Here is a 72,089-nt window from a genome sequence, read left to right on the forward strand (position 1 = left end):
ATTGCATCTGCCTCATGTTAGAGATGATGACACTTCATTTCCCAGAATTCTTAATTTTTGGCTTGGTTAGTGTAACTACATTTTGCATTTGTGTCTCTAGGCAGAATGGTTTTGGCCTTTGCTACTACTATGGACTTGTAATAGTTGTACAATTTCTACTATGAAATGTTCTGTTTACATATATCTAATGTACACTGAGCTTTTGCACTTGGTTGCCTTAAATTTGTCTTAAACAGTTTTTGGGCATCTCAAGTCCTGCTGTATATTTCAGGCAAATGAAGACACAAAAACAGTGCCTAAAAATGCACCAAAATCTTTGAAGTTACAACTTGCTCCATGGATAAAAATATTAAACTTCTACAATAGCACTTTTTCCGCTCATGTACTTCAAATTACTTTAGGATTTTATATTTTTGGTAATCAAGCTTTATACATAAGGAAGAAATCTCAACGTTCCTTCCTGGAGGTACCTGGTCAATTATATAACGGATGTTACAATTAAATGCCTGAAAAGAGCTTAATTTACAGGACTATAATGTCTGCAAATGATCATTTAAAGCCAACTGTTAATCACTTTTTCATTGTATCATTATAAACATTGAGCTGTTACAAGGAATGTTATTTCCTACTTTGAATATAAGTAAAACTTAAATATAAATCTCTTAGTTTCAAAATTGTTTTATTTCTAAAATAAATTGTAATGAGTAAATAGTTCAGAATTTCAGGGAGTGGTTAGGCACCAAAGGAGAAGGATAAGAGTTTACTGATGAAGCCTTTTCTTGGGAAAGTCCTTGTTGAAAATACTCACTGCAAGAAAGTACAACTAAGTGTAACTTCAACTTTTCACCCAAATGACAGCCATGTAGTCTTTATTACAAAATCACATAATCTCTCCAGGTATGTGGCAGGCTTGCCTTTCATCTAGGTGACTTTTCTAAACTCATCTAGGCTCACCTTTCTCATAAATGGTCTTACAGGGTCCTTTCAAATCTGGACTGTTCTCTGATTCTGTGAAATTACAAAAGCACGGAAGAATCTGTCTATAGCAGTATAGGAAGCCAGGCCTAGTGTTTCAGTTCTCAACAGTACATTGAACATCCACATATTTAAAACAGGTTTTCAGCTTTAAGGCTCAGTTTATGCACATGTATTTTTGAAGCATAATGCAGCATTGTGGGGAAAAAAGTTGAAAAGGCTGCCTTTCAGAAGAATGCTGTTACAGGTAATATATGACTCAAAATGCAGTGTTAGGTTTGCCATTAGCCTTTACAGCTAAGCAAGTTTATAAACAATTCTATTAAAAAGCATGAAATTAAAAGTAGTAATTAATTTAGGTTAGTATTAATGGAATTGAATCAGGTTTCATCTTGATGATCATTATCCTTAATGTGCCAAAATGGAGAATTCTGTTGAAACAACACTCTTGTTCTTTATTCCAGCACACCTTTCAGTCATGTGCCTTGCTTGGCACCCTTACTCACTAAAGCCCTCTGTGTCCTCAAGATGTGCCAGATCACAGAATAAATATATTTTCTCCCTTTTTAACTATTTGACCTTCTGTAAAACACAGCCCAGTTTAAATACTGGTACAGCAGAACCTGTCTGTCCCTGGGTCTAGGACTACTATTACATCTTTTAATGCACAGGTTTTGGTTGTTCTCCAGCTTGTTTCTCTTGTTACACTAATTTTTTAAAAATTTTGAGTGCTATATTATGTAATTTTTTAAGTACTATCACACTGTTTCTATTATTCCATTCTTTAAGATACTTCCAATCATTTTATGAAATATTATTTTTTCAAGAGAGTACCTTTCAAACTTGTCCACTACTTTAGTGGACAAGTCAACCCTTTAAGTTGCATAAGATTTAACCTGTTACTCTGCAGTAATGGCAAAGCAAGCATTTTCAAGTTCAGGAGGTCTTAAAAGTAAATTCTAAGTTAGCCTAGCACATCAAAGTTACCATTGTATTCTTTTTCTCATTTTAAAGTATTTCCAAAGGAAAAGGGAAATGAAAAAAGTAACTAGATAGAATCAGGTACATTTGTGACAAAAACTAATACTTCATGTACTTTACAGGTACTGACCAGTTAATTTAAAGTTCTTGTTCTTAAAACTGATACATGTACAAGTCCTCTCAGAATTAAGATTACAATTTGTATTTTTTTTCTGCCTCAGGTGACTATAGTAAAGCTAAAACCGATTCTCAAGGCAGCTCTATCCATCTGTGTAACTCATTTGATTAGGTAAGGTACGCTTCATGTGTCTGTCACTCAGCAAGGATATAATTTATATATCCTATTTGGATCATCTCTAGCTCACCTTCAGCTTCTGCCTTATTCCTCAGTACAGACCCAGTGCTGGTAGGTCTGGTTCAAGGAGTGGAGAGGAGCTCGTTTTAGCTCCTTGGCTCCTAGCATGTATCCCTGCAGCTGTAGTTCCTTATATGCTAGCTTTCACAGGGGAGGAATAATAAATGTGTTAGAGAGCTTTTATCCACAGCATCCTTCCTTTCTTCAGGGTCAGTAGCAGCAGTTTAGGTACCTTTAGTAAAGGTACAGACACCTTGTTCACATCCAGATCTTTGGTTTTTCACTGCACCTGAAACAGCTTCAAATTAAAAAAATTAACAAAAAACAAAACCCGAACAACTACAACCAAACAGAAAAAAGCCCCAACAAACCACTAACTTATCAGAATACCCTCTCCCCTTTTTCCACACCCTGAAACTAATACAGGTTGAAAGGGAACAAGTCCTGTTCCCTTCCATCCCTCCAAAGATTTTCCCAATTCCTCCTTGTACACAGGCTGAAATAAAACTACTTTATAATTAAAGTGTAGGTACAAGCCTAAATTTAAAGGCAGACTGATGGTGGCTGAGTACTTCAGTAGGTATGACTAGCAATTTCTTCTCTAAAATATATTTAATAACAAGAAATTAAGATTTGTGAAGAGCAAAACTAGTCCCTGAAGATCAAAAAAATGAATGCAGTTTAAAAGCTTTTGGAGGTGGGTAAACTGTTGTAAATATAGTATATAGCAGGGTCATTAACTTATTTATAATTGCCTTGTGTACACTTCCAAAAGTAACACTTCATGGTACACACACTACACTGCAGCATTTAACTGGGGATGCACTGACAAACTTTAGCATGTAAACAATAGAAATAAAACTTCACCAACTACACCAAGAAATCCTATAACCAAACCTTCGTGTTAAATAATTTTTTTAAGGCCTGAATTGGTCTTACTAGTGGAACAGTTACAGATTCTGTCTTTTAATATAAGAAAACTTACCATTTTCCTGGAGATAAGCACAGCTAGGCTGAACTAATGGTAAATTTACACACTTCAACTGGTTTAAAATAAACAGCATGGTAAATTTAAAGGGTTTTGATTTTTTCATCTGATGTGGTTTCCCAGCATCATGATTTCCTGACAACAGCAACTTTAGAGAAGGTGAAACAGGAAACAGCTTGATACTTTTGTGTCAGCAGTTCAAACTTTAAAAGAAAAAAACCAAACCAACACAGCATTGTTTGTCTATATATACCTTTAAATTATTTTTATAACCTTTCTGCCATATGGTTCCTCTCTGCACATAAAGACTTGCAATGAAAAAAAACCCCAAAAGTATGTTAATTTTAAGTATTAGAAGTATGAAAACAGTGGAAAAAAAAGAAGAAACAATATAATGTGAACTTTTAGATGCAGTCAAGTAAATTTAATTTCATAATAATCTACAAATATCTGTACATTTTTTAAGTCAATTCATCTTCCCACACATACCAAATTCATAGCATTTAAAGTCAAATATGTTCCATCTCACAGTGATAAATCCTGTATTACCTCACTTTGTTACTGTCTTCAAAAAAGCTGACATGATCTGGAAGATCAGATTTCACTGATCTCTATTTGTCAGTTTCTCTCTTTAGAACACGTATAAAGGCATCTCTTGGAACCTCAACATTGCCAATTTTTCTCATCAACCTCTTGCCTTCTGCTTGCCTCCTTAAAAGCTTCATTCTTCTTGTAATGTCACCACCGTACTGTGAAAAAAAAATAAAATTTACTCAGCCTAAACTACAACTGCAGCTACAGTACATTCCAGCCACACAAAACTAAAGGGTTTAAAAATAGTCAGAAAGGCTGGTTATATTTTGACAAAAAGATTACTTTATACTCCAAATAGTTTGGCCTAAATGCCACTAATTAAAAAGAACAAGGATGAAAATAAGCACATTAATTTGCACAACTGAGTGTTGAACTCTGTCACCTAAATATATACATTCCTGTAAGCCTGGCTGACACTAGACAGCACATCAGATCCAAATCCCCTTGGATAGCAGCAGCTCAGATATACTGTGGCATCTTGACTAGCATTAGGTGCTTGCATCTAGAAAAGTGACCTAAACCCTTGTACAGTATTGAACAGTCACCATCCCACAGCTGGGCTTAGTAGAATTCTATTGCAGTTGTGAGAAAGGGACACTTGTTTAATATTTTCCAATATCTTCACTTCAGAGAGCTAAATCCAAGCTAAGTAAGAGGCCTCACAGTTTTCCAACAGCTTTGTTGAATCTTGTCCATAATCAACTAGTGCACATTTAAAGCTTTATTACAATGTATTACTGCAAATCTAAGTAGAAGTTTAATCACAATCAAGTCTCAAAAGAAGCACATTTATATTTCCTTCTATCACCTGAGAACAAATTTAGGAAACATGAAGTTACCTATATGCTTGTGTACACAAACACACACACATTTACTGTGTGCCTGAACTATTAGAAAATGATGAGGAGATGAATCAGACACACGCAAAGTGTGTGATTGAAAATGCCATTACTTTATCTGATCCACTCCTCAAGCTGCAGCAAGGGGTTACAAGAGTTGGATTTTAAAATAAAAGCTTAAAAATATCTGTTAGAATTCCAGACACTTAGGGGCACAAGCAGAAGAAGAATATGTCTTTGCTGGGTTTCTAGGAAGAGATGAGCATATAACCTTAGCAGGGGTCTAAGGATTACAAATGTCAGAAACTGAAGAAAAGAGAAAAAAAATACCTACACATTTTGCCACAACATTTTTTCTGTAAGGTTTCAGCCTGCAAAATAAAATAACACATATACCTTAACATATTAGAACATCTGCATGTGAAGCTAAGTACTTGAGTTGTTAAAATGTTACTTGTTTTTCTCCTAGTTTTGTAAGATGCTTTGGAATCATAACATTTTCAGGTTTTGTATGCAAAATATGAAGCTTTAAACAGAAGATAAAATTCACAGTTTTCAATTCTAGAAACATGACTTAGGGCATATAATAAGTACATAAAGAAATCACAGTCTTGGCTTTTTATCTGGAATTTCTGCTATGACTCACAGGAAGCATTACATCCCTGTGTATATACACGTATCAACAAATTCTTACTGCACCTCTGCCTGAATTCTGACCTTTAATTATTTTACCACCATTTAAGTCCCATTTAAACAGCAACAGAAAAATGTGATGAGAAACACAACATGAGGAAATGGTTTGCTTTAAAGAAGCGTGTGCTAGGAAAATGTTTTAGTGTTCAGCTGCAACATATTTCCTTTAGAACAGCACAAACCAGCTCTTTTTTTTGCTGACTTTCACAGCAAAGTATTCCACAACTGGCTAATTTTTTTCAGTAGTAAGAAACTTTTTCTACTGCCAAAGAGGAAGCGGACGCGTGTTGGAAGTTACACTTTATCCACTAAGTGCAATTCTGACCCCAAGCAATCTAAAATAGAAATACAATTTCTTTGTATAAATTTAATTCAAAATGTTTAGTCAATAGTCACTGCTCAAATGTGGGTTTTTTTCTTCAAGTAGCATATATCAAGAAAAATACAACTTTATAGTGAAATCAAAGTCCTGTAATGTATAAAACTAGGTAAGACTTCACAAGTCTGTATTTCACATATCTTAAAATATGGACAGAAATAAAAGAAGGGGAACAGAAAGGCTTCACTTACGTTTCTCTTGCAATGATTTTCTTGCCAATGGCAGCCTGGATGGCTATTTCAAACAACTGTCTAGGAATAGTCTCTTTTAAACGTTCACATAGGAGTTTACCAGCAGCATAGGCTTTATCTCTGAAAAAAAAGGTCAGCAACACTAAAAATATACCCATAAATCAAACTGTTTGATTTAAGGATTTTAGTAGAGGTTTTCCTCTTCTTAACTCAGAAGATAAGGTGATCAGATCAAATTTTACATCTAATAAGTGGTCTCTGTATGTCACCTGTTTCATACTAACAGGTGATAAGACTGTATTACCTTCAGTATATAACATCATATAAAGCTTTTATAAAAAACACCCTGATTATCCATCATAAATTAAGATATTTTGAACACTGCCATAGCTTCAAGTGAAATTTTAAACTAGGTCAACGAGAATTTTCATTGATCATAGGTCCAATTGGTCAAAATATAGATATTACAGAATGCTTTCAAAGTCTGGTTTTATATCACAAGAAAAAAAAATTAACATACTCTTGTCATCTGCTAATAAAAATTATCTAAATATATTCAGCATCTGCATATGCTTCAGGTTTTAGAAAGAGAAAACAACAAAAGGTCTAAAGAATCTACTAACAGATACTTTCATAAGCTGTTAGAAAGAAATGGATCTATCTGTAAAAAAAAATCCATATTTAGCAGACATTTTGTACCAACATACATGTTTTCAGGTAGTGGCAATGTGACTCTTGCTACCTGTATAGAGCAAACATTTAAACATGAAGTACTTGAGTCATGTTCATTGAGCGTTACAGTTTTCAGAGGTACATATATTTACTTCTACAGTAAGAACAACTGATGACTATCTTAATACCAAGCTTGCAGTAATCTCTGTAATGCTTTCTCTATACATGTTATTCAGCATAATTCTTACAGATGCAGTTTTTACAGTGGGAAGACTGAGAATACCTGCAGCAAGAGCAAAATGACTGCAACTATGAGTTTAAAAAAACAAACAACTGAAATCTAAAGCCAAAAGAAAGTAAAGTGAGTAAAACAGTTTTAGTGAATAAAACCAGTTAGTTTTAGTGAGTAAAACCGTTCAGGGTACGGGCTAAATTGATCAAAAATACATGTTAAAGCAATAACTAACTTTTGCAAGGTGGCCCACTCCATTTTGCATCTTTTCAGGTAGATTGCTAAACACTGCATGCTTATGAGAAATGCATTATTTCATAACTGGCAACTGAATGCAAGACAGTTACTCCCCTTCAACCCCATGATGCTGAACAAGGCAAGGGGTTTATTTTCCTATGTCAGCTTTCTGGAGTTACAGAATTTTAAGGATTTCAAGATTGCAGTTATGTAAAAAAATATGAAAATATACAAATATTTAGCGACTACAAGTATTTTAAGAAGGAAAACTAAACAACCCACAAAAGTAGGCATTATTGGAAAGGGATGCTGAAGTTACAGAAGGGAGCCTTGTAAAAATTTTGTGAGAAGCTAGGGGACAGGCTGGAAGAGCATTATTCTCACCTCTAATACTGCAATGCCCATAGAAATAGAATCATTTTAGCAAAAAAATTCTGAGGTAACTGCATCCAGTAAATATTTACATTCTCCTGGTACTCTGTCTGGAAACAAGGTAACAATAAACTTCTATGGAACAGGAATTAGTGGGAGAGCAAAATAATTTTTTGTCAGTACTAAGCATCATAAATTATTCATCTGCCATCTCCTAGATTGGTCTGCACTTTTTTCTAGCCCTTCAGAAGATTGGCATTTTGCATTTCTTTCTCTCTGCACTACATTTTCCACAAAAATATGATATCCAGTACTTAAGCTGAGAAAGAGAAGTAAAAAGTTGCTATTATTATTTTCTAATTTTCAGACTACAAAATGCTTCTCTTTTTCAGTGGTAATGAAGGTGATCATATGGAAAAATCTTCAATGCAAATCTTCAAACACATTTTTCATATTAAGAGTAACATATATACCTAGAGTCATTTAGAATCATGTCATCATTTTGGTCAGAAAAGACGTTAAGATCATCCAGTTTAATGTTTTCATTGTTATTCCTTTTGAATAAGTAATCCAGTAAACCTACTTGTGTATGATAGTTGCCAGTTCTTCAACTGGATTTCCATTTAGAAGAATGTCCATTTTGATTAGGTCTGCTGATTGGTAACCTGCATCTTCATAATCAAAACTAAAAAAAATAAAAGCAGTTCAAAAATTAGTCATGATATTGTATAAATTATATTTTGCATTCTTTGTTCTATAGATTTTATAGACATATTTCTTAATAAAACACTTGAACTTTTTAATATAATGGGAGTAGAGTTTTTCGTAATCTCTCAGTACATGTTCACACTAGAAATGCACCACAGATAATGTCCCCTCCAATGCAGAAAGTTGTCATCTTGACTTCAAGGATGTCTTTCCAATCTAATCAGCAATTAGGAATCTACATGCTTCATGCAGTCTCACGCTATTGAACACTCTATGTCCTGAATGTCACAGGAATCAAACACCAATCCAAGACTGTCTTCTTTTCATCCTCTCATTTGACAAACTTTTTATGTGACCCTTTATTATCACCATCTCTGACAATTAAGTTTTCCATTTAGTTTCCAAATCAGATTTCTTCTTTGGTAGGTGTGGGCCTTGCTGTCTGTGTGGTAGTTAGCAAAAATTCTTAAAATGGAAGAGATTTAGAGGTGGGGTATGCAATAGACAGACAGATAGATAGACAGACAGACGGATCTTGTGTGTAAGTATAATTGTGGAGGATCATCAATATCGATGTAATGTGGTCAAATCTGAAATACAAGAAAAGGGGGGGGAAATCCTTTTTAAAGGATTTAGATTATTTCAAAGTACTTCCATCTCGGTTGGCTGAATAACCACAGAAGTGTGAATGGATCCATATAACAGAAATATGATTACTGAGAGCACTACATACACAAGCTGTATTAAGGAGTCAATTAGGAAATAAATACTAATAAATAAATAACGCAACATCATTGGCAATCATCCCCAAATCAAAGGAAACCCAACATAATTCTGCTAATGAGATAGGTTCTTGATAAACAGGTTAGCTTTTATGTAGTGGGGGAGCTAGATCCAGAGAGGAAATTCAAAATTTCATCCCTCTCTTTCTTCTATCTTGCCTCTCCACTTTTGTTTATGCTTTTGCTGCATATATATGTAAACCTGGGCAGAACATGTTTTACTTACATTTTTAAGACATAATTAAACATAAACTCAAAGCAAATTCAGCCCTTCAATAAAATTAATTTTTATGTTTGTAAAATAAATAATGTAATTAGGCATACCAGTTCCTATTGTGTCATTAACATCCCACTAATGACATCTCAACATACCAGGTTTGTGAGAGCCATTGAGCCTCCTGGGCCACAAGCTCATCACCATGCAGCACTTTCACTTTCATTAAACTCACAAAGGCTCTTCACAAACATTCTGAGCACTCTACTAGACTCTGAATTCATAGCAGCCACCCACAACAGAAAATTTTTTCTCAAAATACACATTATTTCCTTTTTTCACAAAATAAAGCATGTATATAAAGCAAGTACTGTTTGTTTTAAATACCACATTGTTTTTACTAGCTTTAAATAATCAGTGTGGTTAGTTTCCTTTTTCCACCGAGAGACAGTTCATACAGTAAGCAGTACAGTTTCAGTGATTCCATTGAAAAAAATTGTACAGTGTCACTTCAGACAAGGACAGACCATTTAGGTCTTATTCATATAGATGAACCAGTGCCACACCTGGGGGTGCCCTTGAAAAATATACTCATTGCCAAAAACAATGATTATTAGGTAGTGACACACTATTCATGTTTTTCAGACTTATTTCCATCCATTTTCACAGTGAATCTAATCCATTCAAGGTGAAGTGATACTAGATTTGCAGCAGCACCATAAAGGAATATTCTTTACTTCTGCCCTTCCACAGCTGTTCCTCAGGCCTTTTTTTTACCATACCACCCCCCTTCAGGGTCCAGGGTGGGAGGAAGAAAAGGGGAACAGGAGAGGTAGTTACCTTGCATAGCCAGAAGACAGAGACTTAAGAGCATCATAAAAATCCACCACAATTTCATTCAGTGGAAAGAGGTATTTTAGCATAACCCTGTTTTCATCAATGTACAACAGATCTTTCTGGACTGCCCTACGATCCTAGACAAATAAAAATTGTTTCAGTTTCCCTTGAAATTTTCTACAAAAAATACAAAACAAATTAAAATGAACAGCAATCAAGCTACACAAGAGAATTCCTGTAGTAAGCCCCAAAGTAACTTTCTCATTGGTAGTTTGCTGAAGTCACAGGACAAACTGCAGCACCGTAACAAATGAAGTGGTTATAACTTAACTAGAAATTCAATTCAAGCCTTTCCTCTCTAAATGCTGAATTTCTGAAATCCTTAACAGCTTCTGCTTATTGCTGCCACTGTAGCACTTGAAGGCTCATCTGCCTTCCTCACAGAAAGGTGTTCTTAAAGTTAATTTAGAAATTCTTTTCAATAGATTTTATTCTTCACTGTACTGCTTTGTATTATGCATTTTGGAATGTTAGAAGCTAAGAAAAATATTGTGAAGAAATAATATAAACACAGTATGCATGGCAGTTAAAACATTTTGAATTAGAAGTATTCCAAATACAGTTAGGCAAGTTTGGCCATCGCTATCCTAAATTTACTTTCAGTGAAGTACTGAGAAAAGGACATGGACACATAGTCAGAAGTGTTGGCAGAAGTTGTATTTCCATGCATATACTTCTAAAAAAACCAATACATCTTATTTCCCTGCTGCAGATTCCATTGTTTCAGGAGAACAGAACTAGCTATGAATTAGTCCAGTACAGACCAAGCACTTTGTTGTCACCGAATTTCATCATTAACTTTTCAGTTCTGTAGTTTGATGGATTCTGTAGTTCAGAATTTTACAAATAAAATGTTTAAAATTATTTTATCTTTCAAAAGTATTCAATAATTACTTCAAAGATACTATTTAAGTAGCAATATCTATTATCATACTATCTTGTGTCTTCACTTTGAGGTGAAGAGCTTAAAAATGCAAAAGATAAAATTAAAATTATACACCAACCTGACACAAGGTAATTATTTTCCCAATATATTCATGAGGTGTTACAATAGTACCAAGAACAGTTGGCTCCAAATATTCTGATACTGAAAGTTTATCAGGAAACTGAGCAGGGTTGATAATAGTAATCTGGTCTTTTCCATACTCCTGAAAACAAATAAACCAGATATTGTAATTTATTAGTAAGTAAAATGAACAGCAAAGGAGACAAATATAGCATTGAAAAAATGCTAAAATATGTTTCAATTGTCTGAAAACATTGGTGCATTATGCAACCCAAGTTTAAACCAAGGATGATTTTAGAAGAGATTTTTATAAAACATATAGAAGTCTGTTATCAGCACATCCTTAAATATCATTATGCAGAAATTAGCTTTTGACTTGATAGATATGATAGAAATACAAAAAACTTTTCTATCCATCTTTCTCTCCACTGTAAATTGAGGATCTTCTTTCTTACTTCATCCTGATCCTCTAAGTTACTATTACACAGCTTCAACAGAAGACCTGCTCTAAATATTTTAGAGTTCAGTGGTGGAAACTTTCTTCCCTAAATAAAACTTTGGGTTCAGGCTCCCTCACATGCTGAAGTGGATTTAAAAAATGAAGTTTTCAATTCCTGTGTGAGTGCTTTCATTACCTACTTCTTCCAGTCCAACATCCCAGTAAGGGCTGGAGTTACCCTTCCAAGGTAAAAGGAAAGTTATGCTGCTTATTGTGAAAATGCAACTTCCCTCTCCTCCCTCTCCACTGACAGGGACCCAACTTGCAGCATTGTTTGAAAAGAATCTCACATCAGCAGTCCAGAATCACACACTAAAGGTATCAACTACTTCATTCCTAGCTGCTATACTGCCTAAGAAACCAAAACAACCAGAGAGATAAAAGGTTTATGCCTCACAGGTTGTAAGTACAGAAACCTTTCTTATACAAGTTTTTAGTAATTTGCAGGACAATCAGCCAGTCAATTTGCAGCCTCCTCTCTCAGCAGGGGCTCTAAGTCTACCTCTTTCTCTCTCCAGAACTCAAACACAGTAATTCTATTTGCACTCAGTTTAATGAAGTTAGCACAGGCCCATTTAATTGTGATCAAAAAATCTCACTTTCTTTCACCAGCCCCTGCCAATCTACAGGATCATCACAAGCTATTCCTAGAAACGTTCATGTTTTCTGATGGATAAAGCCTGGAAGATTATTTCATCTGCTTTTAATGCAGTCCAGTCAGTAAGCGCTTAAAAGAATACAGCAAGGCATGTGTCCTGTACTCCCATTTTCAAGAAAAAGTGTAAGACATAAGAAGAGAGTGCTTGAAATAAAAGGGGAAAGAGCAGTTAGCATCCTTAAAAAATTAAAAACTATTTAAGTTTACAGTACTAGCCTACATTTAAGAAGAGACTCTAGATGTTTATTAAGTTTACGTAATTTTTAATGAATTTAACATACCTTTATCAACTTTGCTGAGGAAAGAACAGCTTTATAGGGAACTGTAGGTGCAGTCAAAATAACAGACATGTTATACTCTTGCTCCAAACGCTGATTAAAGACTTCCATATGTAGAAGACCAAGGAAACCCAACCTGGAAAATAAATACCCTGTTGGTAAAAGTATTTGTGTATCCTCTGGAATTTCACAGTGGTCTTTTTCATCCTCCAGCATGTTTACAGTGCTAGTATGGCAGTATCAGGCAGAGCAAACAACCTTCAAGGGACCAAATAATTGTACAGTTGAAAAATCTTGGAGAACAAAAACAATCACAGTAATTTTCATTCTCTGTGCAGAGAATGTAAGAAAATCAAATGAAATTAATGATCTTTATCATTTATTTGAATTACAGCTTCTAATTTTGAATTAAGTTTAATTCTACCTTCAGTTGACTTAAACATGTGTTCTTATGAACAGTTTAAAAAATGAAAGCAGCAGAAAAACCTCACCTCCATCCAGCTCCTAAGGCAAGGCTGCTGTCACGATGAACAGTTACACTGGAGTCATTCAATGTCAGCCTTTCCAAAGCACTTTTGAGATTATTATATTCTGTTTGGTCTATTGGATACATTCCTGTCAAAATATATTAAATAGAAGTGATGTGACAGAGAGCTTTAGCTACTGTGTACCTGGCTTTCAAATATGCCACTTACAGTTAACAGTAATAAAATCAAGAATAGTTACTTCCTGCTCTATCAGTTTTTAAATGTGAAAAACAACAAAAGGATTCTTTATTCCTTGAAAAAAAATTAGTCAAAAAATAAAAATGTTTTAGATTACCTCTGAATTAACATCTAAACCATAATGGTAGGATCACTGTATTCATCTAATCCTTCACATTTATGGAAGATTCATAGTTGAGTATAACCACTGTTATGCAGTATAAGTGTATAGACTTCACTGAGATGTTCCCTCAAAGCTAAAAGTGAGTGAAAAATAAAAAGCATCATTTCAAAGCTGCAAATATTTCTCTCTTCTTTTGAAATTAATAAAAACAGCTGTTTGTACAACTACTGTCTGAAATAGATTCTACTGTATCACTTTTCACATCCTTGTATGCTCAGAAAATGTCATCTACATGAAGATGCAACACACATGCGCACAAAAACATCATCTAAATGCCTAGTCTCCATGAGACAGTTCAAGTGAGTTCTACACACTGCTTCACAACAGGTCTAGAAAATTATTTACAGAATGTTTTCTAAAATCACCTTCTCTAGCATTTGTAGTAGTTACTGAAGCTAGTGGCAACAGCTCAACAGAATTATTCAAGCTCAAAAAGTCAAATATTTTACAAGATCATTCTGCATAGTAGCTCTGGCAGTTTACCATGTTTAACAAAAATGAAAAAGTTGCTAAATTTTAAAAGAAAAACCAACAGAATAATTACAGAAATCTGATTATCAAGATGAATAATTCTCTCTTCTTTTTTTTAATTTCAATCCTTCTTTTCCAGCTATTAAGAGTTTACTGCCATTAGAAACAATAATCATATTTGTAATGTATTCATGGAAAACCAGTCAGCATTTATTGCTAATCCTGCTAAGACACATGGAAAACATACAAATCTACGTAAGTGACGCATCTCAGCTAAAAATTCTAATCCTCCCAACTCTTAATATACATGTCTTCTTTTAAAAGCTCTAACAGCTCTTGCTCTTGTCAATGGAAAAAAGTAACTCCACTTTACATTGATTTACTCCTCACCTGCAAAAACCATTGGCTTCGCTGACTTAAAGCCAGGCAAAGGCTCCACTGGCTGTTTATACAAAAACAGCGTGTCTCCTATTTGGGCTTCCGTTACTTCTTTCATTCCAGCAATCAGGTACCCCACCTGTCCTGCATAGCTAAATAAAATTGTTATTATATGGACATGATTGTTGGCATTAGCAGTATTTCTACTATTTTCCTACTTAATTTAGCCCAGCCAGAAATTCAAATAAATCACCCCATTAAAAGCCCATATCCGAAGTCCAGAAGTGAGATTTAAGTTGTTTCACCTCTGAGATGTGAACAGTCTCAACTAGCCAACTAGCTCTTTTTCTGTTACAGCTGAACAGTACATTTATGATCCTGGTTTTGAATACTGTGTTGCTCTCAGTTTAAAACCTGGAGCTAGACCCTTGAGAGGCTCCTAAGACAAAGAAACCAGAACAGTTCCCAACTGCCAGCACTGCAAGTTTCATATATCACTAGGATGAAACTAGACAAACACTTTCCATCAGCACATTATGCTAACAGGAGGGGAATACATGGTAAATATTGAGCAAAACACAGTGTTACTGGTTTTGGCTGGGATAGAGTAACTTTCGTCAAAGCAGCCTAGTATGGAGCTGTGTTTTGGATTGTGACTGAAACAAGTGTTGATAACATACCAATGTAGGTATTGCTGAGCAAGCCCTCTGGGTTTCTCGCTGTGCCCCTGCAAGCAAACAGGCTGAGGGTGTGCAAGGGACTGGGAGGTGACACAGCCAGGACAACAGACCCAAACTGGCCAAAAGGGCATTTCATACCACAGAACATCAAGCTTAGCAATACAAAAGAAGTGTAGTCTTTCCAAGGCTTTTACTTGTAGACTAGCAGGACATCAGTCTGCTTGTGGGAGGTGGCGAATAATGGACTGTCTTTGCATAATTTGCTTTTATTTCTTTTTTTTTTCCTCCTTTATTTATTAAACTGTCTTTATCTCAATCCACAGGTACTTCCTCAGTTCTCACCCTGCTAGAGTTGGGGAGTGAGCAGGGGGCTGTCTGGGTTGCTGGCTGGGTTCAACCCACTAGACACAGTAATGTAACCTGAAAATGACCCCAGTAAAGTAATTTATGTATATTTGGATGCACACTGGTAAAACTTCTCCACTGATTCTAAGTACCTGATTTTCTTCCCACTGCTGCCATTGAGAAGCCAGTTTCTGGAAGCTGTTGCATTCATGGATTTTAAGTTTTCCACCCTCAAAATATGCTGCAGCAATAACTAAGATGAAGCCCCATTCCCTTCCACTCTCAAACAGGGCAGTTCCTAGAAATAAATTGGACAGCTGAATAAGAATATCGAACACTAGCCTTTAAACACCTAGCTGTCCAGATGTTCCATGTACTACAGAAGGTAATGGATTCCTCCCACAGTAATGCCCCAAAAGCACTCCGTAAAACCTTCTGCTTCAGCATGCCCAAAATAAAAAATGACACATAGCATTAAATTGCAAATAGTGATTAGTAAAAAAAACTACCACCAAAGAACAAGAACAAAAACCTAGATATCTCCCAGTTTTTATCTCTCAAAGCAGAAATCAAACAGAAATGCAAGACATTGTAGTTTAGCCCAATATATTATTTTTCCACTGTAAGAAGTTTTTACTTACAGCTTATGTGTTGGCTGTTCATTTGGAGTCAGAATTCCAACTTCATTTACTTCATATCTTTTCTTAGTGTGTGCAGACACAATTTTGTGTCCCTTTGCAATCTCCCCACCAAAGAGCGCAATGTTAGCTACAACACCTCGGTAGTGGTCAAAGGTAGAGTCAAATACTAAGGCTTTCAATGGATCAGCAGTATTACATTGGGGTCTGTCACCAAAAAAAATTAGAACAATATATTATGCAGAGTGTTTTTATTCAATATTGAATAAGCAAGCATGCCCACCCCAAACACTTTCAAAGAATCACACTAGGAAAGGGATTTCCAGTATCACCTGATCCAACTTTTCTTGGCAAAAACACAGGCTTACACAGGATGGCCTAGCACCCTGCCCAAATAAACCAGAGAGTGTCCAATGCTGTGGAATCCACCACTTTCCTGGAGAGATTATTCCAATCACTCTTTGTAGCTACTGTTTAAATACCAGAATACAGCAAAAGGTCTCCCTTAAGCCTTCTTTTTTCAAGGCTGAACAAGTCCATTTTTCTCACCCTTTCCTCAAAGGGCAGACTGCCCAGTCTTTCAATCATCTCTGTGGCCCCTCTTCAGCTGGTCCACATTTTCTACACAGAAGGGGCCAAAACTGAACACAGTATTCCAGGTGTGGACCGAACACCACTGAGCAGAGTGGGATAATGACTTCTTCATCTCTGCTATTGATGTCCCTGTCCTTGATTTCCCAAGGCAACCCAGCATGCTGTTGTGTTTCTTTGCTGCAGCAGCACATTGTTCACTCACATTGACTTTATTGTCCCCAAAGACCTCCAGGTCCATTTCCACAGAGCTGCTCTCCAGCTAGGTAAGATTCCAGCCTGTGCTATGCTCCTGAATTATTTATTCCCAGGTGCAAGACCTTTGCCTCTGTTGAATTTCATAGGGTTCTTTTTAGCCCACTCTTCCAGCCTATCTAGGTCTTCCTGCAAAGTTGTTTGTCCTTTCTGAAGTGTCTACTTCCCCCTCTCAGTTTGGTATCACTGGCAAACTTCACCAGGGTACACATCCCAACTTCCAGATCACTTATGATGATAAGAAACAGCATTGAACCCAATGAGGAACCCTGGCAGACCCTACTTGTGGCCAGTCTGAAAAGGAGCTATTTACCACCACCCTCTGGGTGCAGCCTGTCAGATAGCTCCAATGACACAGACCACTCCAGACTGTAACACAGTGGTTTCTCCAGGAGTCTGTGAGAAACCTTATCCAAAACCTTCAAAATCCAGGTAGAGAGAAATCCAGGTAGCCACTGTCCACTGCTCACACTACACAGCAGGTTACCCTGCTGCAGAAGGTGATCAGGTTTGTCAAGCCCCATACACCCTTGGTGAACCCCTCCTCGCTTTTCCCAGTCACTTCATCTGACTTGTCACAGCCCCCAGGAGGATTTGTTCCATACCATTTCCAGGCACTGCAGTAAGACTGATGGGCCTACAAATTCCTGGATCCCCTTTAAGTTCTTCTAGTAAATTCGACATTAGCATTCTCCCAATCTTCTGGGATGTCCCCTGATCTCCAGGACTTCTCAAAGATTACAAAGAGCAGCTTTGCACAGACACAGCCAGCTCTCCTACAACCCTCATGTGGATACTATCAGGGCCAATGGATGCACAGGGGTCAGGCTCCTGTAACAGTTCACATACCAGCTCCTTCTTTGCTGACAGTGCATCTGTGCATTAATCTGCATTTCTGCTCCCCAGCCCTAAAGCCCAACAGTGCTGGTAAAGACAGAGGTGAAAAAAATGTCCCTCTGCTCTTCAGCCTTGCTGGTGACTAATTCATCTCTCCTGTTTAAGAACAAGTCACTATTTTCCTTCTGTTTCTCCTACATCTATCTATAAAATATTTTATTTAATTAGATGCATATTAAGTGTAAAACTACTGCCGATACCATATAAATGCAACTCATGATTTTCTAATTACTTTTAAAGGTTAATTAGACACATAATTAAATACAGACTTACGGTGGGATCTTCTCAATGACCTTTTGAAGAACTTTTTCAACATTTGTTCCTTGTTTAGCAGAAATCTAAAACAAATCCAACAACAACTTTATAAGACACATCTTACATTTATTAATAAATAGTGTCATGTGAACTTAGGCAGTTTGGGCGGCATCCATAAAAGTACTCAAAAGGACACTCTAGAATGCTATTACTAAGAAATACTGTCTTTTGTCTTTTGTGAATGGCAATTATTTTTATGATAGAAATGAAAATCATTTATGGATTGACAGCGAGAAATAATTTAAAATCCCGGATTCTAATCCTGAAAAAATACTAGAATTTTTAGCTGAGAGTTATTTTCTCCACTCTTACAGGAGACAAAATTTAAAGAAATTCTTATGTCAGACAAGAACAGGCAGACAGATAGCAGTCTCCTAATTTATAACATACACATGTCACATGTTAGTTACAAAGTTATATTATCAGGCATGTCATAAAACTCAGAGATCTTACCCTTATGCATTCATCTGTAGGGATATCAAACAGCTTCTCAATTTGTTTTTCAACTCTTTCAGGGTCTGCATTTTTCAAGTCAATCTGTAAAACAACAAACTGCAAAATATACAAGAAACCAGATCTCCCACATCATCCAGTACTGTACAAAAAGTACAGTAGAAAGTACAAAAAGAACAGCAAAGTACAGCAAAGAACCTTTATGTATTTATGAGTAAACATTGTCCATCTTTAGGAAAATATCAATATTCATTTTATAAAGTCTTCCTTCCTTGATTTTGGGAAGGATCCTGTCCATAACCAGTCTCCTTTTGGCTTGTTTCATTAGGGAAAACACCTTTGCCCAAGAGTTGGTAAAAATCTTTAGTTTACAAAGTAATTTGAAATCATTAAGAGCTACCTACATTGTTTGTAGGATCACATATTAAGTACAAAATAAACCTACAAAAAGCAATTAACATAAGCTGAGCAGTAATTAATCTTGTGATTCCAATAGCACAGCTCTCAAAATTGTATAGAAAGTAACACTTGGAATTTCTTTAAAAATTAAGACTTAACTTTTTAAATACTGAGCTCCTAGTCATGTCATTTCCTCAATATTAATGAACTTTTAACATCACCAACTCCAACCATAACCCCAGCACTGCAAAGTCCACTACTAATCATGTCCTTAAGTGCTACATTTTTAAATACCTAAATGTATTTCATGAAATTAAAAATTTCACAGCAGTTAAATTGTAAAATTTACACAGAGAGCAAATACAGAAAATTCCTATCAATGTTAAATCTAAATCCTATAAATATTATAATGAATAACTTTCTTTACTTCTCTTTGAGGTTACATTTCTGATCAGCACTATACACATTTAAACAACCCAAGTATTTAATAGAAAATGCTAATAACTTTATTACCTTATTTATGACAGGAATGATTGAAAGCTGTGCTTCAAAGGCGAGATAGAAGTTTGCCACTGTTTGAGCCTGAATACCCTAGAAAATAACATTGTAAAGTTCAACACAGAAATCACCTCAGTTTTGGTGTGGTTTTGGGGAGTATTTTTAGGCATACTATACAATTTAAGATTACTTTGCTATTCTATCAACTCTTTCATTTAGGAGATGGATAAATAAAAGGTGATTGATTATATGTGACTGCTTTAAAATCCCACTACTATTTTTCTGCAATGTAATACTTTCATGGAGATAGCCCAGGGGCAGAAACACTGTCTGAAAAACAAAACAAAAAAAAATCCCACAACTAGTTTCCCTCTAGCTAAAGGAAATCCTGAAATACTAAATAAAAAACAAGAATTAGGTACTACACCTCATTTGCATCCACTACAAGTATGACACCTTGACAGGCAGATAGTGACCGTGATACTTCATAGCTGAAATCTACGTGGCCCTGAGGAGAAAACAAATGTTTACAATTTCAGGCATTTTTGCAAAGATTTCTGTACTACATTGTTTTCATTTGTATATTTGTATAATGAAGTTCACATTCTTATAAAAGAGGAATTGAATAAACACAGGAAGCCAGAAAGCTCCTACTTTTAACTATAAGGACATTTAGATTTGTGTGATTTCAACACTGTTTATATTTAACTTACTGGTGTGTCAATAAGATTTAAGAGGTAGTTTATTCCTTCATGACTGTAAAAGAGAGATGCAGATTGGGCTTTAACTGTAATTCCTCTTTCACGTTCCACTTGAAGTTTATCCAGCACTTGTTTATTACGGTCAGTTTTAGAAATTGTTCCTAAAAATAAGGAAAAAAAAAAAGCTTTATTACCTAATTTACGACATAAATCTTGAAAATGCCATTAACCAAAAGTTAACCAAGAGCAAATGAAGCTTTCCCATATAATTAAGCTAAACAAACATTTTCAATCAAAAACAAAACAGTGCTTCAACTCTCTATATTTGTCAAATAAAGTTTACACAATAAAGTTACATAAAATACTGACCTGAATAAGCAGGACAAAAAACATCATCTAAGAGATTAAGAAGCAGGACAAATTCCCTTGAATTGTAAATAATTTTGATACTTAAGGAAACTTCCCCTCCTACCACTGAGCAAGAGTGGCCCACAGCTCTAAAATCAATCTCAAGTGCCAGACGAGCATTAGCACAGAGTGACAGACCTGAATTCAAAATCCCATTCTATCACAGGCACCAGGCAAAAATGCTCATGGTGATGACACATGGGAGGTAATCATAAAAAATAACTTTGATCAGAAGTTTCTCTCCCTGGTTTTGTTTCATTCACCCTTAAATGAGAGTCCAGAACTCCCAGGTCATGACAGTCCCACCCCTTCTGTCCACGTCAACCACAGGCAAAAAACATCATAAACTTAACATGTACTGTTCTAATGGATGACTGGTTAGAGTGACAGGAGTGACACATTGAACAAGGAAGATGTTGAAACAAGGAACACCTTCAAACTCCTTTTCAGTCTCTTTCCAAAATATATACTTCTTTAAATGAATTACACACATCATGCCTACATGTAGGCATATCTCAAGTCCATATATCTGTAATGCTACACAATTAAGAGTTCAAAAGCCCAAGCAACACTAGGAGAGCAAAAATATTAGAAATTTTAGTAATAATCAACGGTACAGAAACTTAAGATGCCACCTTCCATGTCAAGAAAAGGTAGCATAAAATGAGAATGCTTACCTGTAATTTCCAGCAATCTGTCTGCTAGTGTACTTTTGCCATGATCTACATGAGCTATAATACTGAAGTTTCTAATGCTTTCAACAGGATACGTTGACATATCTATTTCTTCCTGAAAAACAGGAATTTCTTTTCATAAATCAAGGTTACAGTCTCTATATAGCATATGACCTGGCCTTTAAAAAAGCAAATTAATTATTTTAGTATTTTTTCTCTAGAAGTAGTACAGGTTGAACAGAGATACAAAAGCTTGAATTGTCACCATTGTTTAAAATGTCAGCATTTCACTTTAGTCATACAGACCCATGTATTCTTTTATCACTAAACAATTATGAACTATGCTGGAAAGTATGTAAAAGGTACATAGTATGTACATAGGGAGCTGGAAATTTTTGTTTTACATTTTCACATTGGTGAAACTACTAAACTTAAGGATTAAGAAAACTGGATTCAGGGGGCCATTAAGGACATCATTCTTCACAAGCATGATAGGAATACAGAGCCATTACCTAGAGACTCAGCGAGTAGTAACCTTATCACAAGGAGCAAGCAGACAGTGAAAATGGATGCTACCGTGTGGAAGAAGCCAACCCACACACAAAAGTCAACGTATTTTATTTATTTACAGTGCAGAAAGGGGCACTTGGTGGAAAATCCACAAAGCCAGCAAACAACTATCAAAACTTCATACTATTTATACATTTTTGCAAAGGCATTATTATTGACTGCCTAAAAGTTACATAGTTCTTTTAATTCGTATTCTATTGGTTAAATGATTCCCTCACTTATGCTAGTTAGCCAGCATGGTGTGTTTCTCTTGAGTCGGTAGGTTTCTCGGGTCTAGGGTCGTGATCTTCCCCTGCCACAAGCACCTTTTTACCCAGCCAGAGCCGATTTCAGCGCACTGGCTGAGTTGACTTTGTTAGTTCTTTCCTTATCCTGGGAGCTCTGTCCTTCTGGCCCGTGAATTCTGCCTTCTTTGTGCTCACTACTAACAGTACATCGTTCTCCCCAAGCTGTTAACCCGTCCCTAGAACCGAGATCACTGAAACATGTCAAACCCTACACATTAAAAAGGCAGTTCTACCAAGCAGTAACGCATCCGTCTCACTCCTGGACGCCAGCGTGGGCCGCCTGGCAATGCGGCGAGCCCAGGGGTCCGGCAGCAGCCGGCCTGGGGCAGGAGCCCGGGCTGCCGCGGACTCCCCTTGCCGCGGGAGCTGTAGGGCCGCCCGCGGACTCACCTTGCCGCGGGAGCTGTAGGAACGCCCGCACGCCACGGGCAGCCAGGCCGGAAGGCAGAGCGGGGCGGCGGCGGGGCCGGGGCTCGGCAGCCGTGCCCCCCAGCGCAGCGCTGCCCTGCCGGCGAGGGCCATGGCGCTGGCAGCAGCTCAATTCTGCCCAGCCAAGCTCAGCCCGGCCGGGCTCAGCCCAGCTCACCGCAGCCCGCCATGGCCCGGTACCGTCAGGCCGCGCCGCGCAGGGCGGGCGCAGCGGCCCGGAAGGGACGGGGCGGGGCGGGAGGCGGCGGCCGCGCTGTGAGGCGGCGGCCGCGCTGTGAGGCGGCGGCCGCGCTGTGAGGCGGCGGCCGCGCTGTGAGGCGGCGGCCGCGCTGTGAGGCGGCGGCCGCGCTGTGAGGCGGCGGCCGCGCTGTGAGGCGGCGGCCGCGCTGTGAGGCGGCGGCCGCGCTGTGAGGCGGCGGCCGCGCTGTGAGGCGGCGGCCGCGCTGTGAGGCGGCGGCCGCGCTGTGAGGCGGCGGCCGCGCTGTGAGGCGGCGGCCGCGCTGCCGGGGCAGTCCGTGGTTCCGGGGGATGCTGCCGCAGCGAAGTGCTGCTCTGCTGGCATACAGATGGGTTTATTGCGTGCCATGCCGGCTGCTCTGCTGACATATGGCTGTTGTGGCCGTCAAAGCTACGCTTTGTTAAATTCTGGAAGCAGAAGAGCGTTGTATTCTCAGACGCGTTTTGCGTGTGTTACTCTTCATCACAGTCTTTGCGAGTCTTCCAGATATTTTTCTACGTTGTAGCTTTCCTAGTTTGGCGTTTATTAGTGACCACGTGTCCCGCTGTTTTTTCTTGAAATTTTTGCATTAAGGTTTCACAGACCTGGGAAAACGTGCAGGCAAGGGTCGCTGTTCTGTTTACGTATATTGGCTCCTCCTTTCTCTATTGCTCAGTCTAATTAACATTTCAGCTGTAGCTATGTAAAATATTTCAGATTTTTTTTTTCAAAATATTTTTTCAATGCCAGCAGACTGCTTAGCTAAGAAAGCTTCAAATATTTAATCAGTTTCACATTCTAGGCACGTGCTAAATAAAACGAGACTGTAAATTTTGAGGGCAAAATCATTTAAAGGAGGTTTGATTTCAGGATATGAGTATAAATTTTTACTCCTTTTTTACTTAGAAGGATTTGGTCTGAAAAGGCTGCATAAAAGGGAGAGGTAGTGCAGACAGCAGGAGTTTCATGTAAAATGACTTAGGGTTGTGCAGTAATGAATTTGTTAATGTAGTTCACTGCTGTAGGTCCCATGGAATTTGGGTAGTAATGGACAAAGAGAGTCCTTTGGCAAATTCATGAAAATGTATAGAGAAGGAGAAGTATGTCCTTGCATGGTGAATGGATGCAACAGGAACCAAGAATCCAAAGCCATGATCCAGGGAAGGCATATGAGCATAGGAACTGTATTTGGAGGAAAACATTCTCCCTGCTACACGCAGATTAAGTTTGATGCACTGTAGGTATTGGCTTGCCTGTGTGCAATAGCAGAGAACAGCAATACACAGCAATACTGTCATTCCTAAAGGGGTAAGTGTCTTCACTGTCCTAAGGTACATGAATATCAAAAAAATCTAAGAAAATGCTCTCTTAGCAGGAATTAAACTAATATGCTCTACATACTGTATTAAAGAGAGAGCACTCTTGCATGAGCAATTTATACAGATGGCAGATTTCAGCAAATTCAGAACAGCAGCAGGGTTAGCTAAAGCCCCTGTTCACACTACCAGGATGTGTGTAGGGACATGTAAAATCATGTAGTCTCAAAAATAACTGAAAAACAGCATAATTCAAATCAAATAGGTTGCACTTGCACTCCCTATTTATGCCTTGGAGAACAAAGGTGTTTGCACCACATGCACACTCAGCTGGCTGGATTCAAGGAGCTGTGCTGGAGTAACTCAGTGAGCCCATGTGCTACATCTTCATCCTGGAACTTGTCCTGTTGCCATCGAGTGAACAGCTGCAGAGTGACTGCTGGTCCATGCTGTGAGACAGCAGCCCTTAATGTAAAGCTATTTGCAGGTATTTTAGAGTTCTGAGATAGATGAAGAAAAACTGGGATAGAACTGCCTTTCAAGCATGACTCCTAATCATATGAACAAAATATATTAACTAGAATTTCAGATTGGAGGTCCATCATAAGCTAGGATAGTGTGCAGAAAAATTACAGTCATCTGTCTTTATTTTCACTTTTCAGCTCAGATAAATATATGAATCAAATATCAAGATTTTTGATCAATTTGAGCTCTATATGCAATGGAACACATTCACTGGAAATACTATAGAACAATGTACACTTCATCAGAATAATTAATATTAAACTATTTATGTGACAGCAAGCCAGAAGCAAGAAATATTAATTTTCAAGTGATCATTTACACGTCAAAATATGATGGATGAATGCACACATTTCCTGAACATCAAAAGCCATTTGTTGTAATGAGGATAAATTAAATGTACCTGTCACTAGCTGCCTTCACTAATACTGGAGCCAACCATATAAATGGTAAATTCAGATGCTTACAGATTCCTGACTAAAAAGGTGAAAACAAAATACAAGCACATCTGATTCCCAAGTATCTTGTTTCAACTACACTTGACTGCAGGTGTTGAATGTCCTATCAATAACCATTTAAGTTGAAGACATAATGTAATTGCCATAAATGCAAACCAGTTAGTGTTATGTATTATTTCCTGGCAGTTGTGTTCCATAGAAACAAATATGCTCCCTAACTGACATAGTTTCATAGCCTGAGTTTTAACATGAATTATGTTTTCCCATGAAGTGAAAATATTGCAAAATTAAGCATTTACCCAGTCAGGGATCAGAGTTACCTGCTAGACTTCTGTGACAGTCTCCCAGGGTGAAATAGCACACCCTAACACAATGAGTAATACAAAAGGTAAAGAAGCATTTCCTCAGTATTGAAGTGTGAGCTGATACAATGCAACTAGAATTTCATAGTGTAAGACATGTCTGCATGCAGAAGGCCAAACAGATCTGTAATCAGTGGTATCTGTGAAACACAGCAGAGGCTGCACCACTTGCTACTCAGTCATCAGTGTTCCTCGTTTGGAAGCACTGCGAGATAGTGGAAATGCAGAAATAAGAACAAAGCAACATTCGATAGCTGTAAGTATAACAAAAAAAAAAAAGAATATTTCTTTATTTCATTGGTAAGGATTACTGTAACAGAACAGATTTCTATTTCCCACAAGTACTTACTGTGCAAATGCAATAGCTGTGGCAAAAGCCTTTCTTGTCACTGGAAGCACTGCTGCCAGCAGATGCTAAAAGGGAATTACTACCTAAAAGATAACATTGGCAGAAATTTCACCCTCTGTAAAATACATGCTCCTAAGCCAAATTCAAACACTTTATATTGCACAGTAATGACCTGAATTAAAAGGACAAGGTTTACCTAGGAAAAAACCTGAAGTCTCAAACTAAATACATTACAGGACAGGTCACTAACATTGATCTCCTGTATAAATGTCTCTGTGGCAGAGTGAGGTGCCTGAACAGACACCTTAATTAACTAACCTGGTCTGCCAGTTTTTTAACTGGAGTAGTCACCCAGTTTTCCTCAGGATATTTGAGTTTGACAGGCCTTTGTTCTTGGGAGGACAAAATCTAGCAAATCCTTTATCTTTCTTCCCTTATTTTCTTCTTTTCTTTCATTTTTTTTTGTCATCAAAAACTGTCCTGTACAATATCCATACTTGCTGTTATATCTGCTCCACACTTTTCTTAACCAACGCAATGATGGACTAAGGGGCAGCAGTGACTGAAGTTAATATTTTGCCTCTTAGGACAAATTTCTATTTTGGAGCTGTTCCTTGACACTGACTTGTCAGATTGCTGCAATATATCAAGCTCGTCTCCAATTATGCTTGAAAATGCAGTTTAATCTTTTATTTCTTGGCACTTCATGATGCTGATGGCCAAATATTTCTGTTGTAGCCAAGCTGACAAAAGTAGCAGACACATATATACTTCTTGCCTTAAAATAAAGCAGAATAAGTAGTTAGTATCTTCCTGTCCAATCTTCAGAAGTCGCAGCAGAAACTGAAGAAAATGGCAGTATTTTAGTCTGTGAAAAAAAGTATCTGAGATTATTGATGTCTGTCTAATAAAAAGAAAATAATGCATTTTTCTTTGTTTCTATAAATAATAACAAAATGCATGTTTCTAGGCCATAGCCTACAGTGGAAGAGGAGCATTTAGTGAAATACATAACAGAAAAATTGCTTTTTCTTTATATTGGAAACTTCTTTCATTTAAGACGTACTTTCTATATTCCATTTACCAGAAAGACAATATTTTAGAATTATGTTCTAGTAACTTCCTTATGCTTGTAATTTGAACATATTTTTAATAAGCAGTGATTAAGAAAGTTTGTTCCCCTTATTGTCCCCTATATTATATTCTTGGTATATGGAGTTTTGCATGTGTTTACCAGTCTAATGGAAAATTGCCTATTTTAAGATTTTCTAGTAATAAATACCAGATGGGTTCATATCAGCTGGATTTGTGTTTACAAAGCAGTTTGAACATATTTAATAGGTTCATCCCTGTTGATACAAGGTTGAGAATGTCCCCATCCTGAGTTATCACTTTATCATCCTTAGTGAACTGTGTAGGGCCTCTCAGAGCCCCATTCAGGGTGTGGGGGTCATCTCTGCAGCATTTCTAACACAGTTCTGCTATAATGGGAAAAAGTCTTTCATGAAAATGTTTAGGTCATAAACTATAGTATTTCAGTCTCTGACAGAGACTGAAAGATGGGAAACAAACTTCTTTTTAGCAGGGTAATGATGTTAAATTCAAAGGGGGCTAATGCAGTTTAGAAGTTTTTAACAGCGAGGGTGGTGAAACACTGGAACAGGTCAGCCAGAGAGATGTTAGATGCCCCATCTTTGGAAACATTCAACGTCAGGGTCAACAAGACTCTGAGGAACCAGATCTAGTTGAAGATGTCACTGCTCATTGTAGGAGGCTTGGAGTAGATAACCATTAAAGGTCCCTTCCAACCCAAACTATTCTATGATTTCATTACTTTAACAAACTATATGTTGAGAAAAAATGGTTTTCTTTATTTCTAATGAAATAGCTTTTTCATAGAAATGTAGCATTTTAAAATGTATTTTCACCCTTCTATTATCCAGTTTGTTTTACTGAGAATGTTCTAAATCTTAGACGATACTTCATAAGGAATGTATTAGCGCATTCTGAACAGAAAAAGCATAAAGTTAATGAAGTAAATTGAACTCATCCAAAGTTCATTCTAGGCATTTCAAAATATTCAAAAAAGCATCATATGTATCTAGGCAGAAGGGAAAAAAGGTCTTTCATGTTCCACATGCACTTAATAAGAGTTTCTAGTACTTTCTGGATTTAATTCTTCTTTGCAGTATAATAGAATTGCTAAAAAAACTAAAGAGTCTTTATTTAGAAGGCTGTAAGTGATGCAGAACACTTTATATTGGATGATTACTCTAACAGCTGCCTAGTTTTAGATCTTTAAAAAGTGGAATTATATCTGTTCTGAATTACTCAGTGTCCTGTTGCCAGGACTGAAAAGGCCATCTGGAAAGATTCTCTTTTCTATAAGTTCTTACCTGATTAGTAGCCCCCCCTTAAGGTCTTTGTATACCAGACTAAAGTTCCCTAAGGATTTGATTGAAAGAATTACATTTCTTTTATTATTTTCCTTTATTTCCCGGTTAATCGATTTCCCTATCACATTTGCATTGTTCTCTGTTAATGATTTTTTAATGAGAAAAGGCTAGTAGCATAGCTTTCCCTCCCTCATTATTAAACTATTTATGTGGTAAAGGGTAATTGTGTTGACACAATTTCTGAAGCTGATCCTGCTGCCATAGAAGCAGAAACCAGTTTGTACCTAGAGGGGTAACTGCATTTGGGCCCATCACAAATACCAGGTCTGATAATGCCCACCCTACAGTACAATTCAGATTGCATTGTATCAGTGATTTATGCTTCTCATTATCTAAATAATCCTCAATCTTTGTGTTATTTTAAATTGCATTAGAATTTACTTTCCTAGAAATAATAAGTGTTTATAAGCGAGGAAAAGCTCTCCTAGACTTCCATTAGACACACAAGTACATGATGACCATTTCCTCAAACCAAACCTTTGAGACCTAGCAAATACACCAATCCATTTGATGTTCAGTTTAAAAGTTTTGTTGCAATTTTATAATAAAAATTATCATGTTATTAAAGTTACATGTCAAATAGAAACCTACATATTTTGTATTGAGAGTGTTATTTACCACTACTGTCAACTTAACTTGTAACCTTACTTTAAACAAGAAAAAACATTATTTTGATGCCATATATTTTTCACAAATCCAAGTTGACTGGCATTAATTATGACATCCTTCTTTAATTCTTGATTATAGTCCTGTAGCTTCCATTCCTTTATTTTGCATATGATTGGCATCTAGCTGACAGGTCTGTAATTGCCCTCTTTAAAAACTTAAACACATTTCCTCTCTGTCACTGTTCTTGAACTGACAGCATGTCAAGAGTTGCTGGAAAGCCATGTTAATGGTTCACAGAGCTTGTCAGGCAGTATTAAAAGTTTTGTATGCAAATGATCTGGATACAGCTATTTTAAAATTGAACCACACAGTGGTTTCTAGTATTGCTATTAGAATAACAAATTAAACCCTCTCTACTGTGTGACATACATATATAAAGGTTGCTGGATAGGATTTTGACATAAAAGAATTGTTCTCTATTAATAATATAAATATTATTTTTCTTCTAAAAGGTGAATCACCCCCAATGCATAAATATGATTGGAGGTTTTTTCTCCTGAGGAATGGATTTTGTTACCTAAAAATATTAGAGTTGGCAATGAATCATCTTTAAATTTTCTAAAGAACTCTTACCAAAAATCGGTAGTTCTCATCTCCTTATTTACAGTAATTATTACCACCTTACACCTTCTTTCATTTCTTGTTTATTTTTTCCTTATACCTCTTCCTCCCATCTAAGATTAATGGTTTGTTGAACCAGTGTGGCCTCTGTCTTTGTTGTGTGCCCTGAGGCTCTTTGGGCACTGCTACTGCTGCTGTTCTGGACTGCAGCTGCAGCTCTGTCTCCTAGGCCCATACTTTTGTCCTTTGGTTTTTTAAGAGGAGTTAGTCACAGCACCCTACAAGTTGCTTTGTTTTAAAATGTTAACAGTTGTCTTATTCTCTCAAAAAATATCAACGTTTTGGAGTTGCCATGTCAAGGCAGCCAAGCCTTAGCCATTCTCCAAGGAATACCAGTTGTAGAATGCGACTCTACATTTGTTCATTTCCCAATCCTTTCCAAAAAGGTATGAAAATACTTTTTTTTTTCCCCCAAAAGCTTTTTCCCCCTCTAAAACATAAGTGGTTTTGACAGAATTAATAAACCCAGATTTGCCATGTGGGTCACTAATAATTGATTCATGGTGAAGAAGATAGTTTGATTAACTTTGTAGTTCTGTCTTCTGTTAGTGTAAGTTGATGAAGGTCAGCTGTGGGATCTCAGCACCTCAGGATGGAGGTGCAGAGAGGCCGAGACCACCCTTGGGGGGCTCAGGAATCCTGGAATGTTGCCAGAAGTGTCTGGTGGCAGGATTTTGATCCTACACAGGAGATGAGACCTGTATGAGGACTGGGAGGAATTCACTGGGTGAATGGTGAAGGGATAAGTTAGTTAAAGTGTAAAACACTGGGTTTAGGATTTTGGTACAGGGGGGTCTAAAGAAGTAAGATGGAGGAATTGGGGCGTGTCCTGTTCTTCTTCTTCTTCTTCTTGGCCTCCATCTTCTGTGGTGGTGGTGGCACTTTGGGATTGGTTATTACTAGAAGTGCACCGGTTAATAAGAGTAGAAGGTATTGGGGAGAAATGATAAATATTGTACACGTAACTTTGGGTATAAAGATAAGTGACCGCCCGGGGGCTTGGGGAGTGTGCCCATGGCTGACTTGCTGTGCAGACCTCTGTCGGGCTGAAAGAAAATCTTTTAGATAAACAATTAATAAACACCAAGACCGAGACAAGATCAGAAGTCTCTCCTCGTCCTTTGAAGCGTCGGCTCTTCAAGGCCATCCCTGAGAATTCCAGAACACCTAAACAGCTCACAGAAAACCTTACAAGCCTAAACAGCCGAGAAACCGAGCAAGTGGCATCTCTGAGCTATCTCTCTCCGGACATAAATCACCGGCCGAGCAATCTCCGAACATAAATCAGCCGGGAGAAAAATGAACTCTACAGTCAGCAAAGTACTTTTCTAGAACATCTTAAAATGCCTCATGAAAACATTGTCTCTACACCTTGTTTTGTTTTTAAAAAGCCATTAATAGTTGTAAGGCCATGAGTTACATAACCTGCAGGTATAGTGAAAGAAAACTAGTTAAAAATCCTAGCATGTGCATGAGTAATTGTGAGATTGTTATGCTTTAGGAGATCTTGACTAGGTAAATGACAAAAGAATTAACTGAATATTATATTTACCTTGTGTTTTCTTCCTTCTATATGATACTGACCAAAGTTTTGTAGCTTATTTAGTATTGAACCTTTTCTGCTCTTTCCCTTTGTTAAATATGTTCTGTTTCAGTTAATGTTGTGCTATTTCTATAGTACAGCCATTATTTATGTGTTAATATTTAATAGGAATACTGCAAGAGACTTTCTGTAATTAGGCATGAGTAAACAGAGATAGGAAAGGCAAAAGATTGGCTTGTAACTATAAAAGATTGATTTTCTGTGCATGGATAACTGGTTTGTACAACGTAAAAATGTGCCTTGGTCTATTACAAGTGGTTTTTTAACAATTTAATAAATATGCTGCTTAAACTTTTAAAAAATAATAGCAACATTTTTTAGGAATGGGGCTCATAAACATTAAAAAATGCTCTTTATCTTTTTCATAGTTCACATATTTTATTTATCATCTACCAAGGTGGAGGAAGTGCATTACTTTTCTAGGCTACTTACAATGGACCTGAATTTTCCCAGATTTGTGGCTCTGATTCTGCTTTCACATGGGGATTTTCAACAAACTTAAGTCACTTAACTGTGAGCTAACCTGAAAAAAATTCAGTTCTTTGTACGAAACCTATTTTGCATCTATATCGTCACAATAGATGCCTGAAATCAAGTGATTCAATGATAATTAAAAATCAGCAAAAAAAAATTATTTAAGCAAACAATCAAGACAATGCTGTATGTAAGAAAATAAAGACTTTTATTAAAAAACACAGCTTCATTCAGACAGAGAGGGTAAATCAGTGAAGCAGCAATCTCTTTCAGCTACCAGCAGTACATGAAAATGAGTACCTACCAGTTATAGATGTTTTGAGCAGTACAGCACCTGCAGCATCAAAGTGATAATTATTTCCACATTTTTGTCTTATTTCATACTAAATCTGGAGTGAGGAGGGGTGTGGGGTATGTGTGTCCCAAGTTTGCCTTTGATATTAAATTGCAAGCGCCTCTGTACTTGTGATGATTTTAATTACCTCTGCTTCAGTGAGAATAAAGATTGCTACTAAACTGTAATATGCTGTATGCCTTGTCTATTATATACAAGGCCTGGAGACACATTTTCAGGATGCCAGAGGTCTGCTCAGTGATGTGTTGATCAATCCATTTTACCTATTCCTGAAGCTCCTTTCCCATGGCACTAAAAGAATAAGGTTATGGAGGGTGAGTCTAAGGAGAAAATAGCTCATTTGCATTATTACTTGTCCTTGATTTGTCATGCAAAACAGGCAGTTCTTACAGAAGGACAAACCTAACATCAAGAAGAGGAAAATCTAGTAACCACTCACTTTGATAGTCAGAAAAACATTAGTTCTAACTAATTTGGATGTCCCTTAAAAAATGAAAAAAGGGGGAACTTACTCCCCCTGTTTCCATGAACTTGTGTATTTAGAGTTTATATTGACAGCAATCCTGTGAAGTGGCCCTGGTCCAGCTCCACCTTCAAAGGACAGTTTCTGAACGACTCCAGCCTGTTGAGCAGTTGGCATATTTTTGTTTTCTTTGAGACCTAGGCCTTTTGGCCTGATTTGTTTGAAGTCTGAGCAAATCCTGCTTCCAAGCTCTTCAAGGAAATAGGTATTTGCTTTGTTGTTGCTGTAAATAAGTCAGTCTCTGTCTGCTGCAGTATCTTGTCTGTTTGGCTTCCTTCCAAGGCAGATGTCTGCTATCTGTCCTCATTTTATGAGTTCCCCAACTTTGTGCTGTAACAGAATGTCTTGTGTGCCACATGAAGTGTGGCATGCTATGGCATGATGTATGTCTCTGTCTCCCTTTTTCTCCCACCCTCAGGTCTTTCCTCTTCTATGGTTGGATCCATTCCATTCTCCTGCCCATCTTCTGCCTGAGGTTAACCCTCTCTTTGCATTTAGTAGTTATAAAACAATTGCATTAACTGGGAATATTTGTAGGAATACAATACTGCAGTTGTTCTGCTTCCCTAGTATGGGTGTCTCAGGAACTCAGTACTTCCCCATGACAGCCTAGCAAAGAAATAACATTTTCTTAAAACTGGTGTTTGGTTTGGTGCAGCCAGCCTCAAGAATTTTCTGACTAAATGTAGGAACTCTAGAGTATACGAAAGAGAAAATGAAGATATTTAGAAAATAAATTTTCCAAAATGATAAAAGACATTTACAAAACAGAACAAAACATATTAAAAAATTTTACAATTTTCTGATTTCCTAGAAAAAGGAAAGCTAGCCAGCCTGTGACTGCATGGCCTGTCCACTTAGCAATGTAGTTGCCCATGCAGAATCCATATCTGATGGGCTTGCCTAGGGCAAAAGCCAGGTTTCCTCATCAACCTCCCACCATCCCAGCTGCCCTCACAGCCATGTCACACTGCTCAGCACTTTAGTGGACTGGGAGCTGCCAGGTTTTTCTCTCAAGGACGCATTGGTCACCCCTGGCAGCCCAATGCATACTTTGCAATACACTGTGCAGGGGTAGCAGGAGGATGGAGATTGATTGGAACACCAGCCTTCCTTAAAGCTGAAAAAAATCAAAGACAGTATATAGAGCTTAATATGGCTAATTACACAATCCGTAAAAAAATGGCCTTGCTTTAATTTCTTCATATGTATAATAGAAAAAGACCTTACAAAACTCATCAGATTTGACACACCTGCATCTTTCCATTGTTTAAATGTATACTTTAGGATAACTTACGACCACAGCTGAAATCAGTAGGATCATAAGAAATGCCCTTCTGGGTGAGATGAATGCTTTGCCCAGAACAGTATTTTTCCTTCAGCAGCTGAAGCAGGAGGTGCTGGGAACACACAGGCCTGGCCAGGACCTCCAGTGCATTCCTCTTGCTCTCAATCATGTCTCTCCTTTCCTTTTTTCCAGCATGAAGAATTCCAGCCTCCATACTTTTAATCTTTTTTTTTTCCACATTTGTTATATCCTCTTTAATTCCATTGGTTTGCCATCTCTTCTTAAGAGCTTAGTTTTGGAAACAGAAAAGATAATTTAGCACTTTATTGTTTAAAAATGAGGTCCCAATGACCAGGACAGTCCTGAGGATGACAACAGAATTTATTTAGCCATGTGAACCGTGTCTAGAGGAACACAATCCACATACCTTGCTGTGATTCAGTTCCCTCCAGACATAGATCAGGCCAAGGTCATTAATCCCAATTTTAATTGCTTTTCTCTCTCATTAAGTTGGCTGTGTTAGAAAGCTAGATCCATCCAGCTGTAGAAAAGAGACAATTAAAATCTTTTGATGGTTATTGCCTGAAAAGAGTTGCAAGTAAAGAAAATATTTTGAGCGGAAGAGAAGGGATTGTTCATATTGGACATATGTATTAAAGGTATTCCAAAAGGACAGCTTTGAGGATTTGATTTTCAAAACACACTATCTTGTGAATCATAATTGTGTTCTTGCTTTTTATTTTCAATGACAATAGAAGAATACACACCTTCTGAATAATGTACTTAACTTTTTGGTCTATATAAGTTTCCTGTGAGCTAGCAGTATCTATATTCTATGACTTGTCCAGCCCAATAAATTAATATCCCTATTTGAAAATTACATTATATATTTCTGGCTACTTCTTCATTCTGTATCAAATTAGAGTTATAAATAAGAGTTTCTTAATAGTACAATATAGGAGTTTCTTTTCCTTTTTATCTTTCAGACAGGAGTTTTGAAAGGAGTAAAGTGAAATGCAGCAAGCACTTTAGTAAATCTTATCAGCATTTACATTTTTTCCTTTCTTAGTTATCTCAGAACTGTTTTTTAATTTTTTTCTCGTTATTTATCTTCATGTTAAAACAAAGATAACAGTAGAGAGCAATTTAAAAAAAATTAATAAGCATTTTTGAAAACAATTTTCCTTTCTGAATTTTGACTCTCAAGTTTCTACAACCATAATTGTAGTATTTATTTTCTTTTATTTATTCCACTGACAATCTTTCTATGTTGAGAAGAAGACAATTACTTTGGCTCCCTGTTGGTGGAGTGTCTGATGTTGGCTTTTAGCCAGTAAATTTCTTCTTCTCTATCAGGGTCTTACAATCGCTACTGTGATATAGAGTAACAACACATAAAACCTAGGCTAAAGAAATCAAGTCCGAAAACATTAGGAGTGAAATCCTACGTACAAATGTAATTTGAATTATACTGCTCATTCATTTTCATTCCTGATCAAATGCTTTTAATTTTATAGCCATATTTTTTTAGTTACTTCTAAAATGATTTTCAGAAAACAATGAGCATTTTTTTCAGTGAATTTAGTTCACCTTGAAAATAAAACATATGGGGAGTCTCATCCCAGATACTTAAGACGTTGTAAATTTATAAGCAGCAAGGTCTTTATATAAGGTCCTTAATCACAGTGTGGACTGTGGCACTAATCCCTTGCTTGGATTACAACTGAGTGTACGCTGTGTGTCATAACAAGCCTGCACCCTGGATGACCTTGGCTGGGATGAATCCTGGGCTCAGGGATCCCTGCCATCCATTTTGGCATTGAGCATTCCAAGAGTGTGTGGAATTTGCTTCTAAACAAATGTGGCTGGTGTATCTTTTTCCTGTTCAAACTGGGCTGGGCCCAGGAAGGTTCTGCCTGCCACGACAGATTTGGCCACTCAAGGGAATAGACCCTGTGCCTCTAGCCCCTTCCTTCCTTCCTGTTAGTAGCCTGTGGGATCTGTCTGATGTCTGGGCAAGGTCAAAATATATTCAGCCAAATAGAAATTCATCAGGATGCCCAGTTTAATTAATATTAAATGCTTCTCTGGTGATTTAGTTTTATTTCCAAGATTTGGATTTATTTCCTCTTCCCTTTGCTCCCCTCCAGTCAGAGCAAAATAGAAACAAGTAACAAAGGCTTTTAATCTATGGGCTTCTCTTAGTTTCGCATTTCTGTCCTATGAGACCACTACATATGTAAAATCATACAAAACAGCAAATATATTGACAGGTCTACTGCAAACTTTACAAATCACCAGCATCTTTTTTCTGCTCTTCATCTGGTTCCAAGCATGGCTGTATTGCTATGTCCATAATTACTCCGGGCACAGACAAGAAGCTGAAATTTTGCCTGAGAAGCCCTTTAAGGACGCCAAATTCATTTATATGCCTTTCCAAAAAAGTAAAACTCACTTTATGGAGTTAACATTCCCCTCAGGCAATTTGTGATCCATAGATTATTGACACAAAGTGCTGTAACTGCACTTTTGAAACCTTTATAGCTTACAGAGTCTGTATCTGCTTATTCTAAAGAAATAATTACAGTTGCCCTTAGGAGCTTCGTGACCTCCACAGAGAAGAAACTTTTTTTCTTAAATATTGCCATATCTGCTGTTCCTAGTTCAATTTAGGAATAATAACCATGCCTATGCAGGATGCAGTATTGCAGTTTTGTTACTTCAAGAGGCCCATGAAAAGCAGATATGCAACACATTTCTGAAATGCTGAATATCTTTATTGTGATTGTTTAAATAAATAGTAAGGCTGCCTAAACTCCATTTTCAGTATATCAGTGATGATACCTCCTTCCTGCATAAGACCCTTCACATTGTATTGAGCAAAAGTCCTACCACAACAACAAAAAATTTTAAATTTTTATTTTTTGTACATTGACTATTGGTTCAGTATTCCTGAAAATTTATTTAATGCAAGCCAATATAATTAGATACTTGAACTTCAAACAAGTTGACTCAGGAAACAAGTTTTCTATTCTATATCCTTAATTGTAATTTTTTTTCAAATTGAGTTCTCATACATACATATTGTACTGGTAAATATATATTGTAATTAATATGCCTCTAATATATGGATTGTCCCCAAGAAAAGGAAGATTTGAAAGAAACTGTGCTAGAGTGAAACAACAGAAAGGATACAAGAAAACAAAAAAGGAAAAATTAATGAAGTGAGATTTATTTATTGCTATCTTTTCAAATTCATACAAGCCTTTATTTCTTAAGGACAAAGTATTGCTGCACCATGCTCCTTATCTACTTGTTTTGGCATTCTCCACAACAATTTTGAATTTGTTGGGTAATTTTGAATATGTTGAATATGTTGAACACAGAGAGAGAGCTCTTAATGCTAATAAGGTTTCTACAAATGTCATGAAAATAGGCAACTACTAGGAGGTAAGAAATTGTGTTGGTACCTACACTAAGCAAAACATAAAAAAATCACTCATGCTTATTAGACACCAAAGAATCAAGCTAGGAATCAGCTCTTGTGTGTGATTCATACATCAAAAAAAGCTTCATCTGAAGGGGATTTTTTTTTTTTTTTTTGTGGTTTTGTTCATTGGTTTGTTGGGTTGGTTTGGTTTTGGGTTTTTTGTGCTTCTGATAGAAAAAAAGGCTGGATGGAGAATATATACATTATGAATCCAAAACCAGAAGTCAGCTAACTCACAACAGAGGTGGGAGAGCAAGGACTCCAAGCAGAAGTAGAAGCTGAGTGGAAGGAAAGGTATCACAGAAGTCATACAAAACAGTGTTTGGTAATTGTTGGAAGTCAGCAAATTAAGCCCATGGAGAATTAAGGATGTTATGGTCTTATGCAGTGAGTTTCTTCCCTGTTTAGATTTGAATCTGTAATCTTATGCGTTGCTTTCCTCCTTCACAAACATAAAGGATTTGAATGGTTATATAAGTCAAAACAGGAATTCCCTGTTTTACAATGACAATGATTGAATATACAAGGATGATTATGAATTCTTCCCATAAATATTTTTCTAGTCTTCTACTTATTCTTGTTTATTGGATCCTTGAGCTGCATACTGTTTCTTTGCATTCAATAATTCTTGGTTGGTTTAACTCTCATGGACTTCCAGATCCATAGAGATATTTAACATGCATATCTTCCTTTGACGTGGATTTCCAGCAGTCTGTCACTCACGAACCTTTTTTTTCCTAGTTTTGAACTCCTTTTGAATTTTGTTTGTCTTGCAGAAGAAAGAGGCCCCAGCTTTTCCCTGCCCAGCAGTCCCTGTCCCCGTTTCATAAACCCCAATTAATCATTGCTTCTCCAGCCCGAGGACCTGACCTGGTTGTTGTTAGATGGAGCCTGTTCCACACACACCTCCCCTGCTCTTCTCTCAGCAGGTCACCATCCTCCCAAATACTTTCTGAGAGAGCACAGCTAGAACTGCATATAATATTCAACTTGTCAGTGAATCACAGATACATGCAGTGATATAATGATGCCCTCTGTTTTACTGTCTTTTCCTAATAATGACTAGCAGGAGAATTGTGTGTTTGATTTGTAATGGGTATTGATAGGTAAAATTACTCATGCAGGAACCTGTAACTTCTCACTTGTTTTTAAACTCTAGCGCACTTGTTATGCATAGAAAAGAAAACACAAATAGCTTCATATTTCTTTTTTTTTTTAAATTTACATCTTATCCACCTTCTGAAGACTGGTTACAGGAAAGAATTTATCTCTTGCAGTAATGATATGTCTGAGACATAAAATTCACTAAGCTGCCACTTTATATAATGTAAGTAATTAATGTGGTAAAAAAATGCTATTTCATAGTGAATGGTATATTTCTTTGCAATTAAATTTTCCTCTCTTCTTTAGGAGAACATTTTAATAATGTCCACTTACAAAATTATTAATGGTGCCTGTAAATGTAAGTAATTAAGCTTAAGGATTGCTGAATTAATCCTTAATAAGATCAATTTTTACATTTGATGTAAAAACTATGAAATTATTGACTAATTTTTATAATGGATTTGCCATACTCATCAGCTTACTTTGAGTAGTAAATGTATGGTTACATAGCTGAGTCTAAAGCCAGAGTTCTATAGTCTTTTCTATCTTTTCCCATTTAATCTCATTTAATTCTATTATTTTTTTTTCTATTTATTTATTTTATTCTATTTATTTCTATTATTTTATTTGCTGCATCTATTTTCCTTTTCAGGAAAGATGGAAAAAAGTAGGTAAATTAAAACCTAGGAGTTCACCTTTAAGAAAAGTTTTGAATTACTTCTAGAAATTCTCACATTTTTCATTAATTTTCTTCATCTTTTTTGTATTCCCCAGCTTAAATTCTCATTCTCATCTTTGAGGATGAGATTTCATCCAAACTATCTTCCCCATAGATTATTAACATCCTCTGTACCTGCCATTCAAAGAAAGTAAAGATATCTTCAAACTCTGTTCTAAAGGCTTTAAGTGCGATAATTTATTTTTCCTTTACGTTAATGCATCTGTGACAGCCTTGTCCAGTGTGGTCTCTCAGTGATGGACTGAACATCAGGTACCTGTGACACACCTGAGTGTCTGCAAGGTGATCTTTGGAAAGCTTCTGTTCTGTAAGGCATCAATGCAAATCCTCCCCTCTTTCCCAATTACATTTGAGACACATCAGATAGCACCTATTTAATCAGTATAATGGGTGTCACACTAAGCAGGGATGGTTACATATCTATTGAACCAAAATAAAGTAAAAGGCTTTGTATAAATATGGGTCATTGGTGGTTACATTTCCCAAGTACAAATCTTGTTAGGAAATAAATTACTTTGAAATGAGCTCATTTCTAAAAGCCCATGTTGATTGGATTCATCAATGCAGTTAGTTATTATTTGAGCCCATAATTTGCTAGGATCAATCTCATGGGAGCAGGCCTATAATTACTCAAGGCATCTTATTTAGCCTTTTACAGGATAGCATGTTTACTTACTTTTGATCTTCCCATACTTTCCTGTTGTTTTGTTACTCAACAATATAGAAAGTTTTTAACCATTTCTTCTAAAACTTTTAGATGCAGAATTTTAAAATGGTGCTTTTAGCATTTCTAATAAACGCATCTGTCTTTTTGTTTATTGATACTTTTATTTTTACACCTGCTAGGAGCATGGCAGTAGCAATAAAATTTTGTCTTCTTTTAGTGCACTTGAGCAGTCCTTATTTTGACCAGTCACTTTCCTATCATCTACTTAAACTTAGCTTTTTTTAAAATCATCTACTTCTAATTTCCAACTAATATTATCTTCTATTTTTATATTTTGTGTCCATTTACACGTGCATATCCACAGGGCTATTAATATATGTGTATAATTTATATATAATATGTATCATAAGTTATATAATAATTTTATATAAGGAGAGAAATATATATGGCTCAATTTTAAGTTCCTTTTTTTTTTCTCTTTTTGATTTACAGGTGGCTTTTTTGTCTAACTGTGGTATATTAAATGGCTATTAAAGTATTATTTGACCACATTCCAATGCAATTAATTGTAATTTTTTCTATTTAAAATCCTCCTGGGAAGTTTTTTGTCTGATAATTATTCCCACTTTTTTGTAGAGGTATATATATTTGTATTTCTAATAGAAAGTAGCAAAAGTAATCAAATCACTTTTATAGTTTAAATAAACAGGCAAAACCCTAGCAAATCAGGATTTTTTTTTCTATTTGTAAAAAGAAATTTTTGAATTACCTTCCTGAGGGACAGAAGTAAATCCTGTATCATTGCCCCCATGGATTCAGTATAAACAAGATGAAGCCATTTTATCTAAACTGAGATGATCAAACATTATAGAGGTTAGCAGTTTGCTATGAGTTGAATATGAAACTTCACATAGGTGGATGTAGCAGCATAAACTGTTACTCTAGAAATAGCAGAACATAAGGGACACTTAACAATAGCTGTGATAACTACCGTAGTTATATTACCCTTAATCTTCAAAATCAAATGTCACATTTTTTCTTCTTTTCACCATTCTTTACTTCTGAACTCTTTCTTGAACATACTTACTGAGCAAAAACTTGGTAAACTTCATTTTAAGTTATTTTAAAATGCACTTATGTTATAACTCTTCTATAACATTGTCAGTCATGTGCTAACAGTTCATCTTTGTTTTGCTAATGAAATGGAATTATTTGTCTTTCAATATCACAGGATTGAATATGCACCTGAGGCATAGATTTGTTACCTGATAATACATATAATTTAATGTTGCATTCCTTAAATTTAACAGCCCAAGTGCTTTTTGAGGAAACTACCCAATAAATAAAGAAGCGAAAAAAGCAGCCTTTGTTGTGGTTAGTCAAGTTTGTCAAACAAAAACAGGTGTAAATTGAAAAGTCATCTTTGAAGCTTGAAATCTATTTAAAAATCCAGCCTGTGCTGCTGTTTCCTAGTAGCCAGGACTATGGAACAGAGGTTCCTTGCACTGATCCTGGCATGGTGGGCACTGCACTTCAGGAGACAGCTTTGCAAGCAGAGAGAGCCCCTGGAGGAGCAGTGGGGCAGGGGGATGTGCCTGGAGAACAGGGCTCGGGCACTGGACCAGCACAGGGACTTGGCCCAGCAGGGTGCTCAGCCTCCCTCCCTCCTTCCCTCTGCCACAGTGTTCCCAGGGAGCATCCCACAGCCATTCCAGGGCTCTGGCTGCTGGAAACACACCCTCAAATAAGTGTATTCAGCCCTCTGCTTTAACAGGTAGTATTACCCTTTTTAATGTCCAACAGCTCAGCTAATGAGGGCTCCACCAAGGTCTTCATAAATACTTACTTAAGAGGGAATCTAGATTATTGAGTTGAAATATATGGAACAATATTTGTTCATTTTGTTCATTTTTCCTCGAAGGTTCCTACCCTTCTCTGCCCATTGTTGTTAGCTCTTGTTAAATGCTGGCCCTGATATTGATAGGTTGTGAGGTTTTTTTTCCTTCATGTGCATCTGTTCAAATATCAAATTTAGAATCTTATAAATAGCACTAAGCTCATCCCTGTTGAAGCAAGAGGATATTTTAGGTCTTCTTCAACATGTAAATTCAACAGACTGGAGTTTTCACCAAATATCTTAAAACGTAAGTAACCTTAACTCCAAATTCTTTTGGAAAATAAATTTATCTTTTCTGAACTCTGTTAACCCTACCTGGTTAAGCAATTATTTCATTTTGTATAGTGACAGCAAAGGACATTAAATACTTTCTGGAATTGAACTATTGAGGTAGAGCTACCAACTAAAGTTTCTTAAAACATGCCCTGTGTGAAATTTTCATTGAAAGAATGACTAAGTTGTGTGCAATTCCAAATAAAGCCACAGTAAACAGCTTGGTAAAGTAATTTCTATTAATTCATATTTAAAATGTAAAAATTATTTTGAAAACCTTCACAATTGATTAGGAGTTAAGAAAATAACATAAGAGCAATTTCTACTTCGATCTCTAGGTAAAATAAGGAAATAAGTCCCCAAAGATTAGACAATGGAAAAAAATATCAGAAATTCTAATATGCAGCATTTTAAGGTCCCTGATTAAATAGTAATCTTTATCACTTTTATCTTACAAAGAGATTTGCAAAGATCTTTCCCATAAGCAGAGTGTGCTTGATAAATATTGAGATAACTCTAAGAATAACTGCGAGGTCCAAAGCATATATTGCCAATGGCATTTGGAAAGTTGGAAATGAGGACAAAAGTGAATAAAAAGGGAAATGTTAGGAGAGATGAATATCTCACATGAAAATCTAAATAAGTTGGATATGGCTATGGTTTTCAGTCAGGTTATGTAACTTCTCTGTGGGTTTTAAAGGTTTAACTACCTAAGTGCTAGCCAAGTGGTGAAACACATGTAGGAGGAAGGAAATATATGCTTTAGCATATCTTTTCACTGAGGAATCATCCAATCATTGATCCAATTCAATCATCCAGTATGCTGTCTTTTACCAGTCATGTTGCTGGCCAGTGAGAATGTGCCTCTGCTACCACTGATGTGCCAGCTGTGTCCTTGAAGAGAAATCAAAGATTTTGTAAACAAATCTGGGATTTTTTCCTATTGTTTTATTACAGTCATATATAATATTGCAAAACATTGTAAATAGTCATTGTTTTTGAAATCCTAAGTACTTCCTAAAACCTTAATTTTTAAACATTGACATAGGGTCACAATTTTTTTATTGAAAGTAGGAAAATGAACTGTTTAAAAAAATATTTTGTAGATATATATCTTCCTTCAAAATTGCATTATTTTTGGTAACAATATTGAGATAGGAAGTCTGATATACCACTTTTAAATTAATATACTGTAATTTCCAGTAAAAGCAGATTAATTCCTCTTGTTACAGCTAAAGGAATTAAATGGTCTTTTTTTTGTCACTTCCAAATTATCATGAGCTTCTACAGAAAGATTCTCTTGAGTTTGGGGCTTTAGAGTTTGCTATTTTAATTTAAGTTTAGGGCAGTTCAAAACATAGATTTTTGGCTTGTTGTAAAGGCTATTTATGATATTTGCAATCATTTTTTCTAACCAGAATGTCAAGTTTTGAGCAGTTTCACATCGACTTTTACCAGTCTAATTATACCATAGAGGACCAGGAAGAAGGTTGCAACAGCTATGGCTCAGATAAAAACCCCTGTGAAAGCAGAAAGTAAGTGTGGGTGTTGCTTCAGCTTCCCTCTCCAACAGATGGTGGTTCTGGGGCCAGCTTTGGGGCTTGCAGGAGCAGGAAAGAAGTTCAAGACATTATCTAAACTTCCAGAAAGGCAGAATGTTTATTAGTGAATTTTTCTTTTTAAAGGATTTGATTTTGTGCTACTTTTATTAGTAGAGGTGTTACGGCTTGTTTACCTGACAGGAGTAACTGAGCTTCATGTTATTCATGTGAAATTTAGGCTGCATATTGCAGGAAATTCTTTAGGATCCTTCTGAGATTCAAGGAAAAAATTTAAATGTATGGCTCTTTCATTTGCAGTATGGATGGATCTGAGGAGTGTCACCAGGCTGCTGGGCAAAAAAGCCCCAAGTGCCTGGATGTGGGAGTGGCAGTGGCTATGGGGGCTGCAGAGTCCCTGCAGGCTGGCAGGGAGCAACAGCTCAGCTCTTATTCCCCACAGCGAGGACTGGACCCAGAAAAATTCCAGGTTCCCCACACTGAAAATAGCTGAAAAGTACATGGAACATGGTGAATAGCTCTAAGACATGTAAGAAACAACTGCTCGCTTTGAAAATTTAAAAGGGTTTATTAGACTTTGACAAAAATACAACAAAAGGACTACATAAGAAAAAGCTGCAGCACTGAGAACTGCCCCTCATGCATATCATGTGCCCAGTTCATCTGCAAGGTGATTGCTCAGTCTTTTATACCCCTGGGGTTGCATCAGCTAACCCTGGCCACTCCCAAAGTTTGTCAGTCAGCTCTTCTTTGCCATTAATCTGTGGAGACTGCTTTCTTGTAACTTGATTGTTACAAGATCAGGTGTTGCCATGCCGCACCCCCTCGGCACCAAGCTTTTCCATTCCCAGCTGCCCCATGCAAGGGGCACATGTGCCCCCCTTCTTTTTAACTGTCATAGACAACCCCAGCTGTCTGATGGTCACAATACAGGGGGGAAAGGGAACTGTGAGGAGAACAGAGGACATCTAAACTACAATAACATAACTATACATCACTAAACTTTTCTTAACATTCACACAATAATTATCCCTTAATTGCGAGAGCCAACAATCTCATTATCCATCTGTAACAGACGTTTCTCACTGCAGCTATGAGTTTGTGCTTTGCTCCTTGTCCCAGGCGCCAGGCAGAGGAGCAGCCTGCAGGCGGGGCGTTTGTGCCATCAGACATGCTGCTGTCCCCACAGCAGAGCTACTCGGGCAGCATCCTGCAGCCAGCCTGCAGCCCCGACGCTCCTTCCCAGCTTGGTTACGTTGACGGATTTGACGAGGAACCTCCTTTGCTAGAAGGTAAAACGGTGAAAAACACATTCACCCCCTTGTGAAAATTTAAGTTTAATAAAGGACAATAGGAGACAAGGACTACAGAGCAAAGGTTGTTGGAGCTGGGTGCACCTTGGCACTCAGCCAAGAGCACACTGTTATCTTTGGGGACACCCTTTAAATACCTTGTCCCTCACATCAGCCTCTTGCATTTTTATAGACTCTTATGCATGGTAAACTTTTCCTTCAAACTAGTTTGCATGTTCTAAGAATTGTTTAGCATATCTCCTCTTCGGATTTGCCTTTTTAGAGCATGTGTATTCTTTGGTTGTGCTTTTAGTCTTTTTTTATCATTATTTTCAGTTTTAGCTCTGGCTCACACTGTCTTCAGACAGTGAGTGCTGATAGTTGGCATATCTGTAGCAGGTGTTTTCTTCATATGTTCATTGGATGTTATCTCATCTAAGCAGGTATTTTAACAGAAGTATATTATATCACCTATTTCACTACTATGTCTTAGCTTAATTAACAACAGAAATAAAATTATATCATTATAACAAAGTTACTTTAACATTACGCATATAAAATCTATTTCAATATTTGTGAAAAGCCAATATTATAATATGTATCTATAACAAAACTAATCCCACAGACGACATGCAGGATTCCTGGGGGTGCCTCTAACTTTTCTCTGCCAGCTAGAGGATGGAACTCACTACAGAAACTGCAGCAGAGCTGGCAAGCCTCGCTCTGTGAGCTTCAGCCAAAGCTCCTGGCGGCCAAACCTGCGTTTTCTCCTTCAGATCCGCCCTGGATTCCTGCAGCCTTGTGGCCTAGAGCAGATATACTGTGCCACCGCTAGATGACAGCAGAACAATAGCTTTGCATTCATTCCCGTTTCCAAAATCGTTTCCATTCTTGCGTTTATCCTCTGTACATATTGGAAAATCTATAACTAATGAAGATGGATAATCATCTTTTTTTTGCGTAACTAGGAATAGATTTAGGAGTTTGCAGATGCTAAGTCGCTTGTTTCAGTGGGGAAGGAATTGAGAAAGCTGCTTTCAGTTCCAATTAGTTGATCATTTAACTGTATGAGCAATGTCGTTCTTTATGATGATTGACCATTCTAATGCTAGTGGATGATTTTGTCGCTAGTAAAATACTTGTGCTGTATTAGGGAAAAAAAAAAAGGAGAATTTGTCTGTAATTATTTCAGCATAATATAAAATGAGCATCTTCAGCCTGCTAGTTTGCATACTGGAAGGCAGCTGGAGTTTTTACTACTCAAAAGGGACTACTACTGCCTTAAAGCCAGCAAGATCATTCTGTTTGATATAGATAACTGCTAGATCTCTGCCCCTAAAACCCCAAACCATTTAACTCCCCATGTGCTTCACCTTGGGAAAAGGATGTTGTAATACAACTGCTTGTGATCTGCAAGGCTTTAGAGATATTCCTATCTGTGTACCACATAAATCTGACCAAAACCACACATTTTAATGCAGAATACCTTTATATATAAAATGTTTTGACTGAGCTCAAGATGATGGAGAGGTGGAACAAGGTAAAGACTTGGCTTTCCTAACAGATCTAACTCATTGTCAGTCTCAGCCATTCTGGCAGCAGATCTGAACCTAATTTTCCCCTTACTGGAGAATCTCAGGGAAGGTGATTACTTGTGCAAGCTGAAATGTTTCTACAGAAGTTATAAGATATGCCCCAGCAAAGTTAATGGCAGCATTCCCATCATCTTTAATGGGACAGAATTTTCTTCTGTTTCTTGGGGTCTCACTAATTACTTTTTAAATGAAAATTTCTGCCACCCCCCCAAAAAACCCCAAAAACCAAAAAACAACCACGTTACAAACCCCTAAGCCTATAAAGCACTGTATAAAGTAGTATAAACTTGCCTTGAAGGAACAAATGTCATTTTTAAGTGCTTTTGGCAGTTCAGGCTTAAGACACATTTCTTGTCACATTTTCCAGAATTAAATTATATATCTCTGTCCTCAGTGTTGCAGAGTATCTTAAATTCTGCAGTCATTGTTAATTAATGTGTTTCTCAACATCTATGTTAGTATATGTGGCATTAGGCATTAGATATGTGTGTTTTAAATATAGGAAAAACAAATATTTAAAATGCTGAGGCCATTTTTTGCTTCACTGACTAAAATCAGACTTAATACATTAATATTCCAATTTAGAATGAAAGCTGAATCTCAAATATACTGAGTACATAGCAGGGACATTATGTTCCTAATACAGAGTACGTCATCCTACAATATTATCTTCACTGAAGCATTTGTTTGTAGTTTTGTGGTGTCTAACGGAGTTTTGTAAAAGTGTTGTTTTCTTGTGAGCAATTAATGAAATCCTGAAATTTCTTGTTGCAGAACTTGGGATCAATTTTGAGCATATATGGCAGAAAACATTAACAGTTCTAAACCCCATGAAGCCTGCAGATGGCAGCATTATGAATGAGACAGACCTCACTGGACCTATGGTTTTCTGTTTGGCCCTTGGAGCAACATTGCTGATGGTAGGATGTCATAGAAATCTTCAGGGATTTCTTTTCTAACAAGCTCATGCCTAGGTGATAATGAGTGTGAAGCTGCAGAAGATGTAGTACCAGCATAAAAAGAGTCATTTGCTGCCAGTTATTCTGGGATTATGTGTTAAAAATTCCTCCTACTTTCAAAGCACCTGCTTAAAATTTAAATGTAATGTGAAGGTGACATAGGTAAAGTGATGTATTACTTCCAGTGGAAAGAGGAGACCACACCATTTTAGGGTGGGATTTTATATGAACAAAAGGACAGATCTGTGCCATATATAATCTGGAAAGGCTCTGAACAGGTTTTAAAGGAGGGAATAAAAAGGAATAGCATGCCAGCCCAGTTTTTCTAACACTCTTGCTACTTCTTTGGAATTATCTTCTTTCAATGTTATTTTAGAGAGTGCAGAGACAGATAGACTAAAAAAAAATTATACAACTAGAATAATTAGAGAAAAAAGAAATTGAAACAGTCTTTTCCCGCCCACCCCCTTAAATTTGCAATGCCTTCCTATAAATTTGCCAGTACCTATTTTATATTCTTATTTTATATTCTTTGTTCTGCTTAACAAAATATAGTAGCCTGTATTTGACCTCCTTCTTCTGTATGAATGTAGCTTTCCTACAGGAGCAAAGTTAACAGGGTTGTGCAGAACTCCAAATTCATCTATATACCCCTGGCAACGGGGGCTCTCCCGTGTTGCTGAAGTACAGCTCTGACTGCCAACAGCAATTCATCAGACAGCAGTAAGGGGGGACCTTTCTGGGAAGGGCTTTACTGCCCTGCAACTGAGGTCAGAGGAAAGGGGCTCTAATTCTCCATTTCCTCTGTGATAAATAGTGCTGAATCAGAAGATTCTTGAAAGTTCTTACTCAATTTGTAATGTCAATGCAGTACCTTGAATGTGCAAACTGCTATATAAATGGCAAGTAGCATTATTATTTATGTTCCCATAAAAATAAAAATCTTTTAAAAGGGTGGAAGGGCAGGAGGAAAGGGAATAAAATGAAAAGAAGGTGGGAAGCTAGAGAAGACAGGCTATTTTCCACCTGGAGAAATAAATGTATGAGGGTAGTAAAAAGAGAAAGTTGAATTAATTATAATCAAGAAAATGAAAGGAAAGCTAAAAGAAAGAACGGAAAAAATGTTTCCTGTTGACTTTTCTTCCTGAATAGCCAACAGTTATAATGAATATTAAACTATTATTATTGAAATAAATTACTTTAATTATCATATTTTTGCTGAGATACTATGCATTTTAGGTGTCATTAGAAAGCCAAGTACTTTCAATGCTCCAGTTTTAGGGCAGCAGAATACCTCTGACACAATCCAGTGTTTTTGTTCCATAACTTCCCAGCAGTAAGCCTTTGGGTTTATCTTAGAAATTCAGGCTACCATTTTATCTCAGATGTATTTGAATACTAACGTGTCTCTTCAGCTGTGTAAACTATGATATCCTTCTGTACTTAAATAAGTATCTTCTGATAGCACCAGGAACATAATATGGTTGAGAGCTTGTTTCTAAAAATAATGTATACATTTTCTTTAGTTTCAGCTTTTTAACTATGGAAAATTATGCAAAGATATTCTTCAAAGGGTAGCAGTCCTTTCAGAGAAAAAGAGGAAAGTGCTGCTAGCCTGGCAGCAGCACTTGTTCTTCCTCACCTTAGTGTAAAACAGGGCAGCTCCATTGTAGATAGAGAAACAATGGCAGCCCCAAATTTAGCAGAAGCCCAAGTCTCAGCTGCTTTGCATTTTACACTGTCGTTTGAATGAAATCAGATTTCCCCATCCTCTCCAGCCAACGGTGGTAGCACCCACTCCAGGCAGATGCAAGCAAGAACACAAAGTCTGACTTTCTGCTAACCTTGCTCCTTCCACAGGACAAATTTAGCTCTTTCCATTCATCAAAGCCTGTCAGACTAATCAAGCCTGATTCTGGTTTTGCTTACATCACTGTGAACTGGGAGTATTCCCATGTGTGTGAGTCAATATATTTACATATGTTAAGTAAGAATAAAATTGGAACCAACATGTTCAGCTGCTTTTTTTTTTTTCACTTCTCTCACATCCTTGCACCACAAATCCAACATTTCACCAACCAGAGATCTCAGCTAGGTGCTGGTGCTAGTGCTTCCTTCATCTCTGGCTCAGGAATTTTTTAATCTTAAACTAAGCTAATAAATAAATAGTGCTGTGTAGAACAGTTATATACACTGAAACAGTCTAAAATATATCTTGTAGTTCATGCATCTGTTTTGAGACAGAACTTGGTTTATAGCAAAGGCTGCCCCAAACCATTGTGAGTGTTAAGCTTACTGTATATCCTTAATGACTGGAGTTCTAGTTGATAATTATCTGAGCTAGTATTGCTCTCCCACACTATCTCTAGCTATCATTACTTTTATTTGTTCAAGCAATTTTCCCTGATTATTTTATACCACTAGAACGCAAATGCCGGCAAAAAAAGTCTGTACCTAAGTAGGAAGATTTCTTTTGCTGTGATTTCAGGAATAGATCAGTCTTTATGGTGGAAGACAGAAATGGGGAAAAGGCCAGGATGCTGGAAGGATATATTGGCAACCTGGCTGGTCCTGACTTAACCTTGAGGACTGGGAGCAGAGGAGAGCTCAGCAGTGAGCCAGGTCAGAGTGCAGACAGGATAATGGTGCTGATGTAAAGTCAGGTCTTATTAACTCAGGTTGCATTTCACATTCATGAACTGCTCTCCAACAAGAGCTGGTGAGCTGCCACCAGCCTGCAGCATCGGGACTTCCAAGCTGTGTCATCACCAGGCCTTCTCCATACTGCTGCTTTATGTCTGTCCAGCTCAAATACTGCTGGCATCCAGTGATTGATTTCCACATGCATGGATACAGAAAGAGAGGTCAGAAAAGGGTCCTCAAAGTTGATTTCCCCCAGATTTCATTAAAATGTAGGGATAAGTAAAGCCAGAGATCTTCTCAATCCTCCTTAGCCATCATGGAAGATAAACTAGCATCACAAAACATGATAAAAGCTTCAGCATGTTTCCACTTAATCTATCTCAACAGAATCCAACCTTAAGCCACAGCATTATTAGGAAACAGAGACCTTCTATTAGTTTTGAGTCTTCTGTGGTTTGTCATATGCAATATATCTATATATATGATATATATAATGTGTGTGTGTGTGTGTGTGTGTGTTTGTGTGTGAACAAGCACACTTATGTTTTATGTATCTGCATACACCTTATTATATATCAGGAAGGTGATGCATAGTGGCCCTTCATTCGAGAAGTTCACTCATGGTTCTGAGTTAATGGTTAAGTTCCAGGTCTGAACTTTCTCCTTCACAGGTGCGTTCTATCATTAGGATTCAAAGTTCCAAGAAAAAAAATAGATTTCTGATCTATGAATGTTTATCTCATATACAGATGTGAAAACGACAGTATTGCATAGCCAACTTTCAGCATTTAATTTGTTAGAAGCTTGAAGAGAGACAAAAACATATTTAACAGTCTTTTGTGATGGTTTATTTTGGGGAGTGAACAATGCCCTTATGCCTGGAGGGATCCTTCAAAATGATGACAGGAGATGAAGGAATTGGTGGTGCTGTGGCCACAGTTGCCTGCTTTACTAGCTTTGTGTATAAATTAGAAAACATCAAGCTCCAGGCTGCCAGGCTGGTACCTTTCATAGGCAATAAATTCAAACAAAGGAATAAAACCTAGAAGGGAAAAAATTCTGGGATTTTTTTCATTTGTTAGAACAAAAAAGAACATAAGCTGACAGTTACCGCTGAGTTTTATGTTGAAATGAACATGTTGTGTTGGTCTAAGCACAGAAATGTATCCTTCTCATGGTAGTCAAGGGAAAAACCAGTCACATTTGCCCTGAAAACCACCATAATTTAAGCAAAATTTTCCCAATTTTTTGCAGACCTGTTTATAGCTGAAGGTTTGTAATAAAATGTGAAGCACATCAGGTAACCTGGGTCATCATGTTACTTAGGACACTTTTTCACAGCCCCATATACACTTATTGAAAAGATATTCCCTGAGCCTAAACTGATTTTTAATGACTAAAATGTGCTTTCCATAATTTCTTCTTAGTTTGTTGCCAGTTAAACTTTCTCAAATCTCTCAACCAATTCCAGTTGTGCTCAGAGCCCCATAAGTAAGTGAGAATCAGCCTTGTAACTTTAAGTTAGCAACAAGCACATTTTGTCAATTGCACTTTGGAATTATTTTTATGCAAAAATCACTCAAAAGTATCATCTGTGGTTCTCAACTGAACTGATGCAGGTGAAGCAGAGAGAAAGTGTCAACAAGAAATAACAAACGTAAACCTAAATGTGTCTTCTGCTAGCACTTAGTGATCACTGCTCACTTCTGCCAGCTCATACTTCCTCTTATTTATTCCAGGCAGGGAAAGTTCATTTTGGCTACGTGTACGGGATAAGTGCCATCGGGTGCCTTGCCATGCATGCCCTGCTGAACCTGATGAGCGTCTCGGGAGTCTCTCACGGCTGTGTTGCAAGTGTGCTGGGCTACTGCCTGCTGCCCATGGTCCTCTTGTCCTCTGCTGCAGTTCTCTTCTCTCTGCAGTAAGTACCAGCCTATGGCAGTGGGAGTCCTGTGAAGGACAGTAAGTCAGGTGGCTGGCGTTGTGCAAAACATTTTATAAGTGGTCGTGTAGTAAATTTTGGTTTCTAAAACTGTAACACCAGTTTGATTTTATGTTTAGGTGGAAACAGACAAAACTGGACTGTATTTGAGAGGGCTGTATGCATAATTTAGATGAGTCTTCAATTCCACCTCATTCCATTTGGACTGGGAGCGCTTTTGATTTTTGCAGCAGCTTCAGATGTGATTTTTGTTTTGCAGACCCAAACTCAGGTATCAATTTTAAAAGCAATTTCTGAACTTTGGGCTTATATAGCTAGTTCTCTTGCCTCTTTTTTGTTCATAGCATCTGGCCTCCCATCTTTATGTTTACTTTCCTACTGACTTCTGTAGGACAGAATGAAATAGCCAAGTTACCCTTAATGATGTGGAGAATTCGGACAAGATATAAGTAGACTTGTGTGACAGTGTTCACAGGGATTCTTGGATGAGGGAGAGACGAAAGTTGTTGACTCCGTGTTCAGAAGGCTTGATTTATTATTTTATGATATATATATATTACATTATAACTATACTAAAAAGAAATAGAAGGAAAGGGTTCATCTCAGAAGGCTAGCTAAGAATAGAATGGAATGAGTAACAAAGGTCTGTGGCTCGAACAGAGAGTCCAAGCTAACTGGGCTGTGGTTGGCCATTAATTGTAAACATCCAAGATGGGCCAATCACAGATGGACCTGTTGCATTCCAGAGCAGCAGATAACCATTGTTTACATTTTGTTGCTGAAACCTCTCAGCTTCTCAGCAGGAAAAAATCCTAAGAAAAGGATTTTCATAAAAGATGTCTGCGACAGACTTGTATATTCTGAAGTATAGTTATGCAAGTGCAAGCCTGAAAAAAGCAGAATACTTTGAAAAACCAAATGTGTAGTGATGTAAGTATCTATGCACATGTGGGGGGTTGTTCAGTCATATTCTCTGAATAGGAAACTTTTTGGCAAGCCTCTCATTTCTCCTCGTTCAGGAAGCCCTTTGAGACAGAGTGTTTATCTCCCTGTTCACTCACAGCAAAGTACAAGCAAGTTCCAGATCTTGCCTGAAGGCCTTGAGCAGTGCTTTTGTCTATTGTTAACATGTTATTAATGATGGTTTCCCTCCTTAGTCTTTTTTGTTCGCTCATATTTTTTAACTCTCCAGTCTGTAACATATGGAACCTAGCAGCTGATGAACGAGAAAATGCCCATGTTTGTTTTCTTTGGAAAAGCATTTTTCTTATATATGTGCATATTTATTTATTTATATTTTAAGGAAATTATATGGTGGAATGAATTTTTGGAAAAAATTCTTGTTGCATGTTTCTGAGAAGCTATGATGGCTTAACCTGACCATATCCCATGTATTACAGTGTTTCTGAGCTGTCTTTGATAAGATGGATGATGACACTAAAGAAGCTGTTTATTCTCTGTTCTCCTACACTTCCCATATTTTCTTGATTAACCTGTTTAATAATCCAGCCTAATAAAATGTGCAGATACATAATCATAAGACAGATGGGGTGAATTCCAAACCAGCTGTTACAACTGTGCAGGGTACTGTTTTCTGTACATGGAGTCCCCAGGCAGACACTACACGTTTGTAAAATGCTGTGAATTTACAGAAAGCCCATCTTTTGAAAATCTATAAATACTAAAATGTGATAGCCTTGACAAAAAATGAACTGGTATTTCTGAAATGAATTGCTAACATTAAGTACCTATTGACAGGGTTCTGCAGTCCTTTCTCATTTGGTATATGAAACTGCTTGAACATATCAAGTACCAAGGTTAATTATTGCAAACATGCTATTAAAATTAAGTGGCAACTTTAAAATCCAACATACATTTCATTTTTTTTATTTTAAAAAATATTTTAAATGGTAAAAGAAAGAAAAATACATTTATGATTTTTAAAAATATTTATAAAAACATTACTTCTATTTCAAAGTTCAAAGAAATAATCTGGATTTTTTTTCACCAAAAGTATACATAAGATAATGCACTCATCTATGGCAAAGATACATACTAATCTAATAATTTTCAATTTTCATGATTAGCTATTTCCCTAATAATAAATAAATAAAGTAAATAAATAAAGCAAAATATGGAATGTTTGGAGTACTGAATAGTACCAAGGAGAATACCAGTTCTCTTACTCAAATTTGCATGGAACTAGATTTGTTTGTGTCCATCTATACTGTTTTCATGTGTGAGCCCAAGTTTATTAGGTTGTTTTTCTGGAAGAAATATCAATAGACTTTTTTCCTGCAGAAAACAGCAACAATTCTTTAATATCAAATCCCCAAACAGGGTGGTAAAGTTACTTCCTTAACTAAACAGTGAAGGAAGTTAATGTAAACATGAAGAAAGCAATTCTTACACCCAGCTGATACAGAGAACCCATTTGGTGACAGCATCTGCAGGATGTGAGAGAAAGAGAAGTGGAAATGGTCCACTCACATGTGTCCCTCCATCTCAATCTCACACCAGTACAGCCCCAGTCCTCTTGGCCATTGTAAGCATGACCTGTGCTTTTTGCCCTTCTGCCGTCTAGAGGATTTGACTCTCCTGGACATGCCAGACAGAAAACTCTCTGCCAAACCATTCATTTTAGCAGTAACACATTGTTAGATTGAGGACTGAATTTGTAAGTGCACAGAGGTACCTCTTGATTCCAATATGATTTTTATGCCACCTTTCCATCCTGCTCTCTGCCAGTCCTGGAGCAAACCATGAGAGGCCATTGGACTTCAGTGCAAGGTGGAGCAGTCACAGCTCTAAATTGTGCCAGGTTGTTACAGCCCCCAAAGAGTCATTATGTTAGCTGAAAATTGTCATTGCACAGTATGTTCCTATTGCATACCATCCCTCTGCCAGCAAGGGTACCTGCTCAAAGAGCCATCCCTGCCAGCTCTGAATTTCTGGCTCACTGTTTAGGTGAGCAACTTAGCATCTCCTTGGAGGAGAGACCAGCAACTTGCTTTGAAAAACCCAGTGGAATTTCCCTAAATGCCACTATATTGGTTTAAAAAACACTTAAACCGAGGATATTAAATCACATGGTCTTTAATGTTTTATTTTTAACTTGTTGAAGTTGCAATGAGGTGCTGAGTCACCATGAAATCAATTCTTTCCTTCCTGCCTCAAAGGCCCAAGAGCTGGCCTGGTGACTGGATTGCTAAGAAATCAACTAATTTATGTGATGTGAATGCATTAAGTAAACTAAGTCAATTACATAAGGACAGCTTTATTCATCATGGTTTAGTTGCAATAATTATATTAGTGGAGATAATTTCTGATAAAAGGACCTACCTGAGTATGTATACACAGTCAGTTTTTCCCTTGTGCTTCTCTTATGCTGATGATTTGGGAGAGTGGGGAGCCAGGAGGGCCTTTAGGAAGTGGCAGAGGTTTATTCTTTCTCCAAGTCCTTGAGACTGACGCAGCTAAAGTGTGCAAAGTAGCTATCTCATTATGTGCTTCAGCAGTGTATTATGCACATGATCTCATGCATTTTACAGAAGCAGGCTGCAAATAGAGTGCAAATAAAGCATATGTGGAACATTATTTATTGGCAAGATTTTGTTCCCACAGGGTTTAATAGTGAGCCCTCTGTAATCTGCAGGAGTATTTCAGTGGACTTTTAACCGTAGTCCCATAATCATCAGTTCTCCAGGCCTCCCTGCTCCTGGAAAGGGGCACAGTGTAACTTCAAATGGGCTCAGCTGTCACCAAGAGGTAGGGTGGAAACTTACAGTCCTTTCAATGTGCAGAGAAGGATGCCAAGATAAGCAAAATGTTTTTCCTTGGTGGTTCTTTTCCCACTCCTTACTTTGTGCTCAGTGTGCTCACTTTTTTAAAAGGCCAGTCAGGCTTTTTCCTGGGAGACCTTTCTGCCCGTCCAGCTGGTGTGAGTCTTTCAGAGCCTCTCCTGAGTGTCTAAGGCACCCTTAAAATCTGTTCTCTGTGTTATAAACTTGGCTAAATTTAATATTAAACTTAAGCAGCTGCATCTGCTGGAGGCCCAGATTTATTTGTAAATGTGCAGTGTTCTTAGCAGTACTTCTGATGAAGCTTTTATCCAGGCTGAACACATTTTTTTCTGTTTGTAGTTACAATTTTCATTTGCTCTCATGCTTGACTTTGATTGTGTCAGTTAGTTCTTGGTTCTTCCATTGGGTGTTACCCATCAATGACATAAACTTAAGTTTGGTAAGATTTGATGCTACACTTAGTAATATGTGGACTCTGTCATGTTTCTTTTGTGTTACTTTGTTTTGTTTTTCTCCTAGGGGGACCCCAGGAACTGTGTTAGCCCTGTTTATTATTGGATGGTGCAGTTTGTCAGCCTCCAAAATTTTTACGTCTGCATTGGCTATGGAAGGACAGCAGCTCCTGATTGCATACCCATGTGCTTTACTTTATGGACTTTTTGCACTTCTAACAGTTTTCTGAGATGTATTTTCTGGTCTTCTCACAGGCTGTTTATGGTTGTTGGAGGGACAAGGGTTTATTTACTTATTTTCAGATTGCCTACAGTTAAGTTCCATTAACAAAATTAGATTCTCTGATTTACTGTTTATTTCTTAATGGCTGATAATGCAATAAAAAATCAAGCTAACAGGTAGATAGTCTTAAAATAATGGTGTTTTGACAGTCATACAGCTTAAAGAAAAGAAATTATATTGAGAAGGTAGTAAAAGTGCAAAAAAATATATCAATTATAATTAAAATTAAAAATCATGTTCTGAGTATTTATAGTATAATACATATGCTAGAGAGTAACTAGAATGCAATTATGTAAATATTTAATGGACATAGTAAATCAAGCAAAAATGCATATTTATTTGCTTTAAAAAAACCAGCTTGCCATGTTATATAATTACTAATTATTGTCCAGAATTTATATGTTTGGGTTTGAGGTTTTTTCTGTGACAAAAGACTGAGTGACCTGGTTTTGTGACATTGAAGAATTGGCCAGGAATAGGCTGATACAATAGAGGGAACCTAGGAATGTTGTCTTGTTTTTTCTTTTTTCTTTTAAAGAGTGCTGGTGTCCAAAACCCCATTGTACTGTTTTTAATGCACAGTAATGTTTTATTTTGAAATTTTCACAAAACCACTGCCTGCTGTAACTGCAGGAAAGCACCAAACAAAGTAAAGGCAGCCCTAAAAATGTCTCCTGAAAGAACTGTATTTGAACAGGCAAAATAAAAATCTCCATCATTTTATCTGCCCCTCAAAAATTTATTTGCTATTTTTAGTTTTAGGGGAACCAAACATTTACATAATGGCAATAAAGTACAGAATGCACAAGATGATATTTTAAAATATAGTATTAGAAATATCAAGCCATTAGGAGGAATTGGAGATAGGTGCAATCACAACATAAAAAAATCTAAGTATGAAGTAGAAGAGAAAATGAAGATAGTTGTAGAAAGAGCTAGGAAAAACAAATGGATGAAATAAATGGAAATGTGAGGGAAATAAATGGTAGCAGATTATTTCTTCAGTGTCTTATGGTGCCTTTCTTCTTGATGCATGTTCTTATGATCTTGATTATCCTCAATTGATTGTTTTCAATTCTTTGTTGAATTGTTTAAAAAATATTTTCTTCCTACACAGCGGGACATTGGTTCTGGGACAAAGGGTCCTGATGCTGCAAGCACTTAGGCAGAAGCTTAGTATGGCAAAGCTGTTCAAGAATACACAAAATTGTATTCCTAATCCTTTTCAGTTCAGAGGTAAATTAGATGATCAGTTTGTCCTCAAGCTAGTGACTCTCTTTCTGAATTGCAAGAGCCTTTGGTAAAAATATTTCTCATTGCTGTCGTGTTTGGGTTTGTTTTTTTTTAAGAACTCTTATGCAAGCCATTCTAGAATTCATTTTACTGAATTCCAGCAGAACTCGTTCAGACTACAGGTCATGAGAAGTAAACAAAAGGTAATGTATACTTATCTGATTCCTTAAAAAATCACAACTCATTTATGGAAAAAAATGCTGCATTTATCCATTTCTTTACTGCAAGCTATGAAAATGGGAACAGAGAGGCCAAATTGGAGGCATGACCCTGGAGCAAATTGTGGCTATAACTAGGCAGGACCTAGTTGCATATGAGTGGGAATTGTGTGAATTTGGAACATCAGCAATTGTAAACATAATAAATTTGGCCCTGCTGTATCAGGGAGTAAATCTGACAGTAATAAGGCACAGATAAACGTGTCAAGTGACTGCAGGGTATGGATATAAAAATCCAGCACTTTGATTTACCACACATTAATGGCATTGTCATATCTGAATAGGGACAGATTCATATGGCTGCGCAAGTTGTAGAGTTCAGAAAAGATGGTTTAGAAACATTTAGATCCCTTTTTGTCCTATACTTCATATTATCATTCTTACTGTCTAAAACAAGTATAAAATGGCTCTATTCTACAGCACTTTATGTTCATTCTCATACTGATCTGCATGATATGAATGGCAGGGGAAGCAGTGAATGGAGCCATCAATCTGTCTTTAGATGCCATAGACAAGTCAAATTACTTATGGGGAAAATGAACACCTTGAAATTTTGCCGCAACATTTACAAAGCAAATGGTAGTCTAATTATAGTTTTATGTTTATTTTCTTATAATTTGTAACTTCTTCCTTTTCTTCACTGAGACACATCTTCATAATTTTGAATGCTAAGATCTTAATTCCAGTCTTCATAATTTTGAATGCTAAAATCTTAATTCCAGTAACTTCCCATGCTTTTCTGTTTTTCTGTGCCAATTTCCTTTTACCTTTTTCCCAAGGGATTTCCAGTAAGTGGCACATGCTGGTGCTGTGCTCCCAGTTTGGTGTCCTTCAGGAGTCTCTGTGCTGACTGAGAGGGTTTAACTGTCTTACATGTCCTTCTACTTCTTTGAAACAAGATTCCTCATTATTATCCAGCTCTCCTTTCTGAAGGTCAGCATAGCCATGGTGATGCTTTTGACAATGTTATTCTTGTGTGTACTTCCTAAATCTAAAAATATTATGGTCACTAGCACAAACTGTTAGTTCATGAAAAATAAATGTTATTTTGATCTAAGATCAAGTATAAACAAGTATAACACATATATTAAAACAAGTATATTTGGTAATAAGCTCTTGTTCTGACTCTCTGGACAGGCTTTCCCAACACCATCTAGCTTTCTTGTATTTTCTCTTGCTTGGGCTCTCATATTTAACTCACTCATATCTTTCCATGAAAGTTTAAATTCAGGGTTGGCAAACTGTTGCTTTCCACTTGCAAAAGAGAGGCTTATGAAATAGTAATGGGTCACATACTGATTTTTAATTCAGGCTTCCTACTCCAAAGAGTTAAAAAAATTCATGAGACTTACAAATAAGCTTCAGAACATAAAGAGAAAAATAATTTTGGTTTTGGAGACTGAAGTTTTCTAATCTGTCTTAGGTTTCTTGTTCTTCATAGCATGCACATGAAATGTTCTTAATGTGCATTCACTCACAAAAATGGACATTTACGAAGGTCCTTTCTTTAAATTCAAAGGGTGATATAAGTGGGGGACAGACAGTATGGCAGAGGTGCAGGAGAAAAAGTGTTTGCCTGCCTTCCACTGCACTTGTTGTGTGCCAGGCATACTCAAGGTCACCCTTAGATAAAAGCATGCAGCATTCTGCTGTAATGTAAATATTCTGCTGTTCTATTGCAGCTAAATGCAGGGGGGTATGAAAGTGAACATATTCTGAGTGAGAGGAAACCATAGCATGTGGCTGACTATGCAAGGGCAATAAAATGTTTTTATGTCTGACTAGCAGCTGCTGACAAAATGTGAGGTTGCATACAGAGACCTCCTCTCCCTGGCCACTTCTGTAGTAGCAAAGTTCTACTCTTTATCAAAAATCATCTTGTCACATGTCATCTCTAATAGGTTATAGTATGACCTTGAATGGTTTAACTGTTGGTAAGCTGAATTGAGGGCAGAAAGCTGCTGACACATTGAGTTGGGCACATGCTGTGCTTCTTGGTGAAAATGCTCCATTAGCAAAGGATAATATTTTTCTAGGTTTTTTAGCTTGGCAGCCACACAGGGCTTATATATAAAACTGTGACCTCATTTCATGACTGTGTTGTTTATGTCATTTGAGAAAAGACAGATCTGTGTCTTGACTTAGACCTCTCTTGCCATCACTTTATTTCAGTGCCTTGTTAAACAGCCATCTTCACACATTGGCATTCTCTGTTCACTGAATGGTCTTAAGTGAATTTTACAGTAAGGCTGAATTACTCATCTTTATTCCTATCAATAATTTTTATAAATGAAGCAAGAATTCAAGAGATTGTGCTTGTTTTTAAATTTCTTTTTTCTCCCTTATTGTCAAGAGCATATTTAGTGGTCAGACCATTGTGAGCTTCTTCATGCCTGTCAGATAAGAATTCATGATGTACATAAGAATATATATCCATAGACATTTGCAAAAATAGAGATATACATATATATGATAGGGTGCAAGACTCTGGAGCTGCAACAAGTTCTGAACAGTAGATTGCCACTTTTCAGGGCATAATATCAACCATCTGTTGAACCTAGCCTGGGAGATGATGTATATCCTTCCAAAGAAACAGCAATTGCAGCATTTGATAAGCCCTGTGGGGAATCACTGCATATAATAACAAAGCTCATGGTGACACAATGCAGTTACTGGTTAGTATATTTCCTGAAAGATAAGAAAAGGCTACTGGATCAGCATGTAATGGGTTACTGTATAATGATGGCTACAAAAATCAACTGCATAATTAAAGTTGACTTGCCTAAATCATTGTAATAAGAAATTGATCCCTACCTGTGTTGATATCACTCATGGATATCTTTTTTTCCAAAGTGTACTCTCTGTCAAAATTTCACTGATTCATGTTCAGTTATCCTCTTGCCTGTTTATTCTAAGCAAACTGCAAGAGTGCTATGAGCAATACCAATACTGTAGCTGTAGGCCATGACTTGTCTTCTTAAAGAATCTTATCTTCTCAGTAATCCTGATGGTGCATTCTTAGAGGAGGTCAAAGCAAACACAAGGGCTGTGTTTTAGTTGTTTGCCAAGTGCTTTTGAAAGAATAACATCTGCGACAATGACAATACATTTGCTGTGGTTACTGAGCACATTTATTAGACTTATGGTTGCATCATTAGCTTAAAACTGCCCAGTGACCTTGGTGCTGCATCACTGAACTAGATGGACGATGCAATTCACAGTGATCTGCATACAGTTGCATAATAAAGACCTTGGCCAACACTCTGCTCTGGCAGCATTTTTGTTACAATTGCAAAAAAAAGAATTATTTTGCCATGGCATTAAGTGGAGTGATGATGAGTGAGAGGAGGTCACAAATCACCAAACACTCACAGTTGTAAGCATAACAGACCATATGGGAAGCCATCACTTTGCAGAGAACTAGGGGTGGATTTTTAAAAGCACACAGTTTGGTCAGTCACATCAAAAGTCACTGAGATCTGACACCTGAGCTCAGGTGTCCACTTTGATGGTTTTCCTGATGACTCTTGACAAGCATTGCTGAGCAAGGTGCAAAAAGCCACCAGGCTACCACAGGCAGGGTCTCACAAGGCTGGTGACCCACATAAAACTCTGGGTAGACCCAGCTGTAGCAACCAAGCTTAAGAAGCTCTCTCAATGTGTGGTTGCATAACGTAATCCCTGGCTACAACTTTATTCCTTTGGTTATTTTCTAGTTTTTTTAATCCTTATCTCTGGACATTGAGTGACCATAGTTTGTCTAGCTCAAGCACTGTCAGCTTCTCATCTCAGCTCTAAATTTATAATATGGAGTTTTACTGGGCTCTGGTTTTGCTCTTCAGCTTAGTAAATTGCTGGTTGTTCTCAATATTGACCCTTAACACCTCTTCTCATTCCATTTCTTAGCCAAAATGCTTCTTTCTGATATTTTATTTCATGGTTTCTGGTTACAAGTTCATAGTTTTAGTCATAATCTTAGCATTCAACAGTCTGCACCCCTGTATTTCTTTGATATTCCATCTACTTTCTAGAAAATACATGCAGAGAAAGAAAGAGTGCTAGTGAATAATAATGAAAATATTTTGGAAGTAAAATCCTATCAGCACATGGCCACTGTTAGTCCTTATTGTCTACACCTGACTGTGGAATTAACTGTGTAGTTGGGATCTGTCATCTAATCAGTAGTGTTGAGAGAGGAACCTCTAATATGCTTTTTGAGTAAACACAGTAAGTTTAACGCAAGTACCTTGTAGACACCTGAAATATGATCAGGGGCTTAGAGGTGATATACAACTAGATATCTTGATGAAAAAACTCCAGAAACAAATACCCTAACTTTTAAAGAGGCATAAAGTGAGCACTAGATTTTATCTCTCCATGTAGAACAATGAGATAGACATGCATTACTGTTCCATCACTCTTCTGAACTGCAGACTGAGTGGAGGAAGAGCACTGTTGATGCACTGCAGAATGTGAAACTGTTTAGGCAGTTATTCCTTGTGAAAAGTAGTAATGACACTTGGCTCTCCAGAAGAAGTAGGCGTGATAATGTGATCCGCTTTAAAGTGCACTTGTGCATTTTGCTTGGTGAGTCAATTTGCTGGAGGAAGATGATACTAAGTGACACTAATAACCACAAAAAGGATGAGTGCAGCATAAATTTGCTTATATTTCAGACATTGTGCACATGGTGCATAGAGATCTGCAGAGTGTTGCAGAGTAGCAGCACTGTGATGTAGCTCACCTGCATAATGAGTACTTCTGAATAACTGTTGGCACTGCGTAGGAAACTCTTTGACTGAGATATGAGCATACCTAATGCTTCCTGCCTTATAAAAAGGACCACTTCTCAAAAGAGAAGATCACCCTGGAGACATGAATTTCTGAGGGCAGACACTGAGGTGATATGTTTAATGGAGCACTTTGCAGTTAGCTTCACTACCCTGCCTATATACTTAAATTCTCTCTTTCCAGCACACCAGTCTGATTTATTGCATGGGTCCTGCTGCAAAGGAGAAAGCTCAGATCAGTTTCTAAGGTCAGTTGCTAAGAATACCCTAAAGTGCAGAAAGAAGCTCCACAGAAATATTCACCAGACCCACAACCTTTGTTTGGTGAATAATGTAGACATGCTTTTGCTAAGATAAATCACACCTCTCTCTGTGCTGCTCATGGCCAGAAGATGTATGTATGGTTGTTCAGTTCCTAGGCTATGGCTAGGGCTTCTTGAAGAGCTATGGTCCTTACATGACCACAGTTTTTACAGGTCTTCATCTGGTTCCACCAGAAGAAACATTATGTGTGTCCCTTTTTCAAGCAGAATGAAAGACATTTTCCTATTTCAGACTAATTAAAACTGAACTTTCTAGCTGTTATAGCAGCTGAATAATCATAGATTCATGAAAAAAAATCCGTGCAGGAAAGTGCACCAAGAGGACATTTAGTCCATCCTCTCTCTCAAAGAAGGGTTGACATGGTTTCTGACACCATGACTGTCACATGGTGACTTTCCTTTAAAACTTTAACCTTTCCCGCAGTAGACCCTTCAAATCACCTATACTGAAGACCTGCACCATCTTTCAGTGGTAGGTGGCATATACAGGACAGTGTGTGGTGTTTTTTCCTCTGTGTGTGTGTATATATTCATATATGTGAATATACTGGCAGGGGTGTTGAAGGCAGGTGAGCTGTGGTTATCTGGTTTTGAGTCATTAAGTTACCACAGAGACCATGAAGCAAATCAAACCACTAGAGGATCCCCACAGAGTCTAGTTCTAGTTTTCACATCCTTGTTCCAGATTGCTGGAATCTCAAAGTCATACCACTCTATGCACGTCTGTTTTCTCATGGTTTTTTGCTTAAAAATATACTCCTGACTTTTATCAGAAAAGGGATACAGAGGTAGATGGGGCTTTGGTCTGGCCAATCATAATTCTTATCCTTAGAATAATTATCCTCATCCTCATGACTATTATGCAGTGCCTAATGGCTATCAAGAATGATACCTAGGCAAGGTACAAGCAGACAATAGTGCCTCTTTCCCTAAGCAGCTTATGCTGGTGAAATATGACTACTGTGGCAGCACACAATTGCATTAAAAATATCATTGCATTAAAACACTGCAAAGCCTTCCCTCAGTATAGCCTGACAACTGCACCTCAGAAGGCACTTTGCTCTGTAATCACTGCAGTATGGTACTAATTGGCTTGTTGGGCTTTGTGTGCTTTACTGCACAGTTTGCATTCTTTGTGTACTTGGGCACTTGAATGCATTCTAGCTGTGCCAGTGGTATTTGCATTCTGATTGCTTAACAAAACAATGCTGCACATTTAAGGAAAATCACAGTGCAAATACAATGCATGGCAACAGTAATAATATCCTTTGTGCCTACAAATCCCTATGTACACAATGTCATGTGTTCAGATTTGAATGAACTGGGCAATGTGAAGCTGCAGCATCAGTTGTTACATAAATTGTTTACATATGTTTACCAAAATTTTTCAAGCAGTTCAAGGAATTAAGGGGAAAAGTTATTTTTTTTCCTGTAAAAAAAAGGAATTGTGTCTAATACACTGAGTTGAGACTTAGTCCACATGGGTTCAACTTGGGCACTTTGCTAGATTTCCCATCCTGGGCAGACATTTGGGCTTTGAATCCTAAAGGTGCTTAGTGACATATCCTGCTGATTTCCTTTAGGTACAGGCATCTCTCAGCATCTGGCCCGGAGACTTCTCAGCAAGAATAATGATACTTTCACATTTCACAAACATGCTGTGAGAAGAGTTTAGTTTCTTAAAAATTTTCTTACAAAAATCAGGCACTCAGATAGTGGAACCTATAGTGAATTAGTCACAAAAACAGTCAGGTGAAATCTCCTTTCCCAAAACAACAAGTTTTCTTTTCACTCATTCACACGGTCCCTGATATGCACATTCCCTGGTCTTTAAACACAGTGGGCTTGTATCAGATGGGGTGGCCCTAATGACAGAAGATGGTGGAGGTACATGGGCAGCCTCCAGCCAGCAAGATGGTCTCCTGCTTGCCATATTCTCTTCTGCCTTTTCCCTGTTACTGTAAAACACCTCACACCCTCCCAGTGAGCACATCTCCCTTGTGTGGGGAGGGCAAAAGAAAGACCTCAGGCAGAGTGTGTGTTTTCCTTTGATGATCCTCATTAAAACCTGCAAGGAGCAACCAGAGGAGTAGAAAACACAGCTGTTTTAAGACCAAGATGGGTAGGAAAAATGTGACAGCTCACATCCCTTGCTTAGGAGTCTCAGGAGTCCCTTTAAAATATGAGAGACATAAACTACAGCAGGACTGGGAGATATTTACAGTGTTTATTGGCATGAGAGATGCATCCTGTGTGAGGCAGCTCAGAGCAGTAGAGGTCTGTGAGCCAGATCTACACCCAGCACTCACACCTGTGTACCTTGGCCACTGTACTGTCAGGTAGGATTAATTTCAGGAAGATTTAGCTCCTCTATCCCACAACAACTGCTAGAAAAAGGACTCTACCAAAAATCAATACTGCTGAAATCCAGACTCTGAGTCTGGGCTACTGAGTGACTCTTACCCAGACATTCAGTGTCCTCAATATCTGATGGGTCCTAGTTTCTAGTAAAAAATTCAGTATGTTCTGCATGTTTCCTGAGTTTTCAACTCACAATCACTGTCCACAGCAATGGCTGACAGCTATGCAGAATCAGCCTGGCTGGCAGAACTAGATTAAACACACAGTTCCCCATTAGATGGAGCTCAGTAAATTGCTTCTTTGACCTCAAGAAGATATTAGTTCATTAGCTGTGAGCTAACTCATTAAAAGGCTTTATTTTATAAATAGCCTGTGATGTTTTAAACAGTCAAATATCTTTAACTCTGTTGGTCAGTCTGTTACTGTGTAATCAGTCCAATGCATTCCAGAAATATTTTTGCAGTAAACTCCACCAAATACTATATGTTCTGCAGTCCAGTGTGACAAGCCAATGTGCATGCCAGCAGTAACTCTTTGCAATCCATCATATGCTCTTCATATTCTGTTTATTACTGACTATTTATGTTAACTTCTTTGTCCTTGATAAGGCATACTCCATTTTAGCAAATAGATGCACAAGTGCTTTTTTTTTCTTTAATAGTTCTGTTGTAAAGTTTTTGTCCCAGACAGCTTATTTTTTTTTAAAGTCTTCATATTTGTTCAAAATAGAAATAAAAATTTCCATTCCATCTGAATGAACAGCAACACAACCTTAGTCCTGGAAGTTTGAGGGAGAATTATATCTCAATAAAACTTTTGAGGAAATAGAAATTGTTTTGCTGTTTTACCTTAGTATGTCCAGGATGTGCTTAACTGCATGACATTTAAAAACAAATAACTGGTGGAATGCAAATTAGGTGCAGGCATAGGCACAAGTAGGTAAGATGTCCAGAAATAATTAAATTACAAGGGTGGGCTGTTTTCAATTTTAGGAATACAAAGCTGACTTAAGCTGCTATGTCTCAAATTTCAGTTAACTTGGATCACTGAAAGAACATTGCATAGCTTAGTGTTAATTAGAAGTATGGAGAAGAGGAAATTGCACCATTCTTTATACTTCTGAATACAAACACAGGGAACTCAGTCAATGCCTTAATCTCAGAGGTATTTGTATCATTTTGCTTATCCCTTTTCTTGTGCAGGGGGCATTTTCTAAAGTTACACTCCATTATTAAGGAATATGAACTGAAATTTAATAGTGAGGAAAAGAAAAGAAGATTTTCAGCCTGTCCAAAATATTTTTTTCACAATAATTAGTCAGATCCTGGGCTGGAATATTTCTATATCATCAGAGCAATTATGCTGAATAAACTATTTTCATTATTTTAGACTATTTAATCTTTAAAAGTCAGCTGTTCTTCAGATTAATTTCTGATAAACAGCAAACAGAGAAAATAATTTTCTACCTCATTTTGATACTACTCCATCCCCCATCCAAGTCAATAGAAACCCTTTCCCTAGATTCACTGGCATTATGGTAGAGCTTTTATTGTTCTCGATGAAAACTGAGAATACATAAGGTCCTGGTAGTGAGGGTGGATAGCATTTCAGCTGTTCATAAATTGTACACCAAATAGAATAAAATAGATATCAGCACATATCCTGATATTATTAAAACTTTTGGAAAAATGCACAAGGAACAAAGAGAAATCTGTCTCTCTTTTTGTCTCTCACTTGCTCATCAGTCTGGTTGGCAGATAGGCTGGGACAAGTCCTTAGGATTTTTATCCTGGTGATGCTTCAGGATGCTCTTGAAACTCTGTCATACTGTTCAGGCACAATTAGACATGCACAAAGAGATGCTGTGATCAAAATACATCATTAGTATTAGTTTCAAACTATAGGCAATCCTTCATTGTCTGATAGATGTAAGAGATTTCCAAGGGCTTCAGTGGGCTCCTGGGCTATGTAAGGAGACACACAACGAGATTCTGCTGGGCATTCTTTCCCAGTCTCCAGCTGCTGGCCTCCAACTCCTTGTGTTTCCTTTAGGATTTTATATGTTTCTATGCTTTTCCTTATGACCCTGCTGTAGGCTTCCTCACAGCTTTCTCACAACGTTGACCTTCTACAATCACCAAACTGAATTTGGCTTCACCTCAGCATTGTTTCTGGTAAAATAATGGGGAGGTGGGCATGCTAAAGTTGAAAACATCAGATGCTGATGAATGCAAAGGAATGCTTTTTTTTTTTACATTTTAGAGTAATGGAGAGCATTGATTGAGTATGCTGTCCTCCAAGCTGATGCAGAATGTACAATTTTGTCCACAAATTCTTTCAGAAAGGGGAATCACTCATCCCTAAAAGTCCAAGGGTGAAAATAAAGGTCATTCTAGTGCCCAGAGTGGCAAACTAGTACAAAAAAAGATAGGCTTTTACTCTGAGCTGTACTACAATAAACTCAGAGTAAGATCAGTAGCAAATATCAATGAGTAGATTGTAGGAATATCAAGACCTGAAATGTCTGGCCAACATCATATTTCTGGTCAACAGCAGGAGTTAGGTTTAAGGACAGAAAAATAGAGAGTTTGCTCCTTTCTGTGGACTGTAAAATAGCTATGACATGCCTGAGAAAAAAAGAGTTTGTATTAGCAAAATTGCTTTCACATTTTAAATTACAAAAGCCAAAATCAGATTCCTTCTGGTTCAGACAAACATTAATCAGTAGAAGCAGGTACTTGTAAATAAATTAACTTATGCCATAGCCTCCTCTGTATCTTTTTTTGCTTCAGGAGCTGAGAAATCACAATATACCTTAGGGAAAATGGTCTTACTTGTTGATAGAATCTAAAAAGGTCCTCGGGAAAAAATAAATACGAATCAGAAATAAAATAAAATGCTTGTCTCTAATGAAAAGAAGGAGACTGTTTGATTAGTTTGTGATTCTTAGCATCTACAAAATTGAGGTCACTATTGTGAGGGGATCAGTCAGTTTCTAATCTATTTCTTTAGTGCAGCTTTACCAATTCATCAGAAATTTATAGGGAAAAGTCCAACAAAGCTTGAGGCTTGGGCAGAATTCATTATTCAGTACCCAACTTTCTCTCCATGAGATGCATATTTAGCACAGCAGACTTACACACTGAGGAACTCAACTGGGCTCCAAAAGCTTTTCCTTGCTAAAGCTCTGAAAGGTCTCCTGGCAATGCCTACTCTCTAGCAAGTCCATACATATTCTTAAGCGAATCATGAAGTATACCCTACTTACTTTAAAGCTATTTTTGTAAACTATCAATGCAATGCAAAGATTGACAAGCATGATTGGTAATCTCTGTTTACTGATCCCATAAATCATGGCTGTAAAATCACTTTCCCAAGCAAGGATTGATGCACAAACTACATAGATCACTCTAGTGAAAAATTAATTATTTAATCTGATAGTTTCTCTATATTGGTAAATGCCAGATTTGATTTCTTCCCACGGGTTTCATTTCATTCTTCATGTGAATGTTAAAAATAATGCATTGTATGCACATCTTCTCTGTACAATACAAGACAGCAGCAAACATACACTGCTCCCATCAGTGTGGGCTCAGAGCCTGGCCATTAAGTGCTAGGACACCCCTGGCTGCATTGTTGAAGGTAGCTCTTCTATGACAAAAAACAAATATAACATTATATGGCTGAGGGAAGTGGATGCAAGAAAGGAGGGAGAATACACTCCTATGGCAGTTTTCCATCTGCTGCAGTAGTTTGTATTGGGTGTGAATGTGTATGAAAGGATTTCATTGAATGCTTCTTTACTGGTGTTATCTCCCTGTAGTCTTTAATAGGAGGCATAAAGATTCCAGTTTTAGATAAGAAAGGAATTATAATCATTGGCTAATAATTCAGTCATGCTCCTTGAATAATGGAAGGATAAGAAGCAAAAGAGGTTTTTGGGCAGGGAATAAAACATCTCTCATAAATGTCCAAGACTTTGAGTTTCAGTCCATATCCCCTTTAGAACCTAAGGTTCCATGTAGGTAATTTACAGTCTCTGACTTTCCATCATCACCATATTTTTCACAGGAAAAAGGAAGGAATGGATTGAAGCTTTACTGTAGAATGAGGCCTAGTTGCTCTTCATGTATGTTCTTATTTTCTGTAGAAAAAAAATGAAGTTCTGTTAAACTATTTTAGCAATTAACATAATCATCCATTTTTAGAAAAAAAATCAACAAAACTTTTCCACATGCACTTCCACTAATTAAGCAGGGAGAAGGACAGAATTACATCACAGCCTTGGAGAAATGTTGTTTGGAAGGAACATCAAGGGGCACATTGTGCATCCTCCCCATCAAAGCATTACTATCCCCAGCACTCTGCCATTGGTTTGTCTAGTCAGATCTTGAAAACTTCCCAGAAAGTCCATATCATCCACGGGTGTTCCAGTGTTGCACCAAGATCCTTCTAAAGTTTCTTCTGATGTTCAACCTGTCCTCTTTTGCCATTTGCCACAGCTGAGAAGAGATTGTCCCTGCATTTTTGTATCTGTTCTTCAGAAATCACTAAGCTGTTATTAGGTTGCTCCTTAACCTTGTCTTTGTGAGACTGTGCTGTCTCAACTTCTCTTCCTGATACATACACCATAGGCCTGTGAATACATCTTCTGTTTTCTAACATCAGGATAATTCTCAACATTTTGCTGTGAATTTTTTTTTATTGGCAAAACTGCCAATAACTTGAGTAAAGTAAATATCTGAGATGAGATATGAGTTTAACATCAAGGAGTACACTGAAATATCTGAAGAAGTCTAATTTTAATGAGTCTAGAATTACCACATGTTAGTGAACACTTGAAATTAGATTGCTTTTACAAAGGGAAGTGGTCAAACAGCACAAAACATTGTTAGTAGAATGAAAAGCAAGAGAGAAATTATATAGAAAATGTTCAGATCAACACAAAACCCAAGCCTCTGTCTCAGCAGGACATTATGAGAAGATTTCAGTTTTATCAGCTTGTATACAGCAACATGGAAGCCACTGGGAACATTATAGTAATTCTACAACTGTTTAGTTTAGTAGACAATAAATAAAGTGTTATTTAGTTGCTTTTACAATTGGAAGGGGGAAAACTTAAAATGGAGCTTGCTACAAAGTATGCCGTTTCTGTAATTTCACAGCAGGACAATCACAGACCGCTTAAAATCACAAACGTGCAGAAATTCTCAGTGCTTCTAAAGCACCTATCAATCGCTGGAGACTTATGATACTGAAGGTAATGTAAAACTGTAAACAGCATATGCTGAGCTTCTGTATTGTACAGAAAATTCTGTGTTGTTTCAGAAAACGATTGTAAGACATTCAGCTGTAATCAGCAAAGTATAAAATTACTGCAAAATTCCTGCAGATTCAAAAAAATTATGAATCCAATCCAAAAGTTAACTGTACTCAAGACAAGGTATCTGGAGTATTTAGCATTATAACTGGAACACATACAAAAACCCACACATGTGCTTGAAGTTCAACAGCAATGCTTGTACATTCCAATATTATGAATTCAAAATTTCCTTATAACACTGGTGAGGCTATCTAAGCCTCTAGGCATAAATAGAAGACTGGTAAACATCAAGCCTGATCCAGTAATTTTAGAAGTATTTTGCAGAAAATATCCCAAAAGAGATCAGAAGACATCCATGTGATATAATTACTTACTATGCTGGGGAAGATGTGAGTTTAATTCAAATAAGGAACAGAACTGAATCTCAGTCTCAACCATCCCATATAACCATTACAGGACTGAGAAAATATGTGCCTTCACTACTTCCAGGTAAGTGACAAGCAGTTTTGGCAGCTGACATACTGAATACTGAATTTAACTTCACATAAGGGACTGAGTGTTTCTCAGCATTTAGAAATGCATCATTTGCCTTGCTAGCCTTTGTAAGTCTATTTATTGTGATCTTCAATGCCTAAGCCTGAATATGGATTCTGCTAAAAGTTCAGTACCCCAGCTACTAGGATTGGTCCACCCCCTTCATGTATCCCTTCACCAGTTTTGGAGAAAACTCCTCAAGTACCCCTACTCACCACAGAAAAAGTCAGATCCATATTATCAGAATAATAACAGATTGATTTGCCTTCTCCTAGTGGGATCAACAGAAGACTACCCAACAGATACTGCTAAACTGCTAGTTAAATTACACACTTCTGCTTACATTCCCTTTTTCACCCTTGTCAGCTTCTCAGTTTTTTCCTTTACCACTCTCATCCACTCCCAAATAAACAGTCTTTTTGTCTTACTTTATCCTGTAGTCCCTAATTTTATACCTCTTCAGCATTTCTGATGCTTGCACTGCTAATTTCTACTTAATTCCTTCAAGTTAGTGACCACCTACTGTTATCATAATTCTCATTTCAACTTCTTATGTTGCTATCTTGTTAACGCAGCCTTGTCAGAATTACATGTCTACATGTGCATTACCCATCTTTTGCTCTTTGTAGAACTCTTATAATCTCTTGTGGTGTTGTTTTTTCAGTGCAGCTGCATGGCAGGGCTGCCCACCTGTGTGCATACTCTTAAAAGGGTTAGGCTGGGATGCATGATCAATCTTGTACAATTTAGATGCATTCCTTACTGCAGTGGAAGATTAATCTCTATTGCATGAACAGAATTCTTACCTCTCACTCTTGGTCAGCAAACCAGGAGTATTGACTCCCTACCAGCTCATAGACATCAGATGTCAGTGCACACATTATCAGGAAGTTTCTAATGGAGACAAGA

The 72,089-nt window shown here is 37.3% G+C and overlaps 3 protein-coding genes across 7 annotated transcripts in view; 2 read left to right on the forward strand and 1 right to left on the reverse strand.

The window, feature by feature from the left end:
- Window positions 1-602, forward strand: part of GNPDA2 (glucosamine-6-phosphate deaminase 2) — a 7,647-nt gene extending 7,045 nt beyond the window's left edge. For all 3 annotated transcript variants that reach the window (XM_058803247.1, XM_058803248.1, XM_058803249.1), the window contains one exon: window positions 1-602. This exon is cut by the window's left edge and continues 358 nt beyond it. The gene's annotated coding sequence lies outside the window, so the exon portion shown is untranslated.
- Window positions 603-3,701: 3,099 nt separating this feature from the next.
- Window positions 3,702-22,607, reverse strand: GUF1 (GTP binding elongation factor GUF1). Of its 3 annotated transcripts, none has more exons than XM_058803539.1 (17): window positions 22,389-22,607; window positions 21,145-21,256; window positions 20,072-20,220; window positions 19,786-19,866; window positions 19,374-19,451; window positions 18,462-18,545; window positions 17,967-18,031; window positions 15,954-16,157; window positions 14,300-14,439; window positions 13,042-13,165; window positions 12,554-12,686; window positions 11,114-11,257; window positions 10,053-10,186; window positions 8,092-8,193; window positions 5,996-6,115; window positions 5,067-5,103; window positions 3,702-4,048 (listed from the first exon to the last, which is right to left on the reverse strand). In XM_058803539.1, the coding sequence occupies exons 1-17, from the start codon at window positions 22,518-22,520 to the stop codon at window positions 3,911-3,913; spliced, it is 1,977 nt and encodes a 658-aa protein (XP_058659522.1). In that variant the 5' UTR covers window positions 22,521-22,607; the 3' UTR covers window positions 3,702-3,910. The 3 variants fall into 3 exon arrangements, with proteins under 3 accessions (XP_058659522.1, XP_058659521.1, XP_058659523.1); XM_058803538.1 differs by having other exon boundaries at window positions 18,462-18,560; XM_058803540.1 differs by lacking the exons at window positions 17,967-18,031; window positions 18,462-18,545; window positions 19,374-19,451; ... (2 more) ...; window positions 21,145-21,256; window positions 22,389-22,607 and adding an exon at window positions 15,465-15,610 and having other exon boundaries at window positions 15,954-16,149.
- Window positions 22,608-41,709: 19,102 nt separating this feature from the next.
- Window positions 41,710-57,519, forward strand: YIPF7 (Yip1 domain family member 7). Its single transcript, XM_058803934.1, has 6 exons — window positions 41,710-41,784; window positions 43,229-43,345; window positions 44,492-44,661; window positions 47,031-47,176; window positions 51,598-51,779; window positions 56,123-57,519. Exons 2-6 carry the CDS (start codon window positions 43,230-43,232, stop codon window positions 56,283-56,285), a joined length of 777 nt encoding a protein of 258 aa, XP_058659917.1. The 5' UTR covers window positions 41,710-41,784; window position 43,229; the 3' UTR covers window positions 56,286-57,519.
- The last annotated feature ends 14,570 nt before the right edge of the window (window positions 57,520-72,089 follow it).

This window comes from Ammospiza caudacuta, chromosome 4 (genome assembly GCF_027887145.1).
Source record: "Ammospiza caudacuta isolate bAmmCau1 chromosome 4, bAmmCau1.pri, whole genome shotgun sequence".
Lineage (NCBI taxonomy): Eukaryota > Metazoa > Chordata > Aves > Passeriformes > Passerellidae > Ammospiza > Ammospiza caudacuta.

Bases quoted from the DNA above. Each gene is read 5' to 3' on its own strand.
- GUF1 (XM_058803538.1), bottom strand. From the start codon at position 22,520: ATGGCCCTCGCCGGCAGGGCAGCGCTGCGCTGGGGGGCACGGCTGCCG. The intron at 21,257-22,388 runs GTGAGTCCGCGG...CCTGTTTTTCAG, and splicing joins CCTACAGCTCCCGCGGCAAG to GAAGAAATAGATATGTCAAC. The intron at 20,221-21,144 runs GTAAGCATTCTC...CCTTATTTTTAG, and splicing joins CAGATTGCTGGAAATTACAG to GAACAATTTCTAAAACTGAC.
- YIPF7 (XM_058803934.1), top strand. From the start codon at position 43,230: ATGTCAAGTTTTGAGCAGTTTCACATCGACTTTTACCAGTCTAATTAT. The intron at 44,662-47,030 runs GTAAAACGGTGA...TTCTTGTTGCAG, and splicing joins GGAACCTCCTTTGCTAGAAG to AACTTGGGATCAATTTTGAG. The intron at 51,780-56,122 runs GTAAGTACCAGC...TTTTTCTCCTAG, and splicing joins GCAGTTCTCTTCTCTCTGCA to GGGGACCCCAGGAACTGTGT.